The sequence below is a fragment of the Dreissena polymorpha genome, chromosome 15 (genome assembly GCF_020536995.1).
Source record: "Dreissena polymorpha isolate Duluth1 chromosome 15, UMN_Dpol_1.0, whole genome shotgun sequence".
In the NCBI taxonomy this organism is placed as follows: domain Eukaryota; kingdom Metazoa; phylum Mollusca; class Bivalvia; order Myida; family Dreissenidae; genus Dreissena; species Dreissena polymorpha.
The window spans coordinates 58,100,817-58,172,905 of NC_068369.1; the positions used below are offsets into that span (position 1 = coordinate 58,100,817).

General features: G+C 34.2%; 1 protein-coding gene across 2 annotated transcripts; it reads right to left on the reverse strand.

Annotated features, from left to right (window-relative positions):
• Positions 1-30,578: 30,578 nt before the first annotated feature.
• LOC127860278 (uncharacterized) lies at positions 30,579-38,714 on the reverse strand. Of its 2 annotated transcripts, none has more exons than XM_052398276.1 (4): positions 38,334-38,714; positions 33,612-34,007; positions 32,664-32,764; positions 30,579-31,028 (listed from the first exon to the last, which is right to left on the reverse strand). In XM_052398276.1, the coding sequence occupies exons 1-4, from the start codon at positions 38,650-38,652 to the stop codon at positions 30,675-30,677; spliced, it is 1,170 nt and encodes a 389-aa protein (XP_052254236.1). In that variant the 5' UTR covers positions 38,653-38,714; the 3' UTR covers positions 30,579-30,674. The 2 variants fall into 2 exon arrangements, with proteins under 2 accessions (XP_052254236.1, XP_052254235.1); XM_052398275.1 differs by having other exon boundaries at positions 32,649-32,764.
• Positions 38,715-72,089: the final 33,375 nt, after the last annotated feature.

Sequence of the window (72,089 nt, forward strand, 5' to 3'; positions counted from 1 at the left end):
ACGTCTAATTATTTGGACTAGGTTTTGCCGTACGATAACCCGTTCACATGGCTACAGTCATCACACAAGCATAAATCCACTTTATCCCCTTTTACTTCTCACCAACAATATAAAATGTTGTAAGTGACACGGGTTCTAAACGTTATTCTTCACAGTGGTCAAAATTTTCAACCGTTTCACATCGTATTTCCAGGAATCGTTTTTTTTCATAAATATCAACACTGCCATGCATTAGTTGACGTTTATCATTAACTCCAGTCACATTAATATGAACAATAATAACACTTTTTTTAATCGTTCTCTTTCAATATAGCAAATTGCTTTTTCTTTAAACGACCAATCTGGTACAATGTCGGCCATATTTGTTGTCTTTGTATTTAGCGGATCCTACATTTAGTATCCTACCGCAACCCAAATTCGACGACACCTAAATTCGACGATGTTCTATTTGTATTGATTAAATGGATAATTATTGTCTTGGAATCATTTCAAAGTAATACAGCCGAGTTTAAAATATTATTTTGTGCTATTAAACATTTCATTATTTCTTTCATTATTTGCTATATATTGCTTCATGTAACTGTTACATCGTCGAATTTGGGTCACACCGGGATATTTCTAGGATATTCGTAGTTTTCTGCACATTCCCGGATAACGTTCGGATTGACGGATATGTACGAAGGAAGGAGCACGAAGTTCATTAGAGATCTAATACCTTTAAAAATGCTATCAGAACAAATTCTTCTTACTGTCTCCGTAGACACTCGTTTATTTTCGGCCTAGACCGTCAAGTGAGGAACTTATTCTCGCATGAATATGCACACAATAATAAAAACTATTCCGTACCCAATGCTTAGGAATTTTACTTCAATAATATTTTTTACGCGTTTTATGACACTGTCATGTTATATAGTGATGTTCTGTATTCACAATGCGGGTTATTGAGAACTTCTTTGCAGGGACCTATTTGTTTGTATAGGTCCCTCTTCTTTGATAGCGCACGAATGACCGCCAAGTGGTAAATCGGACTTTTCCAAATTCATTCATTCGTGGTTGTTTTGGCAGCCAGCCAAGTCAGCTCATCTAAAAAAACCCGTGTTGAATTTTATGGCCTAGGGGCTTCGCCCCAGGCCAAAAATAATCTAAGCGACAAAATATAGGCGGTCGAGTGTTTGAATGCCATGTGTAAACTTTTTTATGTGGATTTTTTAAACGCCATATATCACATAGGTCATTGTTTTCTATTATTTTTTTTATTTTTTCGTTACATTTTTTATTTGTATCTGATCGACCGTCTAGTTTATCTAACTTATAGTTAATAACAGTGTTAAAATCCCCACCAAGGATTAGTGAATGATCATTATACTTATGTATATGTATATCCAAGGTGTTAAAAAAATCCGTACTATCCGTGTTTGGACCATAAATATTAAACATAACAAGTAGTTTCCCTTGTATTTCTATTTTCAATAATTGTAGCCTGCCTATTATAATTTCCTCATATTCTAAAATATTATATTTATAGTCTAATTTTTCTTGATAAAAATGCCAATGCCTAGAGAGTTAGAACTATTTCCGCTCAAGAAAAGGTCTCCTCCCCATTGATTACCCCAAGGTGTGTTATCTACATCTGCGTTACAGTGTAGTTCTTGAAGAAAGCATATTTTAAATTTGTTTTCCTTAAGCCATTGAAACATAATGGTACGTTTTGCTGATGATGCTAACCCTTTTGTGTTATAACTACATATTTCGACTGTCATTTAAAAAAAATGTATTCGTCGTTCTCATCTTTTCAACCGACACTGTGTTATAAGTATTTGTAACTCGACCCTTTAAATAAAAGTTTTGGTTACATCCCGAAAAGCAACAGGTACACATGATAAATAAGACTGTTTACAATAACAAAAAGGGAAGGGTTTTTCCAAAAAAAAAAAAATATACAAAAATTGTATAACAGACACATTCAATAAACATATGAACTAATACACTCGGACTAAACTAAATAAACTAATTAGAGCGAGTATGTGTGTGCGCGTGCGTGTGTGCGTGCGTGCGTGCGTGTGTGTACGTGTACGTGTGTGTGTGCGTGTGTATGCTTTTGTGTCTGTGTTCTTATGTGCAAGTGTGCTGAACTTAATATCTAAGAACAGTCCCGTTAATTTTTAGCCCCCTAGTGGAAGCTAGATTGCTTTAACGGTTACAGAAAAAGCATTATTTAACCTTGTGTATTTATTTAAAGCTGCCCCTGTTTGGTCTTCTAAAACACGAGAACACAAGTTTAGACAGCCATTATGGCAAGTTATAAGAAGATGTGTCTATGTATGCTACAAAACAGTTTTAGCGTGTATGCGTCTTGTGCGCGTGTGCGTGTGTGAGTGTGTGTGTTTGACTCCTCTTACATGATCTACATTTTACATTTAATTAAGTATTATCAATGTTACACAGTATACTTATCTCATCAGATTGTCGGAATCCAATTAATCATTTGCGATTTTATGTAATTAAGTAAAGGCATACACTTGAAAATATATAATGAAAATTGCATTCAAATGAAAAAAGAGTGAACAAAAAATAAAAATATATGTTATATGAAATATTAAAGAAAATTAAATATTACGGAATAAATAAATGGATATCATGATTTATGGATGTGATTTTATTTAGAAGAATATGTACAACACAACCATCACTTTACTACGCAGTGATATCCAATTTAGTTGCAATGATGAACAAGATCTCACGTAACTTTGTATGGACAAAAACCTTAATCGCTTTAAACCAATATGCATATTAACATGTAGACAAATAACATATTTCCGGAATAAGTGTCAGTTCAGCAACCGCATTTATTCAACTATTATCCAGGCAATGGCACTTTAGAATTTCTTTTTGGCTGATATACTGATAGGAATTTATACAATTAACATTATCTCAACATTATCGCAGTATTAAAACATTAAAACATTTCAGTGCCACATACAGGATGGACTGCCGCCTTTATAAATTTCCATGCACGCAAACGATTGATGCATTCTGAAAAGAACATTTTAACGGAACACATACCTTATGCGACTTGTCCCTGTTTAAACTTTATTGTTTTGTTTATTTGAAATTGGTATAGTTCGTGCACGCTTTTTGCGCGTTAAATGAGGTAGTAAATGCATAGTGTGTGTTAAAATATAATTTTTAATATCGTCACGTTGCGACAAGGGAGGTTACCTTTTTATTGGATTAGGCATGGATTGTTTCTCGTTTCTTGATTTTTAATATAATACTGCAATGCTATTATGATTTATTATGTTAGCGTTAGCAGCAGCCAATGGCTCTTCATATCTTTGATTGGCTACACAATTTCAGAAAATAGTTTAAAATTAAGCCGATTAATACTCTATCTTTTTAGGCAACTGTTTAGAAATAACAGTCAATAAAATTGGATATGTATGCCGATTCCGATTACAAGAGCTAATCGGATAATTAATTAATAATTTACAACTACCCTAATTCAATCACAGGTACTTTGTATAGGTATACAGACTTTCGGTTAGAATATCAAGAATAATTATGACTTGCGATTCTAAAAATTACAGCACTGTCATAAACAAGTGTCCTTCTTATGAAGATAAGCCGCATTTCAGGTTTGAACGTCTATGTATGTGTCATGCAAACGGATATAATGATGCACTTCACTTATAAATTAGCCCTAAGCAATTGATTTTTATGAAAACCAGATAAAGCGTATGGGAAGAAAACAGACTGTTGACGTTGCTACTTCTTTTTTGTCACAATATTATCGTTTGGTTATTTATATTCCAACTTTAAGTTGCGTTAGCGATAGTAATGGGCATGAAACATTCATAATCAGTGTCTCATAAAAACACTTGTTGAACATCCTTAATCGTGATCTATTTAAAGTATGTAAAGGAAAATGTACTGGTAAGATTCATAGTAATCTAAGTGTCGCACTTATCCTGACAATTAACTGGTATTTAAATGTTCTTCCTTGTCTACATATTCACATATACTTAAATTGTTAGACCAAATTGCTGGGGACTTCATATTACTGTTCTAAGAGCAATAAGTCTAAACTCTTACCTCGGAAGAAATCAAATGGAAAATGCTACAAATGACAATCCATAAAGATATCCATCATTGAAAGAGGATTGTATCACCGTCTATGTGACTGTAATGTTTAAAATATTTGGCCCTCTCCTACATTGGTAGCACATTTATATTTGGTCAACCAACAAGGTTGATATATCGTCCTTTACAGACCTTCTAGGATTATTATGATAATTAACATTTTAATTTGTTTTGGAATTGATCTTCAAATTTCATATGACAATAAAATAATAAAAGTTTATTGAAGAAAAATATAGGGTACCTGTCAAAGTAATATTATATTGATAATAACAAGTTCGACGCTATAAACATGATTTTTACTGTGGCTTTTTCATGTAAAAAGCTCAAATTTTGTATTAAAAAATAACATTTATACACATATTATATATTAACAGTAGATACTACTTATGCCCCAGGTTCGAATGATCGGGGGCATATTGTTTATGGCCTGTCTTACTGTTTGTCTGTCATTATGTCCCAAAACTTGTACCTTAACGTTTTGCGATAACTTTTGCAATATTGCAGATAGCAACTTGATATTTGGCATGCATGTGTATCTCATGGAGCTGTACATTTTGAGTGGTGAACGGTCAATGTCAATGTCATTCTTCAAGGTCAAAGGTAAAAAAAAACAAATCCAAGGGAAGTAATAAGCTGTAAAGGGAGATAATTATCTGTACCTGCCAAATTATAAAGAAGGGGGCATTGTGTTTCTGACAAACACATCTTGTTGTGTTGATTTGATAAACTTATTTTATTGAATCCTTGATTTTATAACATTTTCCTGGAATCACTTTGTTAAAAAAAATAATAAAAATAAATAATGCAAAGGTTTTATATTCAGTATTTTTGTATCAGTTTGATTAAAACTGTTGCCGTAATTTGAATTAAGTTTTACGAACATTTAAACCAGCATATAAACTTCAGCTTCATATTTGTGAATATGTTTTCGACAAAACCGTTATAATAATAATTTAGAGAGATAACACGTTTAAACATGTGTCGCGCGAAACTTAAAAATATTTGCTGCAACTTTAATAAAACTTATTTCCCAGAGTGCTAACTCTGGCTACTCCATATTTTGGTTATGGATTTTGTAAGTATTGAACTGGAAGTAACAGAAGAATTTGGGACATCCATGGACAAACGGCTAGTTTGCCATGCCTCATTCAACTAAAAGGTGAACGAAACCTGACACCGCGTCTACAAGTGCACAGACAAGTCAATTTTTAACTCGTAGTTTTTTGTATGTTTGTTTAGTTCAAATTCTCGCCATGTGTTTCGTCCATCAACAATATTTTAGTATTTACAAGACGGTCAGTAAACCAACTCGCAATTTTCATGAGTTAGCTTTTTAATATTACTAAGTGCACATTTCTATGACATTGCCCTATTTAAACCTTAATTAGCTATAATTGTTCGAAACCAAGACGGTATTCAAAACACGTATTCGTTGTATATTATTGATGGGCATTAAGCATGAGAGTGCTGCAATGCTAATATTCATAAATGATGTAAACCATTAGGTGGAAGTTATTTTTTATATTTTACAATATATAAATTAATATACAAAATGTCGATATTAAATCAGTAACATTCAGACATATTTAAAGCAATATTGTCAAAATTGTCACGAAAGTTTGCCAGTATGTGACGCTGCGATGTTCATTGTATGTCAAATGTTGGTATAAAATTAGTTATAATAACTTATCTTTCACAACGATTTGTTTAAACTTTAAGTAGTATATTTTCTATCAACATTCATGTTATTACATAAAGATGAAAACTGGAAACTTACTGACATCTCGTTAGAGTTTGTTCTAATAACTAAGAAAGTTGATTTAAAATGTGCACGCGTGTCGTTTATTACCGTCTCAGAATCATGTATTCCTTTATTTCCATTGGATCGTCTCACAATATCGGAAGGCGTTAACCATAATCGGATAGTTAACCCATGAGGTATTATTAGTAATCCGCGTAAAAGGGGCCCTTTCACGTTTTGGTAAATTGACAACGTTAACAAAATTTGTTTCAGATTCGCAATTTGTTTTTGTAGTTATGATATGTGTGAGGAAACAGTAATACTGAGCATTTACCATGCTCTAAAATAGCCATTATATGCATCTTTTTACGGTTTCAAAACTGAAAATTATAAAGCGTTGTAACGCGAAACGATTGAATAATTTGTTGTTGTCGTTATATTTTTTGAAACTACGAGAATTGCTCATATAAAATAAAAAAACTTCACATATTATGTGAGCACAGATAGCCGAGAGGTGTAAGCGTTAGACTTTTATTCCAGGGGTCAGTGGTTCTAGCCCAGTTGACGGTTACATTTTTTCTTTCTTTAATTTAATTCTTGTTTTTTTTTTAAAGAAGCTTTTTAGATCCAATGTTTACATTTATCAATATAAAGCATTGAATGACAAAATTCATTACATGCCAAAATCTGTGAAAAAGGCCCTTTTAAAATGGTATTGCGGAGAAAATTTGTTTTGACGTTCATGAGAAAACAAAACGTTTTTCAAGATAGTTTTTGTGTGGCTTTTTATAATAATGAAACAATAAAATCAGCAAAAAAGGAGTTTCTGCCCCTGTATCTTTGCCATGTCAATTAGATACAATATCACAGAATGCAGAAGTTAGTAACAGCTTAATATTGGCTGCATGTGTGCAAACCATTAAACATCAGTGAAGAGCTATTATCAAAACATAAGTATCATTTTTTGTGTTTGATTATGCCAATTAATTAGAGATAAGTGATAATAATATAGCTTAAGTGATACAGCTATTCTTATGTATAAAATATTATAAGAACGAACATACATTATATATAAAAGAATGAGAAAAAAAGTAAACGAGCCACAACTGCATACAACCACTCACTACATTCTACTGCGTATGGTTTAATAAAATTAAATAAGTATAACAAGAAACAACAGAAATTAAACAATATGAAAGAAGCATCAGCATTTATAGTAGCATCAACGTAAGCATGGCATAGCCTTCTGAACATTTGTTAGCCAAAAATAGAGCAGTACAAGCATTCGAAACACAACACATTGAAATATATATAATTTACAAACAATACAAACTAACAAAACAGTATATACACAAGTTGCAAATGTCAAACGATGTTCACTTTTCATAAAAATACACGGTGTTCAAACTTTTTGACAAGTACAAAATAATCCTTCAATATACTGCTTATGTTTAATGTTTCATTGCCAAAAAACCTAAACATTAGTTGTTCATACCGGTTTCTTGTATAGTATTGTAATCCCCAGCGGTATTTCGTCTTTGTAGGTCTTCGTACGTTTTATTAGTAACGTTAGTATCCATCCTACAGCTCCGTTTGAGGCATACTCCAAGTACAATGACAGTTATTATTGCAAAGCCAGAAATCAAAGCCAAGAGAATAATGATTGTCTTATTGCACATATCACGTCTTTTGGTGTCTGATTCAGTTGTTTCTGTCGTAATATTTCCCTCGTTAAAATAAGTGGTTGTCGTCTCCATGGAATAGTAATCAAAGTTTTGTTCAGTGTTGCACAAATAGCGTCGTTTTGCGGCGCAATCTTCCGGCTCCAGCCATAATTCTTTTCCAATTCGGGAAACAGCTAAACATGGGAATGCGGTACTTTGTGTTTGCTTAGAAACCGGCGCAAAGGTCCGGAACATACCAAGAGTGTAGGATATGTTTGAATCCATGAAGTTTTTTTGTATCTTCATACGGATATGGCAATAGCATTCCCCCATTGAATATACAGTTGTCTCTGTGTTTGACCCAGCTTAAATGTTCGTTAAACATACAAAAGGAATGCAATGGTCTGCTCTTCTTAGCGCAGGTAAGCGTCTGCTTATCATCAAAACTATTTATACAAAGTCCACGCATTTTACCTGAGCATTTATCGGTGCTATATGTTTTTGTCAAAACAATGTCCCTTCTTTCCAGTGTGCATTGAAATGTATCGTTTTGAAAATTATAATTGGGAAATTCTATGAGGTAAACATGAATACTATAGACATATTGCCTATCGCTACAGACGTCGTTATTGAACATGTTCTCGTGCAAACAATAGCATCTATTGTTATCTATACCCATATATTTAAAACCAGCACAGTAATTCCAGCATAAGAACAGATAATTGTGTTCTATGGAAGTGTATGGTACGTTTCTATTGAATGATTTCCGAAACGAGTGATATGATATAAAAGCACTGTAGTTTGCTCTGCCAGATACCCAGATGGATTCATCTTCATCTATAGACCAGTTCACGCGTGACGTCACGCGCACCTGCGTGTTTACATCCGGGCTATATTGGTAGTCAAAAGAAAGATACAATCAATGGGGAGAAATAGAGCGTGATCAGTTAAATTTAAACGATTATATTTAGATTTTATTTTTCAACATGGCAACAAATTTTTCTACGTTACTGAAACAAATAAGATTGAACTCAATGAATAAATAGATCAATTCCAAATAAAGAACATTTACAAATTAACCATAATGGTATTTGTCTGGGCAGGGACTTTTACCCTGGTCCGGGAAAACTAACATGTTGACACATTAAATAAACATTTAATTAAATTAAATGCAATAGTTTTCATTTGATTGTTTGTATCAATCTTAAAATCGTTTAAGCCTTTGTATTCCGGTGTTTAATTGCCCCTTTGTTCTGCCTAATCCGATTATCTCGTTTTGATCAGATATTGTCCAGACCTAACTAACAACATGGTGTCATAAATCATAAGTCACTAGGTGGCAGATGACAGTCTGGTCATTAAACGCAATTGATGATGCCACCATGTCTTCATTCTGGTAGTATTAAGTAACTAGGCATTTGGTTGAATAAATTTACCACCGACATACTTAACAGTTGCTTAAATTAGATATGTTACATAATTATTGTACAAATTTGAAGTCTATAGATAATCGGAAATTGAACACGGTAAAGATACAAGCCCGTTTTATTTATAAAAAAAATAAAGTAATAATGAATTATAAAATGTAAATAAAAAATATTTAACGTATTTAGCGGTCATCGGTCATCGGTCATCGGTCATCGGTTAATTATAAATACGTCATTCCGTATGAAGATGTTATGTTACGGCAATGCACGAAATACATCATAAAAACAAGAAATTACGTTTGACATCAATGGGGGTAAATAATAATGAAACAATGAGTATATATTATATTATATATGTATATATATTATGTTGTGTGTGTGTGTGTGTTTGTGCGTGTGTGTTAAATGTTAGATAGTTGTCACTCATACTCGATCACAAGTAACGAGTTTACAAAATACATGAATACACAGTTCAATTTACATCATGTGAGGTTGTGTTTTTCAGTTGAATGTTAATATTCCTCAAGTCATTCTCTGAACAACACCCATCCAAATTAAAATTACATGTAAATACCGTCATGAACTTCGCTTTTAATAGGGCTTTGTAGTACGTTTATTTTCAATGAAACACTGACACCTTCTAGCTATCACTAATTTTTTATTATTCTAGTTTACGCATGCAATTGATAATTATAATTTTATAATTAGATGTATCATTATTTTTATTGAAGCTTTTCTGCAAATAATTATACGGCTAATGCATAGAGCTCTTTGTTGCGTCGAATTTTCGTTGTTCAGTCTTCAGACAATCTCAATTACTTTTATGCTAATGACGCGTTCTTTTAAAATGCAAATAAATGTGTTAATGCATTCTTTTGGCACTAAACATGATATTTTTAAAATATTATTTAGGTGTTGTTTTTTAGTTTCTTTTCGATTTATTGACTAAACAAGTCTCGTTATCCATATGCTTTGCGTTAGCTGCAAGCAATGCTTTTGACTACCAGTGCATTGCGCATGCGCGAAAATCGGGAATCAAAACAATAACAATGAACTGGCCTATCTGCAAGCGATTTATAATTTGGTTCAGATAGTCCGGAACTGCTTTTTGTGGTTCACGTTGAGGATGACTGGTGCCAGGTGGCAGGTTAAAATGTTCAAATGATTCTAATCCACCATAAGCATTACATCTTTCTTCTGCTTCCGTTTGGTTAACGGTTTCATTCCACGCTTTGCTAGGGCTAATCTTATTTAATATGAACATCACTATTGCAAAACGAACGGAAATGCATACATTCATATTTTCAGCGACTAAGTATTTGATTATAAAAAAGAAATATTCTTTTTATTCCTGTTCGTATATGCATCAAAATCTTTTTTAACGTCAAACTCGAAAACTGTAATTATAATCTGCATATGCGCCAGTACTGTAGATTATGTAAACAAGCAACTTAATTAAATACATATGAACATGGAAGTTTTTTTAATCGTCCTTTAATGTAAGTCGGAAATGATTTAGTTCATTTAAGCCGTACGACATTGAAACTACACCCAATTTAATCATGTGTGTATTCGATGAGAAACAATTAATTGATTACTCGTTTTTCAATCCTGTTTCTTGCTTCCAAATCGTGCGTTTTACAATCGTTCAATTGGTTTATGTTTTGTATTACGTAACGTTGTTTGTATTTGCTGCCGCGGAAGATTGAGTTGTTGTTGTTGTTTTTTTTTTCATTTATTTTCATCACTAGTGACTTCCCGATTAGAAAAGTGTTATGGTAATTCCCAATAAAAATTTGTGACGTCGTCAGCGAAAATCAGTCTTGTGTACGCTGACGTTTATGTCGGGAAATCGCGAGATAAAAATCGTGTACGAAAATGCGCTGGATATTTCGTCTTTTTTATACAATTTCTCGGCTCATTATTTATGACATGCTTTGAAAATTTCCACAATATAGCATGAATATGTCTTTTAAACACTAGCACAATTGGTGGTTTGTAATCCGTTTATTTAATTCAAATTAGTCCCCTTGTTTTCGTTTGAGCAGTTCACAGGTAGCGCAACCTGTCTCGTAGTGTTCATTTTCAATGGCTATTAAACGCTGTAAATCAAAATGGCATCGTGTACTGTTGGATGCCTTCAATTGAAGAAGGTTCGAAAATGATATTTCCACATGCTTAAAATAGGTAAGTGAAATATATATGTGTATTTTGGCTTTGTGATTAATTTTCGCGACTCGCAAGTTTGACCCGGAAGTAAACTGTACGATAGCAACTGAATTGTTTACATGAAATGGTGATAGATTTTATTAATAATTAAAATTATGAAAAAGTGTTATGTAGATGAATAACCAATAATTTGATATTCTACAGGTTGGGCAGTTATTTTTCAAGACCCCGAGGAAGTGTGAGGTGTATGGAATCAGCTGTGAAGGATCTGGTATTTGAATTAATTTAATATCATTGCTATCCACTAACTGAATCAGTCTAAAGGTGTTTGAGGTTACAGTATACTTAAATACACATGTAACTGAATAAAAAAGGAAATTGTTCATGGAACACAAAAATTATTGATTGTTCATGTTTAACTAGTTACAAAACAGTGAAATTAATGTTGTGTTTGCCTTTAAACAAACACTTGATTGAAAATACAATTCATAGATATATAAATGGCGTGATTGTGTGCTCTGGTGATTATTAACATGTAGATCGGTTACCATAGCAACACAAATGGTACAATTTAAATGTCCATAATGCTGTTGTCAGTTTATTGCACTATAATTATGTATTTGACTAAAGGAAAGATTATTGTTTTAATAAAACAATGTGCTTGTTGTTTTGAATGTTTTCGTTGTTTTTTTGTATTAAATGATAACTTTTAGTGACGGTAAAATGTAGGGTTGGTCACTTTGGAAGGTCATAAAATTAGTTTTGAATGTGATAAATAAAAAATCTATATCATTTTTGTGAACTACAATGTTTAGAGAATCCAAAATTGCCAAAAAGTCAAAATGTGATTTTTTGAACACAAGACTGATTTTCCCAGCTTTGGTCACAAATAAAGAAGATCAATAAATTAACTTTATATCTTGAGGTTAATTTATATTTAAAAATGGGTGTTTTGTGATTAATTCTAGGCTATGCGTGAGGTATGCATGCGTGGCAACCAGTTTTAGCCCCAATTCTTTTAACATTTACTGTTCGAAGGCGGTTACCACCATTATTAATCATTTAGGGGTATTTGTGTCTGATGTATGGTTGGTAAATTTCCCCTGTTATTATGATTATTTCTAGGGTAAGTGTGAGGTTTGACATGCCTCATGACTGTTTAAACCCTAATGCTTAGCATTGACAGTCTCCAGGTGGTGACAACAGCTTTTATCATATTTTTATCTTTCATGCTATGTTGAAATGTTTGTCTCGTTATGTATAACTCATGTGCGAATAGCCTTAATTAAAATACAATTATTTCTAACTTGGTAATAATGTTTGGATTTTCAGTATTGTTTCATACTTTATTTTATAAAAAAAATCAATACGATTAATGAGTTTTTTTGTTGTGTGATTTACTCCGGACTAAGTGTACGCTTTGTCAAATAATTATTCCGGTTTAAACCTAATCTGCGTTGAATTTCTTTTGTTTATTGGTTAATTCGTCAAAGCTTTATATTGTCTAGTTTTGATTTAAAACACGTGTCATCACATTTGTATGGTGACATTAAACTTTCGTATAACTGCTATAAAATGTCCGCATAAAAGCGTTTGCATTAAAATCGTTTGATTATTATACTATAGCACATAACATAGGGTTGTAAACTGGTTAACCGTCTGTCTGATAGTGCGGCCTTACGAATTCTTTTCATAACCCACATAATATCAGAGGTATCAACATGAACCTTGATAGTGTGCACGCGGAAACTGTCGCACATTTAAGCAGCTTTATACCGAACAAAAACAAAATAAGCATTTTCCACTTCAGCCTTGTTTTATTTCTCAACATATAGTTCAATATAGTTCAATATCGCTTGTGAAGATATACATTACATGATTTACAATTAACATTTCATTAAGTATTATCAATGTTACACAGTATATTTTTCGCGTCAGATTGTCGGAAACCAATTCATCATTTGCAATTTTATGTAATTATGTAAAGACATACACTTAAAAATATGAAATGTAAATTGCAATCAAATGAGAACAGAGTGAACCAAAAATGAAATATATTTAGAATGAATTAATCAAGAAAATTTAATATTTAGGAATAAATAAATGGATATCATGATTTATGTATGTGATTTTATTTAGAAGAATATGTACAACACAACCATCACTTAACAACGCAGTGATATACAATTTAATTGCAATGATTAACAAGATCTCACGCGACTTTGTATGGACAAAAAACTAAACCTAAATCGCTTTAAACCAAGATCGATTTTAATATGTAGACAAATAACATATTCCCGGAATAAGTGTCAGTTCAGCAACCGCATTTATTCAACTATTACTCCGGCAATGGCACTTTTAAATTTCTTTTTGGCTGATATACTGGTAGGAATGTATACAATTCAAATTATCTTAACGTTATCGCAATATTAAAACATTTCAGTGCCACTTTCAGGATGGACTGCCGCCTTTATAAAATTCTCATGCACGTAAACGATTGATGAATTCTAGAAAGGACATTTTAACGGAACACAAACCTCGCGTGCGACTTTTCCCTGTTTAAACTCGATTGTTTCGTTTATTTGAAATCGTTATAGTTCGTGCACGCTTTTCACTTGTTAAATGAGGTAGTAAATGCATATTTGTGAGGTACGCTCAAATTAATTTAAATCGCTCCCAATACGGAAATTAATATACTCGTCGCAACGTAATTTAATATGTTTATGCTTAAAAGAGACCGTCAACCGCGATTGACGAAGAAAGAAAAATTCTTAAATACCGTAATGTTTTACAATTATTAGTTTATATTGATTAAAATATCACGACGGGTATATTATATTACTTGAAAAAAGTTGTTAAGTATTCATATTTCCAGTATATTCGGCAATACATTTTACTGGGTACAGGTACCAGGTAACAACCAGTTAACTATAAATAACGCAAGTAGATTGATCATTTCGTCACGTGGTAAACCCAGGAATGCAAATTGTGCATGCATAGTGAATTATATATATATTATATATATATATAATGATCAATCTACTTGCGTTATTTATAGTGTGTATATCGTTATGTCACCTTTTTTCGCGATGTGATTTCGATTTCACATCGCGAAATTGTATTACCGAATATACTAAAAATATGAACTTTTTCAAGTTATGTAATATACCAGTCGTGATATTTTAATCAATATAAACTAATAATTGTGAAAAATACGGTATTTTAGAACTTTTCTTTTTTTCGTCAATTGCGGTTGACAGTCCCTTTAAGATAAATATTTGAAAGCTATATATGTTTGATGATCGGTCGGACAGTGCCTCAATTTATATGAGCACCACACAACGCTGTATAAAGCCTTTCAAATATTGAGTAAATTTAATAAAAGTTATACTTGTAACGGCTAATCATATAATTAAATAAGTATGTTCTTATACAGGTAAAGTGAGTTATTGTCGTGTAATACTCGTGTTTAATACCGCATCCAGAAATGGGAGGAAAAAAGATGTATTCTTATGAAGTATGTTCGTTTCATATGTGTTACACAAGACGTCACCATTTCAATATAATTGATCTAAACATTAATTATATGCATCAATAATGTGGTAATTTAAACATGACATGATACAGAAACCCTATGCCCACTTCTCATGCTTACACAGTAAATCTAACAATGTTTTAAATATATACTGCTTCGACAAACATTAGTTATAGTAATAAAACGGAACGAGTAAATCAAAGGTAAAGCTATCGCATGACGGACGAAAGCTTTTCTCAAAGTAAAAGTGTGTTTTTATTCGTCCCCCAGTTGGCACCCAGTTTATCAGTCACAAACAAAAGACATCATTTTAATAAATCGGGTTAGACTTCAACGTCATATTGTAACTATATTGTAACATATTGTAACTATATTGTAACCATGCATAACAGCTCAAGACTGACCGAGCACTGTACTAGGGCAATCTCGTCTCAAGACTGACCGAACACTGTACTAGGGCAATCTCGTGTAATATGTTCCTACAGCTCAAGACTGACCGAACACTGTACTAGGGCAATCTCGTGTAATATGTTCCTTTCATGGCGGGCAAGTTTTCAGCTCAAGACTGACCGAACACTGTACTAGGGCAATCTCGTGTAATATGTTCCTTTCATGGCGGGCAAGTTTTCTACATTCACAGATTGAACATCTTCTTAAATCCTTCTTTTGAGTTTGGTTTGTTTATCAGGGTGCGCAGTAGTGAAAACTTAATTTCAGTACACTGCTCGCTTAATATAATAACAAATTTTTTTGAGCATCACGCTTCACCAATATTGTTTACAATACGTTTGTATAAACTATACGACTAAGGATCGTTGAGATCATGTTTTGAGAACGTTACAAGATACAAGATACAAGAAAATGTATTTAACGTCGGACATGATAAAGACAAGACATGGCAATACATAGTAATACAATGACGGATTTAAGATATAATATTATCAAAGTTAATACATATTAAATAGTTAATATGATGGGTTAAGATGACATATGATAAAATAAGGGGAAGTAACTAGTACTAAGTTAAAACATAAGATGTAAGAAGTATAATGTCCCTTGCATTAGAATGATGTTGCATGTATATTAAAAGAGTTGTAGTAAAATTACAGTGCATAAGTATGAAAAAATGAACAACTATGAACTATGAAGAACTATGAAGAACAAGCCTACTTGAAACGAAAAGGTAGGAATGTGTAGTAGACCATTCATGGCTCTAAGACCTACATATCATCAGTAGTGTTATGGTCCTGAACCCAGCTAGCTCTCCGGGTAGTGTAAGATAGTATCCCACTACCAGCAGAGAACCATACCTCCTCAGGGCGTCATACTTTTGTACCTCCTGCAGGTACTGCTAGGTTTGGGCCATAGCCTACAAGGATGCAAGTAGACGCAAACACATGGAAACATCATGCATACTGGTGTGGGGGGAACACTGGGTACTAATTACTATGTGGTATAAACTGAAGCAAAAAGCAAGCAAAATAATAATAATAAAGAAAAATTACATAGCAAATAAGGTATGAAGCCCAAACAAAAGCAAAGAAAAGTAAATAAATTATGACTAACACCGTCATATGTAGTATTTCCTAATTATGCGAAGAAACGTATGTTACAAAGTTACAAGATGACGATGAAGTCTTACCCTATTTTTCAATCATGTCTTTAGTTTGTGAATGATTAACTGGGTGCCGACTTGGTGAGAGAAAACGAGCGTTTACGTCATGTGTTCGCTTTACCTTTGATATACTCGTACCATTTATAACTATAACTGATTTTTTTCGAAGCAGTATATAATGAAAATAGTGTTAGATTTGACGTGTTTTGAAACTTATGTACCTTTTTAAATAGTGCGTATTTGATGTATATAGTCAGTGTTTAGTTCAATAATGTTGAAAGGGTGACGTATTGGATACCAAATATGAATCGATCAAAATTGATTCGAATACAACACTTTCCTCCGCATTACTGAATGCGGTGTTGAATGCGAGTAAAAGAGGAAATTAACGCACTCAAAATGTATAAGTACAGAAGTATTTAGTTATATGTCGAACTGATTCGCCTCGAATTTAATTAAATCTTAATTTATATTGATGTTTTGATGTTTTGTGTATTGTTTATATAAAATGAGACCTGACCGATCAACAAAAAGATATAGCTTGCCGATATTAACCTTACACTGATCTTAATGCATTAACATATTAAATTACGTTGCGACGAGTATATAAGTTTCCGTATCGGAAGCGATTTAAATCGATTGAAGCGTACATCACATAATATGGTAGCCTTACCTCCTTTAACTCGAGCAAAGCGTGCACGTTTGCGTGTCGGCTAAAGATAGGATTTGCTGCACCCAAGCGTTTACATAAAAAAGCGTGCACGAACTTCCGAGTTCAAATAAACGAAACAATCGAGCTAAACAGGGGAAAAGTCACACTTGCGGTAAGTGTTCCGTTAAAATGTCCTTCAGAATGCATCGAACGTTTGCGTGCATGATACTTTTCAAAGGCGGCAGTCCATCCTTTACGTTGCTCTTGAAATCGATTTGTTAATGTTGCGATAATGTTAGATAATGTTAATTGGTATTAAATTCCTATATCAGTCACAAAGAAATGTAAAGTGTCATTTCCGAAATAAGTGTCAGTGTAGCAACCGCATTTATTAATAAGGGGAATTTCATTTTCCTGAAGATGTTGTTTGTCGGCCCGTTAACAAAGATCCTTGTTTAAATAAATCTAGGTTTAGTTTTCGTCCATACACATTCATGTAAGATCTTGATTTTCCGATCAACATTTATGTTAAACTGTCGAGTATAGTTTTCGTTGTGTTCTTCATATTCTGCTAAATAAAAGCACATATATAACTCGTGATATCCATTGTTATATTGTTTCGTAATACTTAATTATAACTACTAGTTCAAACTATATATCGTTATGTATAGTTTTTGTTTCACTCTTTCCTAATTTGATTTTTTTGTCTATATTTTCAAGTGTATGTCTTTACTAAAGTACATAATATTGCAAATCATGAAATGTTTATGGCAATTTGTTCAAATAATTATACTGTGTCACTTTAATAATAGTTAATGTTATGCTTCATGTTAATCATGATATGTATGCTATTTTACAATGTGTATTGACCTGTGTAAATAGAAATAAAATCGAAGTTGAAATTGTTTATGTTGTTCTTGTTCGGTGTAATGATGCGTAAATGAGCGTTAGTTGCAGCGTGTACACTTAAGAATCCTACGAATGAACATGCATATACTGAAACCTTTGACCATGTATCTGTCCAGCATCGGATATTGTTTTCCAATTGTTTTCCGTTTTAAATTTAAAACATAAACATAATTTGTACTTGAAAAACTATAGGTTTTTAGTATGCAGCGTTTAATTTGATTGTAGATAAATCTTTAGATTTTATTTTAATAAGTAAGACGTTTTATGTAAGTCTAACTGTTATATAAAAATATCTATTAAAGAAAGTAACGTATATTTCACGTTCGTATATCAAAGAATTGAAAATATCACACATTGAATGTGGAATCATGCAATTAAGACATATATCAACCAATCAAAGTATAAACCAGTTCAGTTCTTAAACAAACAACTTTTTATTGAGCATGTATAATTTAATATTGACATATGTACTATATATACATTTTACCGAAGATCTGTGATATCAGTGCGAGACTATTTAAATATTTACGAGCAAAACTTGAACCAGACATTAACTTTTCGCTGTGTATCTTTTGAATCATATTAACCAAACACTTCAATCCATCTTGTCTAAATTACGCCTTTTAGATCTAATCTCCAATAGTTTGTATCGATATAAATGCAGGCTTGGGGCTGTATGCAGTATACAAACGCCATGAGAACGCTGCTTATATGAGAAACTTTTAATTTGTATGTGGACTATCATACTAAACCAAAAGTGTGTTTAAGTCGAAAGACATGTTATTAAAATGCAAAGTTATGTAATTACATATTACCAATAATTTGCAAATTATACTTCTCCATACTGTATCTCTTTACAGCATGTTTGATATTCGTTGCAAAAAACAACGTCTAAATGAGTCGAAACTGCATAACACGTAAAAACCTGAGAATTTATTGCAGAATAAAACCATTTTCGAAAATAAATCAACTAAATATGCAGCAATCATTTAAAACTTAATTATAAATTATTCTGACCTTATTTATTATTAACACTTCAATATTAAAACAAGTTTAATTGACCGAAGAAACGAGAATGCCATTTTTATTTTCATAAATAAAAGTTTACATTGCATTTGCGTATCAAATATTTGGATTGTGCACACGGGGTAACCTAAAATAATGATACGCACACTTTTAATCTATTAATTACTTTTGATCTATTTGAATAGTTATCTTAATAAATGATTAAACGACAACAAACATGTATCGCCGTTTAATGTGATAATTAAACACAGCGTATTTAAGAGGCATGACCTTGTACGATTTCAGATCTATCTCCCTCACTATCAGGAAGTGAACAAACAAACAAATACTTCAGAACTTGTTGAACTATGGTTTTGATTAGCGGTTTTCATCTGGAAGCCTAATTCATCGAACGTAATATTTATAAGGAATTTAATATAACATCTTTATTTAGCAAAAAGATAACACATAAAAGCAGTACACCCCCAATTACCCTCACCTGGAAAGGATTGGATATTTAATGAGGTCTCAAACCAATTGACTCCAGCAGATGATTCCAATTTTGGTAGTATTAACGTGGCTGTTGTCAAAATTAAACACGCAATATCTTAATCAGAAAAAGACAAGTGCATAAAATTTGAATTCGTTTCAAACGTGAGCGAGTGTTGCTAGCCAACACTTAAACATAAATATATATCATATCTAAGTAAAAGAAATGTACGTGTTAACCAAATTCCAATCAAAATATTTAAGCAATTATCAAGCGGAAACGTTTTGACGCCTTTACATAGTCCCTTAGCATGTTCACACGACTCGATTCAGATTAAATTTTTACACACGTATATGTTTCGTGAATAACGAAGAGACATTGCCCTTGGCGAGTCTGGCTCCAAATGTAATCTCAAGCTACATTTGTTTGTCAGCTTAAGATAGGATTTTCTGTACCCAATGTGAACATAAAATAATCTTATTGCAAAACGTACTATAAGGGGCATATTTCCGCAAAATTGACTGTCCGAATTTTGGGCCCAGGTCGGTAACCTGTCATAAAAGGTACAAAAATATGACATTACCGCCTACAGAATGGGTATTAACATTAATTTGGGATTAAGTATTCCTAGCATTCGTGCTATGGCAAGCAATAACCTGCTTAAGTTATTAAACAAAATCAATTTCTGCAGGATATTCAGTATTGTGTTATGGCTGTAGTCATATAACTTTCCCGTGAATCGCCGTATGCATGTTCCCCCCGAAATATTCGTTGGATAACGTATATTTTAAGCATGAAGATGAAGAATGAAAGTATGTGGCACGTTATAGACTACATCTATCTTAAGCAGTGGGTTTTGTTTATCTCTCACCAAAATCGTTACGAACAAAAATAAACAAGCATGCAACCACCCGTGCACACTTCATAAATAATATTTTGTTTTTATTTAACGCTCATATGGAAATGGCAAAACACCCCTACGGAACGGAAAACATACCCCCAAATATTCCATAGTTCATTTTATTAACATTGGCTTCCCTTTTTTACTGGCATCCGTGTACAATTTTCATTAATGGAACATAGCTGTGTAGGTTTTAAAAAATCTGCTTCATCTCACAAAATGCGCATTGATAGTGTCACCTAAAAAAGTCCATACCAAAGGGTCCATACCACCTGGATAGTAGTACGTGTCGCGCTTCGCGCTCTGTATGTGGTTCTTAACCATGTCTTGCAGGTTGCAATCCCGTCTGAAGGCTACTAATGGGGGCTCAGAGAACACGTCCTTCATTCTATCAGACGTGTGCAGCGTGTGTAGGTGTCTACGGATGATACGGCCGATGAATAAACGTTAATAAAAGGGCGCGTAAACAACGTTGACGCCGGAAATGCACGACGTCATTTCCGTTCATAATAAAACATCTGAAAATAAAAAAATGGCCGCTGATGAAGAGGTCGAAAGCTTCGACAAAAAATAAATACAGCGTTTTTGGTTTAATACAACAAGGCTAATAGAGACTTTGTTATATATATAGAGAGAGAGAGAGACTCTCTCTCTCTCTCTCTATATATATATATATATATAGCAATATATATATATATATATAATATATATATATATATATATATATATATATATATATATATATATATATATATATATATATATATAACAATACTACCCGCCTGGGAATCGAACACGACAACTCCCGATCGCTAGGCGGACACCTCATCCACTACACCACGGCGACTGTTGACAGTTTTAGACAAAAATGTTGACTATTCATTTAAATTTTCACCGGTTCGCATATTTGCCCAGTCCGTGTGATGTTTTATTTGTGCCCAGTCCCTGTGTTTAGCTATTAATTAAAAGAATTAACTTTGCATTTTTGGCAATAAATGTTGTAGTATATATAATAGGCACAAATGCAGTACTTATTTACACTAATTTACACAAAAAATCACCACTATGCAAGATATTCTTAAAACAAAAATATATACATTGATCCGTACAATAACTGCTCTTCCCATAAGCGAAAAAAATGCATTACATACTAGTCGCCGCTCTCCAGAGCGACGCCATTAATAATTTCCCTTAGTATAGCAGCATAACTTAAAAGAAAGGACATGCTTTCGGGATTAAAGATGGATTGCATCTGTAATAACTTTGTGTCCAATTTAAAATCATCATTTATTTCATTTTCAGTCATCTTTTGAATTGCGTATTTCAGAAAATGTTGTGTATATTGTAAATGTGTTTGCGTGCTAGATGTGTCATGTTCAAATGTATAGGCAAACATGTTCTTTGACGTCGTTACCGCGGTACAGCGTACGCGTGTCCCGTTATACGTATCCTCTGTAACGTTTACTGCAGCCCTGTTTTGAACACTACAGTATTCTGTTAGTGACGTTAAATCGTCGGGTCTAAATCCAATAGCATCCGCTGACCGATCTAATTGGGTGCGGTCATAAACGTTTTCTATGTTATTTGGACATTTAATATTTAATATTTAGGTCTGCATGTCAGCAATCGGTTAAGTTTTAATTGAATATTAGTAATAGATAAAGAAATGTGTACGTGTTGCATGCAAACTATAACCACGGAGGCATAATCATGCAAAAACGCTTGTAAAAGTGATGGGACTTGGTAAGTGACTGTTTACAATAATCCCGAACACATACTACGTTAAGTGTTAATTGATGGAGCAGTTGTGTGCAAAAAATAAAATGGTGCATACATTTGCTTAATTGCAGGTCCGAGTTAGTAGCCTTAATCCGTGCCATCACCTGATTATTCCGATGACATGTGCGGAGTTTCAATTAAATGTCTATGGTAATTTAAGCGATACATCAGTGCTGCATGCTTAAACGTTAATCTCAATTTCATTCTGCACTGAAACCTTAACCGAACTTGTCTACGTACTAAAGAGGGTAGAATCCTACTAAAAAGCTTTTCAAAGTTATAGGTACTTGTCAGGGAATGTTTATACAGATCTTGTAGATACATTTGTCAATTTTTATTTCATTATTAGTAGTGGAATAACCTCATTGGACGCGAGCACGTGAGGAATTATGTGACAGTTTTATGCCACCTTACAAATTTGATTAAACGTAGTTAAAACAAACCTACACAATATAGAGCTACGGTGAGCAAACCAATAAACTCATAAAGTAAAGCCTTAATGATGTGCAAAAGAATATAATATTGTCCAGCAAAGAAGAGCTTGACTTTCTTACATGTATACATTTTTCACTATATAACATACAGTACTGTGGCCATATTGTGCTGAACTCGTATTAGCGTAGGGGATTTGGTCGATGGCAAAGTAAAAATCGGGTAAAAGACAACGTTGAAAAAGCATTACTAGTATGTTTGGATAAACGAACAACATAAACCCTCTTTCAGATAAAAATTGAATCAAACACGTGAGTACGTAGTGCAGTATAACGTGGAACATATATGTCCTATGGACACATATCTAGTTAGTTATGGCTCATTGATATTAAATTGTCATGACACCTGGAACCGCAATTATCGGGTTCAAGCCACCATGATTAATCAATACGAGGTTATGATAAGCATGCTTTGTTGTCGGTTGCTCTTTCGTCTGCAAACGTTTAAAACATTTGAAATTAGCATATTCTTAACTTGTATTATTTCGAATCTGGTATGTTACTTCTTTATACAAATGAGGAGGATGTGTTCATTATCTTTTTCAATATACATTTATGTTATATATAAAAGAGCGACTGACATTGAACACACACAATTTGGTTATAAGTGCTTTGGTCAGGCAAATGATTGGACGTTTGTCATTCAAATATGCGCATATCACGGTAACTTCTAATAACATGTATCACTGTTATGTTTTCTCTATCACCGGGGCCTATAAAAACACATTAGGAAGACAGATCAGAGAGCCGTACGCTTGACATTTTTTAAACATGTATACCTGACTTTTATTGACTATCTTTGCACATGTCTCTTGGGTAAAATTTGTTCTGTATTAAAGGAAAACATCAACTTGGATGTAAACCAAGTATAGTTTACCGCCTTTTTGATAACATACTGCTTAGTAAGTACGCTTTGTTACGTCTGAAAGATTGCAGTGATTTAAAGAGTGCCACTCTTGTTTGTTCTATATTATAATCGAATCTTTTATTCGCTCATCAATTACTCAATTGTTTGAGTGGATGAACTTTACGGAGAATCGGTCCACCTAAACGTTGCTCTTGAAATAAGACGAGTATGCGATATAATTCAGATGCCTTACCAATGCATGCTATCAAATTAAATAAATATTTCAGTCAGGAAGATAAATAAAATGTCCATTTCCGAAATACGTGAAACTTTAAGCAACCACTTTAGGTCAGAAGAAAAAAAAGACATATATATATTACCGCCCACATAATTTTACATCAATTTCGAAGAGATTGAAAATTATGTTCTCGCCGTTGTAAGGTCGGTAATTTGTCAATTTTGAGACCTGTAATACCAGCTGTAATTGCAAAATAAACGTTTTATAAGGACGTCCGGTACAAAGATTAAACCTTTCTCTGCACGAAGTTCATGTTATTGTTTTGCATTTCTGTGAATATACACTTAAATATCATGCTCTCGCTAGGTTGATGCTGTGTAAGAAGGACTAGTAGTTGGAAAATGTATACATTCAATACAACTATGATTTGTTATTATACTTCTCAGTGTTGATATACTCGAGTCTTCTTGGTCGGTCGGGCCGTCAGTTGGTCCACATTTAATGTTTATATATTTTTTCTCAAACTGCTGAATTATTTCTCAAGCAAGCAGATAGAAAACTATAAATTATATCAGCACTAGGAAGTGTATATGTGCACAACATCTATTCCAATCCTAATCATCTTCGTATTCAACAATCATTTGCCTTAAACATACCCGACAGCGTGGTTCTTTGCCCTTAAATATATCGTTCAAAGTGGTACTTATCCTTGACAATAGATGACTAAGTTGTGGGGAAGTATAAGTCGCGTTCATCAAAAAATCAATAGTTTCATGGAATAATTTCAACAATGCGATTGCGAGTTTTGGCTTTTTGACAATATTGTATTCTAATTGCTTTTTGGAATTGAATAACAAGGTTGCGTTTTAATTTCAAATTAACTCACGATATTCGTGTAAATGCTTTTTTATAACGACCCTTGTTACAATATGGATGCACTTAATAAATAACGAAACTTTAAAGTGTATACGTAAATAATTATTAGCAAAAAAACATTGCATTTTGATGATGTAATACAAAATTTATTACAAACGTAAATAGAACACTCAGATAACCGTATTACGTGTTAAAATCAGTTGTTCCTTTTTAAAGTTAATGCGTCGTCGTAATTTTCGTCGTTTGATAGTATTTAAATAATCAAACGGATGTCAGTAACTCATACTTTTCCTGTGGTAGCTGGTTTACTTGTACTAAGTACACATACTTAGGCAACTGTCCTATTTAAACCAACCTTTATAAAGCGGGTATATACGATTTTGTCAAATATTTATGAATTTATATAAACTGTGTAAAAAACTTATTATATATATATTTCAATATAAATTAAAATAAAAAGTTAAGCAGAACATGTGTCGAAAAATGCGAAATAAGCCAGATATTTAATTCTGAAATTGAAAACGGCTGTACAGCCGAATTCGCCAGCATGTATACCATACATGTACGATGTGCATCTAAACTTAGTTTAACGGTTTATTTGAATTCCTGCAACGATATCTATTCATACGACACACGAACACTATCTCTGATCCTAATACAAAGACGAATGCTTCGGTTATTGTAGAAAAATGTGTACGTCACTATCGGCTCGGGGCGCTAATTTGTCTTTGCTGCATTTTATGAAATTCGGCTTTAATGTATAATTTTTCTTGCCTATTTTGTGTTATTGTAACATATTTTATCAATATATTACAATTTAACACATATAAAAAATCGTATATACCCGCTTTAAATATGCTTGTTCATACGAGGAAATTATTCAAAAGACTCATTCGTTATTTGAAGGGTGTAAAGCATGGTAGAGCTACAGTTATACTTTTTACGAATGAAGTTAACAGTTCGGTATACCATAATTTAACAGTATTAATTATTATAACATCTTTCTAGATAAAAACTAAAAACTGAATAATATCCCGTAAAACTTTGTTTTAAAAGTGAGAATAGTTCATTTACAATGATTGCCCGTTTACGCGTATGGTTTATTACCGCCCCGTAATCAATTTGTGTTAAAGCTTTACTTATATATTGACAACTATTAATACTAAAATACATGCATAAATTAAAGAATGAAACGAACAATAAAAGTAACATTAAACAATGACGCTACTGCGTAATACTACCTTCTTCACACTACGGGATCTTGTTAAAAAAAATAAGAATTAAAATAACAAGAAAGTATTTTCAACAACAAAAAATATGACAACAGCATCAGCATTTAAGTCAATATATAATTTCGCATTACACAGCTTTGTGAACATTTGTGTACAAGAATATGTGGATACAATCATAACAAAATATATTTTCATTCAATAAAGACAACGTTAAAATAAACAAAAAGTAAGCAATGTAACAAAAAAAGTTTATTTACATCAATAACATATATGAAACGATTTTCACTTTTTACAAAATATCGTTTTGGTCGTTTTGTTCATTAATATTGACAAGTACAAAATAGTCATGTAATGCTATGCATATATTTGATGATGGATTCACACCAGGAACGAAGCAAAACATTAGTTGTTAATACCGGTTTCCTGTACAGTACTGTAAAATCCAGAGGTATTTCTGCGTTGTAAATCTTCGTAAGTGACATTAGCAACGTTAGAACGCATCGATATATTTATCCTACAACTTCGTTTTAGACATGCTCCCAACACAATAACAGCAATCATCGCAAAGCCAGAGATAAAGGCCAAGATAAAAATTATTGTCAAGTAAAAGCTGTCGTTTGATGTGCTTTTAATTACATCTGATTTGTTGTTGTTGGAAATGTTTTCGTTGGCATTGCTTTCGTTGATTTTGTTTTTTGTATCGGTATTGTTGCACAAGTAACGTCTTTTCTCAAAGCAATTATCAGGTTCAAGCCACCACGATCCATCCACACGAGTTATCGATAAACATGATAAGTAATATGACTTTGCTTTGTTAGTAGCTGCCTTAAAAGTTCGAAATAGGCTTGTAAAACCATACATATCTTGCACATAGAAAAGTCTTCCATTGCTTCTCAAACATATGTTTCTGTGATCTACAAAATTTTTACTGATATTATACAAACACATCTTGTTGCTGATAGCATTTGCAGGGCAATTGAACGCGCCTTTGTCGTCAATTTGTCTGCATACTGCAGGATGATGAGCGGAACATTTATCGCTGAGGTCCAGATCCGGGCTGACTAAGGATATAAAACATTGGAATGGCGTTCTTTCAGCATCACTATGATAAAATGATTGATAGATATGTATGCCAGATTTAAATTGAATAATGTCAGTGCACGAGTCATTTGGCAAAAAATTAGTCTGGTTTAAACAGTAACAGTGACCTTCTTGTATGCCAAAGTATGAGTTAACATGTTTAATGGCACATTTCATGTTACACTCATGCAAGTCCGTATCGTTTATAGGTATCGTTCTGGTATTGCCATCTAGGGAGTTCACACAAAACTGCCAGCGGATAAACCGTCCGTACTCAGTGATACCCGATACCCATATCGATTCGCCTTCCTTTACATTGAGCTTATTTATCTGTCTTTTTAAATTAATTGGCACCTCATTTTCCGGTCATTGTCCGTGATATCTTGTACCAGGAGGCGGGTTGAAATGTTCAAAAGAGGCTAATCCACCTAATTCTGCACATCTTTCTTCCGCGGAAAACTTTGTCGCCGTATATGTCATCGTCGCGTTTAGTAATGTTGCACACGAGAGCAACAGGCCTCTTCCAACGAAATTAACGCGGACATTATTCATATTAACTTTTCTTAAAAAATCTACAAAGACAAAAGAGCTTATAATATAATTTTAAAAACATATCCTTTTCAATTTAATTGTATTTGTCAATTCACAACACTTGATATTTCTATCTATTTATCTCATGAATAAAGCTAATAACAATAAATTGTATGTGTTTATACCACGAATGTATTTAAATACAGCGTGCTAGACATCCACGACTTCGCTTACTTCTTACTTTTTATTTCCTTATAACTCTTGAGTAATAATGAGCGCCACTCGTATAAGGTGATGAAATTGAAGATAATGGGCTAGTATGAAACCGAGGTTCTGCTCGCATGACAATGGTTTGATGCGTATAGAGTTAATAGGTCTCATGCTTATTTTGGCAAGCGTTATCACTGTACATATTACACAAATTATGTTAAATAAAGCAATGTTTAAAGCAAACAAATATGCTATTTATCAACATAAATAATATAATGTTATGAAGTTATTTGCATTTTGATAGCGTATTTTACAGGAAAAAATTGCGCACATTTTGTGTCAACTAAAGTCAAACACTTCACGCCCCCTATAACGCTTCTTTGATTTACGTGTTGCCATTTGTTTCCAATAGCAATGTCATTATATATCACAATAATACAATCTAAGCATGTACTTAACCAACAGTTATGGTTCGTTGTATTGTTGAAAAATATCAATTGACGCATTTTTAACTTAAATCATTCAGGTAAACACTTCGCTTTAAATGGAAACGTATTTAGGACTGCCACAATATGACTTCCCAAGGAAGGATATGCCAAATAATGCATGAACTAGCGTACTAAAAAGGTTGCCAGTATGATAGTGGAAGAAAATGACTGATACATTATATATACTTTTAACAAGCAAATTCGTTGAATTGATATCCCCCGCCCATATGCTTCTTGACACAAAAGGGTTATATTTGACACTGAAAAAAGAATTTTTTCAAGATACAAATGGCCATAACTCTGTAATTAACAGATGGTGTACAATTTCATTTGGCGTGCATCATCCTCTTATCCATATATATACTCATACCAAGTTTCAATGAAATTCCCAAAGCACTTCCAAGATATGGCTCCGGACACAAAAGTGCCTATAGTAAAAAGCATTTTTTCAAGATACAAAGGGCCATAACTCTGTTTTTAACAGATGGTATACAATGCCATTTGGCGTGCATCATCCTCATATGCATATATATACTCATACGAAGTTTCAATGAAATCCGCCAAAGCACTTCCAAGATATGGCTCCGGACACAAAAGTGCTTATAGTAAAAAGCATTTTTTCAAGTTACAAAGGGCCATATCTCTGTTTTTAACAGATGGTGTACAATGCCATTTGGCGTGCATCATCCTCTTATGCATATATATACTCATACCAAGTTTCAATGAAATACGCCAAAGCACTTCCAAGATATGGCTCCGGACACAAAAGTGCCTATAATAAAAAGCATTTTTTCAAATACAAAGGTCCATAACTCTGTTTTTAACAGATGGTGTACAATGCCATTTGGCGTGCATCATCCTCTTATGCATATATATACTCATACGAAGTTTCAATGAAATCCGCCAAAGCACTTCCAAGATATGGCTCCGGACACAAAAGTGCCGGACGGACGGACGGACAACGCCAAAACAATATCCCTCCGCCTCTGGCGGGGGATAATAATACGACTATACTCAAATTGAATGTTAATGTTCTTCAATTGTCTTACACAAAACATATTTTCGCATTATATTGGTCATATTGTTTATACAAGTCTTTTTTAAATATATATTGAGGTGTGCTTTTACTGATGCATGCAAGTTATTTAAAGTGCTTATGAAGCGATCTGTGACTATTAACAGGTGTTCCGTTACAATCATGCGTGATTTTGCATTGTTGACCACAGCATTTTCTCGTTTTTCGTTTTACAAGGATCACACGATTCAAGATGACGATATTACTTTTATCGCAAACTCGCATCTTTCATCGTTTACTCGCACTTTCGCATAGTAATCTCTCAACATCGCGTTGTGATTTCGTACCGGCGAACTTTGAATAACAAGGGAGAGAACGCGAAAGCACGACGCTGAGGAACGCGATTACGAGTAGGAATTAAAAGTGCTCGCGTGCCGTATTAATTCTGGACCCGGAAATTAAATCACTGTCTGAATAAGTATGCATCACAATGTCACGACATTAACAATAAGTGTATGTTTGTTGTTGTCCATAAATATTGATAAAATAAATGTTTTGGTGATCCATTTCTTAAGATAAAATTACGACAGTGTCGTAAGACTGCCTGCTTAATTTATACTTTTTAAATAATGATTATACGTATGGCTTGAACACTAACCAATAAAATAATATTGACCCTATTAAGCAGACGAGTCCAATATTTAATGTACATAAGCACGGCGAGGTTAGAATAAGAATGTACTTAAACCAATTTTCTTTCGTTGAGATAGCATTTGTAACAAACAAATATATATTTGCTATAAATACAATTTACCAAATTTACTCATATGCATATGCAACCGAAAGACAAGATTATGAAGTTGATATGGCGATCTCGCGTTCTCGATCTATGCCAACTCGAGTTTAAGAAACCAAGACGCTAGATCGCGGTATTGATATCGTGATCCGTATATGTGTTTCGCTCTCTCGCATTGTTTTTTTAATATCACATCGTGGTTTAACTACATCGTTATATCGTGCTTCCACATCATTTTTTCACGTTCTCGCTCTCCTTTGTAATTATCTTGTCATTCTTTTCGAAATCAATATGCGAGTTTGCGATATTATGATACGATGGTGCGATAATATAAAGCGATATTGCGTGATTTCTATGCAAGGTTGCGAGAGTACGATGTGATATCGCAATATCAATATGCTGATTTCGCATCGTGTTTTCGAATTGTCAAGACGATATGTGAATATTTAAGGGTGAGTGAGGGAAATCACGTTGCGTCGAAACCAAATTTCGATGCGAGATCGCAATGTATATATATATATATATATATATATATATATATATATATATATATATATATATATATATATATATATATATATATATATATATATATATATATATATATATATATATATATATAAAGTCCAGTATACTATTTCACAATAACGTCATTATCTGTGTAAAACTGAAAGTCAAATTTCTGTTTGAAAATACATTCCAATTAATATTTCTTGCAATAAGAAATTCAATAACCACAACAACTACCACAAGTATACGTGTATAACAAATCGATACAAATCATACAATTGGCGGTAATAAGGTTATTCATAAGACTCAGAATCACTCTGTTCCCATTATAACTCACGTCAGAAACGGCACAACAAACAGCGGCTTGTTGGTCTTCGGGTTTGCGTTGAACACGTGCATTTCTTTACGGTAAAGGTCAAAGACGGCCGTTGCTAGAGTGGCGCTTCTCATCTGTGTGGGTTCACGGTAGATTGGATGTTCCGGATGTGACGTATCGCCTAAGATATCACATATTCCCGCCATATCCGTGGGCGGCACCAGTGATTGCGCGACTCGTGCGCGGTCAATTGAGTGCGGGTAATTCTGTTCTTTAACCCCCTGAGTGTACTTGTAGTGGTTTGCGTGCACGTAGTGCGGACTTCCGGCTGGCTGCATCGGTAACGCGGACAGCAAAACCGACGACCCGTCCTGTTGTAATTAGTTTAAACATATCTTTTATCTTTTGGCAAACACGTCAATTATGCACTGGATAAGTTTTAAAGCGTTGTACAATAAGTGTATTGCTAACCTAGTGTGTATATCTCGCTGATAAATAGTAAAGCAAGCGTGGCGACGTGATAGTGCGCCTGCATTTTAATTTAACCATCACGCTTATGTTGTGAACTAACAATAAATAATTCGATCAACGCTATTCATACAGTTTACAACTTTAATCTGAGTATATAATTTACAGCCTATACTTAAGCTTCACAACGAGCGGGGGAGTGAAGGCAAGGATACTTACAACTGAACAATACGAAGGAATAATACAGTGCAAACTCCAAGGTCGGGTCGATTGATTTAGTAAATGATCTACCGAAAATTATTTGCTAGCATATCTAAATATGGTAGACGTCACATTTTTGATTAAATATGAAGGGCTAATGAATAATCAGCTATAGCATTAAAGGGGCCTTTTCACAGATTTTGGCATGTTTTGAAGTTTGTCATTAAATGCTTTATATTGATAAATGTAAACATTAAATTTTAAAAGCTCCAGTAAAAAATCAAAAATAAAATTGAAAAAAAGGGAAAAAAAGTAGCCCGCAGCAGGGCTCGAACCAGTGACCCCTGGAATCCTGAAGTAAAAAACGCATTAGCAAACTGAGCTATTCTGCCAAGCATACATAAGATGGGTATTTTATACGTTATATAAGCAATCTTCGTAGTTTCATAAATTTAAACGACATCAACAGAACTCTCCAAATTATCAATCGTTTAGCGTTGCAACGCTTTATAATTTTTAGGTTTTTAAATCGTCAAAAGATGCATATAATGGCTATCTTAGACCATGACAAATGTTCAGTAATACTGTCTCTTCACAAATATCATAACTTAACCGAAAATTTGCGAATCTGAAACAAAAATTTTCAATTTTGTCAATTTACCAAACCGTGAAGATCCCTTTAATAAATCTTGGAGTTCATATTTACACAGAGTCAACATGCAATATAAACTGGGAATGATGCGATATACATTTACTTGTGCCATGTCTATATGCCACTGATGTATGGTTAGACACCAGTACCCAGTATTGAAGCAAAACCGAAAAGTTACTTCATACACAAGAGTTCCGCGGTCGGAGACATATGCCCCCGACCCTCAATCAGGGCTTTAAACTAGTGACACCAATTTCAATATTGGTCATCTACTGTCAACGGCCAATGCACACGTGAAGTATTAAGACAAGCAGTCAATTCGTTGACAAGCAATCGTTCAATTCGTTGATAAGTATTGATCAGAAATGATTTTCACACTTATTGTTACACTGACCTTGACCTTTGAACTAGAAACCCCAATTTCAAAAGGGGTCATCTACTGTCCAAGGCCAATGCAAATGTGAAGTATCAAGCAAATCGGTCAATTTGTTGACAAGCAATCGGTCGATTCATTGACAAGTTATAAACGATTTTCACGCTTATTTCGACATTGACCTAGTTACCCCAATTTCACTAAGGGTGACAGTCTTTCTTTATGTTTAGAATTATTTATAAAAACAATTACGGTCCCAGATCTGATCTTCCGTCCAACATGACGTTATTATGTTACCTTGTCCGTATACACCTCTAGCGACCACATGTCGTCGGTGTGGATACTGGCGATGTTGACGTTGATACCATAGCAACAACCCACTGGCTCGTTCTTCATCACCGCAACACACTCATCTATTACAAGCAAATTTTTTAAAATTAATATCCCACCTACATAAATTTTGTTCATTGATGGGCGCAGAACTAGTTATATGGGTTATTGTTTTCATATATTGCAATTATTCTCATTCATATGTCTACACCAATCATGTTTCATGCTGATATCTTGTTCAGTATCTGAAATATAACCATGAAAAGTTACAACATACAAAAACAACAAACAGCATTATTGTTTAAGAAAGTGAAGGTTATGGTTCTTGTGCATGGCACTTCTCATCTATACACCCATGAAGTTGTATGCTGAAATCTTATATAGTGACTTAGATATAGCCCTGAATAGTTTGTATCAGACGAAGGGATAGACTGACGGGCGGAAGAATAATTCCAAAACTATATCCGTCTGCCTATGGTCGGGGGAAAAACGCCATGATTACTTACACGTATAGAATACATAAACTAATCAGAACCCACTTTTCTCATCCTATCATTCCAAACTTGAAAGAGCGTTTGTAGCATACGATGCGATCCTAGAATTGCCTCAACACATCAAGACACAGTCCGAGCATATAGAAACTCTAACTCAATGATTTTGCTGCATTAGACCAACGTTAACAACTTTACGAATGATTTAAGAATGATTTTTGACGAAAACAGGAAAGAAAACGAAAAATAAAAGATTTTGATTCTTATTTTTGCTCTTAGTCTATACATGTGTATTTTCGATACATTGGTAATTTGGTAGATAATAAAGATGTGGTAACAAACTCTATACAATAACAGTAAATACGTCGGCTATCACCGGATTCTCTTAATTGTTCAACGTAAGACCGTTGACTAACGTAAACGTTCTAAAAACACTCACCTATGGTCTCGCACGCGAGAAGTGCGCGTAGAAGCACCTCGACTGGAACTGCCCCCGTGTTTGTCTGTACCGGGAGCTGGCTGTTAATTGTGATGACGAAATGTTTATTCATGGCGAAATTGAAACCGGGAAGATCGCCGGGCGTGACGTACGAGATGAATCGCTCGTTCCGCTGAAAGATGGTACGTTGTATTTCAGTAAGTGACGTCATGACGTCATCAACTTTCTTAGTTGACTCATCGAACTCCTGAGCGATTTCGTTTTTGTTTATGGTGACGTCGACGACAAAACATTTGCCGGCGTATTCTTTTATCCAGTCTTCGTTGTGTGCAATCATTCGACACTCGGGCGTATTCACCTGGACGTCCGTGCAGCGTTGCCCGGTGTCCGAAGCACCTACAAAAGAAAACTTACCAGGTTCAAAGGTATAGCTTGTTCCACCTTGCTTATTGTCTAAGGTTGCTTGATCGACGATTCTATGTAAATCTATGCATTTTTTCAACCATCTGCAATAATTTACAGCTCGATTTTTATGACGATAAGTAGCTTCTGCGTTGTCAATTTAATGTCACCAGCATGCAGAATGGGTTTAATGCTATATTCGACCAGCTAACTCCAGATCAGCATGCGAATTCGCAGAGACTGTTTTAAAGCTACGCTTGGTCCATATTGCATAAAACCTATTTTCGCATGATGTGGATTATGTGTAGGTTTTTTGTAATGGATCTTAAAACTGGTTTAACCTGGTATGTTTTCATTCTCATAGCCAATAATAGGGAACCAATAAATAACGTTTTACTTACAAAATAATATGCACACAAAGCATAGATACTACATGTAATATAACAAATGGCACTTACGTGACATTATCTTGGCTTATGAAAACATAAGATAGCTTTAGGTAGCTTAAGAGTAAATGATGGTAAAATAATTAAATGTCTATTGTGTGCATATTTTAAAAGGTGTCATTACTACGTTTAGATTCAAGACCTCATAGAAAATGGTTGTTTGCAATGTGACATTTGTGTCCTTCTACAAAGTAGATTGTGACTGCAGATTTTAATCATCATTAATGATTAATCCCTAAAAATCAGTAAGGCTCCTTTACGGGATACTATAAAAGAATGAAATCATTATTCTTTCTTCATGGGACACACCTTAAAAAGGAAACCAATACAACATGAATGCCTTCTTAATGGGATACAGCAAACTACAAGAGGAGATATCAAAATATGTCCTAATGAAACACTCTATGCATTTACGTTAAATAAAACCATTTAAATAAAACCATTTAAACTATCACATAATAGTTTATTTTAATTATTTCTGTGAGTGTTAACAGGGAAAAATGGGCGTGGGTCCCTTTAAAATTGTTGGCAGTTGGCCTTTTGTTTATTTAGTTTTTCTGCTAGTATTCATTTAACAGTATCAAAAGATATGACATCCTAATTATTAACGGTTAAACATCAGATACCATATTAAATTTAGATAATTCAGAATTGATGACACATTAGAGTCACAGTAAAGGATTATGATAAACTGTGCAAGGTGCAAGGTTAGCTCACTTGGTAGTGCACTCTGACTTGTCTTCGTAAAAAGTTGTCATGAGTTATTTCCCCCTGCTTGAATCACAATTTTCAGTATTTGATAAAAAAGGAATCCAAACAAGGGGACAATTGTACTAACAGTTCCTCATCGAAGCTGCCCAGGATCAGTTTATTGTGTTATACACTGTTTCTTGTGATACAAACACAAGAATGAATTTAACTTTGCAGTGCAGAATGCCATTTTACCAAAATAAAGAGGGATTAAAGGATCAATGCCATGCTTTTTTTAACCCTTAAAAACCTTTATTTATCTCAATCAATGCATAGTAAAACTTTTTTGCACCTCACTTTGATTCAATGGCGGTGTTATTAGCGAGAAAGAATATAGCCAAGTCGCCCAATTTCACACATTCCATTTGCCATTCTCGTATCTGATACCACATTTTGCCTGCCATACTTAACTTGAGATATATCTGCTGATTACAGATACGACCCATTTTACCACCCGAATAACAATAACCAACATTACACCATCTGTACCTAATAATATACAGTGCTGGCAAATTCTGTCAATTTGTGATCTTCCTTAGCTGGATATTTGCAAAAGTTAAGTAAATAAGAAAGCAACCATTTTCTTTGTGGCCAAATATTTTTGACACTTCCAATATTGTTGGTGACCAAGACAATAACTTGAGTTGTGCTTTTTATAGCTGTTCACATATTGGTTCTTACTAATAAGCTAAAAATTCAAATAACATTGTTTTTCTGCTATCAAACCATTGATGCATACTATTACATGCTTAATAAAAATAGTGGCATTTTGAAAAATCTGTTCCTGTAATTGTCAATAAGGCATACAAATAATTTTTTTCGTGTTACTGGTAATACTTACACATGAACAATATTGTTTCGCAATTTCCAAAAAAAAGCACTTTAAGTATGATATCACTCAGGTAAGTCAAAGACCTATAAGTCTTTGGGTAAGTGTGTGTTGAAGTTTTGTCAGGATGCTCTATGCACACAAAGGCAACCTTAATGCAACATGCAAACCTTATTGCAACACATGCTTGAAAAAAAACTTAACAAAAATACCGGTAAAAAAAACATGATATGGATTGTTAAAGTTGAAGTTAAGTGTCAAATATTCATACTTAAATGCGTAAAATCAATGACAAATTTCCATGCTATGCGCGTTGGTTCAAGTTTACATATTCACCAAAACAGGTGGCGAAATATCTGAGCGGATCATGGAAATTTCCAATCATAAAATCCTCCTTTTTTTGTAGCAAAATATTTGTTCCACATGTTCAATCTCACTATATTTTTATCTATAAAGTAGCATTCTTCCTTATAATCAAGACAGTTCACCTTTAATGATATGCTGTGTAAGTGGCTCTGTAAGCTCATTGGAGTACTTGCTTGTGTAAGTTGCGGGTTCAAGTCTTGCACTGTCTGCACACATTTTAACTATCTAGTTGCAATAATTCAACTCTAAGCTTTATAGCCCAATGGGCTGATTATAGTTGCAATGCGCTCTCTCTTGTCCATGGATGCAAATTGTTATCAACAATGCAAGGGTTAAGGAACACTGAAACTGCAAGAACTTATTAAAGTTTACCTATCTAAACCACAAACTCATCCAAATGGTACCTTTTAAGCAAGAAATAATTGATTTTATTGACTTTGGTTTTGTTTTGTACGCTGTATCCGCCCAGCGATTTTCCTTGTCCAATTGGGAAAAGTACCCGTATCGGTCCAATTGGGAAAAATTGAAGCGTGAAAACCTCAAAATTGGGAAAAATCGAGTCGTGAAATCCTTAAATTGGGAAAATCGCGTCGTGAAGTTTGGGTCTTATTGAATACATCATACAGTTCATACTTAATTGAACATACCCATTAAAATAATCATTTGCAGGCATGCCTTAATGACCATTAAGTAATAAAGTTGATATAAATAACAAAATATTATAAAGAACACACACAATCAATTACAAGTTGTTTTAATCTCTTGTAAAGCAATGTCTCTGTCTTTCATTTTTCTGAAAATTTCAACAATCTTTGATGTTTGATCATCTATCAGTTGCTGGCATCCCTCTCTGCACAGCATCATTAGTGCTGTCAATGTGTCGTGTGATAGACAGTTCCGATTGTTTGTGCAAAGATTGTTCATTAGACTGAACACCCTTTCCACAGAGGCAAAGTTACAAACCGACGTAAAACAGTAGGCTTGCTGCCTGACAAAAGAACCGGAAACAGTAACGACTCTATTGATTGCACGCGCTGAATAATAAAACCCAAAATTAATGGAGCGCGTGGTTACACACAACTATACAATTTTCTTTGTTCCCTCGCAGAAAGTTGGGATTTGTAACGAAAGTTTCGGTCGTTTTGAGAAAAAATTCGGACGCCTATTGGGATTTTTTCAGATGCCGATTGGGAATTTGGGAATTTTCGCTCGTTTGGGAAAGTACCGTTTACCGGTACTTTATAAAGAAGGAGGAAAATCGCTGCCGCCATATTGGAAAATTGACCCAATATTGGTTAGGTCGCATTTCAACAATATTTTGCACGTCGGCTTATGTGCTCCAGCCTATAAAGTAGATAACAATGTGGTATTCGATACAGAATACACTGTTTCAAATTTAAACATTAACATATCAGCGAGAAAAGTGTGTTGAAACATCGTCATGTTTTTATAGGGTGCATGCAAAGGATCACATCTGTAGGTTGCCATTCAGGTAAATTTAACATGTTTACGAAGTTTATTCATTATTTTCCACAATTTGTCTCGGACAACGTCTGTTTAGTGAAGCGCACGGATTCACTGCACTGAACTGCACCCATGTTTACGCAGGGGTGCATATGGACTCCCAGAGCCACCATAGCAAAAATTATCAAAGGCTCTGGGAGTCCGTTTTTATGGACTATTTAACTATCCAGCTAAATAAGCCATTACAGAAAATAGTAACAAATGGTGATCAAAGGGACTGCAAAATCAGAAGCAGTCAAAGTTCCCTTGCATTTGAATACAATTATTTGGAATACCATGAAATTTAAACTGTTTGTATACAAACAATGCTTTAACTTATATTATACGCATGGTACGTGTTGTTAAACTAACATTTTGATATATGTTAATCAATGGAAATCAATTCCACATAAATCTTCAACACACCTTGAGCTGAAAAGGTTTGAGGTCTGTAGACAAGCCATATTTCTGACGAAATCGAATGCAACAAGAAATTCTCTAATGGTAAACCGCTTCCTTCCGAATAACCACGAATTTCTTGCATGATGCCCGGATAACATTTTTCGGATGCCGACACACATCTATCTACAAACGTTTTCCCTTCCGCCGTTTCGTAGAACGATTTCAGAACCTTGAATGGCGCTGTCTGAAATGTGTTCTCATAAGAGCTCTTGAAGTGTTTCCCAATTTGATAACCTGCAGCAAAATGACTCGCCGCGTTAACAGTAAATCTCCCTATCGACATTTTTTCACTTTGTTTACTTTTTCATGATCGCTGCTTCCCGCGTTCGCAGTGTATTACGTTATAAACTGGAACCATTAAATGTTTTTAAGGTCACAACATACCAATTCCTTTCACCGTGTAATATAATATTAAGCTATTTGACACTAAAACATAAGTCGCTTATGTCGGAAAGTATTACCACACTAGGCTGCCACCATTTCATTTAAAACATTCTATAGCACGTTAATTTTATAAATTAGTTTGCTGTTTTTTTTTGTTTCCTTTTTCAAGTGTGTGACATATGCCCGGGACATATGTTTTTTTTTAAATCCGACTAGATTTCGAACGTGTTCATCTTGCGATACTGAGTGCAAATGACTGTAGTGCTCAACAATTCTACATGTTACTAAACAACAGTGATGTTTTAAGTGGTAGTCTATCCGTAAAAATATTAACTTACAAGATAAATTAGACATTTGGCAATTCAAATATAACACATGGTCAATACAATACTCAACCTTATCTCGTCCAATTGTGCACTGGTCTAATGTTAACACTGTATTCTGTATTAATATAGTAACGTTATGTTTCATATGAAAATTTAACAAAAGTAAAGACATATGCGTAAAATAGCTATTGAGAGTATGGTAAATATCTGATTTGTATTACTGTAGCTAGGATGGGCACCTTAATAGTTTTCTTTCCATACGTGTATATAGCCTCACTCAAATCGCCAAACATTCCGAAACACGATCAGCCATCTACAAGTCGTTGACGGGTTGAGTTTTTTTAAATCAAAATGCAAAGGCAACGCATTTAATTAACACCCTAGAACGAACACCAGTTTAACGATGAATTGCATAATATAAAGATTAGCTTAAACATCGGCAGACACTGAAACCGTAATACGATCTCCATCTACCACATGACTTATATGCTGCGTTTACATACGCAAAATTCAGGAAATCAATAATTTAGTCAGTCATTTAATACGTTCCACGTTAATTCTGAGGGAAGCATATTCACAGATGTCCTGTCTCAGGCAAAACTCTCTGAAAGTGGTGTTGAGCACAGAATTTCTAATCGCTGCGGCAGCTGCTGGGTCCTTCTTCTTTCGATCGTTCAATCTCGTGTTTCTGGAGTTTGTCGGAAAGGGGATTGAAGAATAAGTACTCAACCCATGTACACTGAATTTGCCCAGTCTGGATAAAACTTATCATACATTGCTGTCGGCTTGTCTAAAACATATACACTGTAAAAGAAACACATTTAGTGTCTTTATGATAACACATATTTTACGCTTTTTACTAGCACTGTATAATGTATTTAGCTTAAATTAAACCCATTTATGCCTATCGTCTAGAAAAAAGGCCTTGGCAAACAGCGTAGACCCAGATGAGACGCCGCATGATGCGGCATCTCATCAGGGTCTGCGCTGTTTGCTCAAATAAATTTCTGTAAGAAATATTCTATATATAGAAATAAATATACTTGACATCCCTAATTTTGGAAATAAAATTGATCCAATGTAGAAGGATGGGAGAGTTCACTAGGCATAAATGTGTTAAGGAAATGTAAGAATAACAAAAACGTGTTGCAGATTGTGACATGTGTTTTTACTACTTTAAACTATCTTTGTCTAAACCATACTCCGGTTACGTGTAAACTTATAACCAACAGGCTGGGTTTCTCTTTGGAAACTTACCCCTTGTTAAAAAATTGCCGCTTATATATTAAATAATAGTAACACTTCTACAAGTGTGGTAGGTTTAGAATACTTGGACACTGGCAGATTCCTCTATCCACCCAAATACTCTCTTAAAATCAAATAATCAATGATGCGATATAATTCAGATGCCAAACCGATATACATGTGTGTCATAAAATCATACAAATACTTTAATCAGGAAGAAAATTAAATTGCCCTTTTCCGGTTTCCTTCATACTGGCAGTAACTACATCCTGGCAGACGAATAACATTTCTTATCACTTACGATACTATTTACATTTCTATTTACATGTATATAGGTCCAAAGACAATATAATGTTTAATGTCCCTATACAGACGCTTTACAAAACAAGACACATTTGACCAGCGGAGTTGATATAGGTCCATTTTTTAAAGAACTAAATATGATATTATGATGGCGATTACAACTCGAACATAAAGTAATTTCATACTGATTCGCATTCAGTTAAGGTTTTCCTTTTCCTCTTGCAAAGCTGCATTTAAATGTCGCGGGTTGGATTTCAAAATCTCATTTCAGGTTGATGAAGAGGTAGTGAAAGTTGTTGACGCGATGAATAAATCACTGATATCGTTTGACACAAGGCATGAATTTTTAGATATGTATTGATTTCCTGAACAGTTCAAATTTAATCACACGATTGAAAGTATAAATATACTATTTTAAAACAGAAATAATCTGAAAACATACGTTTTTAATAAAAATGAGTGATATGCAATGTAAATGCATATTCGTTTCTTGTAATGTAGTAAGATATTTTATAAGATGAAAACACCATGCTTTGCAATTTAATTTTGTTTTTCCCTCGATACCAAACATAGATGCGTTGCGCGACCTTGAATCCCGTACTATTTTTTTCCTCGCCTACTTGCAACTTTAATGTATAAAGAAGTAAACAAGGAAGTGAACATTAAATGTATATTTTAACCAATGAGAAACTGTTTTCAACGTGGCTACACTCGTTTTGAAAATCGTGATTAATCACCATTTTAAAATCACAGAACTCAAAAAATACATAATAAATGTGTTGAAAGAAGATGACTTTTCTAAATATGTTGATACAACCTTGCGGTCATATAAATGACATGCTTAACGTTCATATATATAACTAATCCATTAAATACATGATAAGTGAACCTTCAGCTACACCAGATGGAAAGAAACCTAAGTACACTATGCGTCCTTTATTTGTTGAAAGAAACCAATTCTTAACATTAAGGCACAACACATGTACGCACAAGAGACACCCGTACACTTCAAACACAAAATTTGAATTAAACAAAAGGAACTGCTCCGAATCGTTATGCAAAAGTTTAGCGGAAAAACCGGTTTAAATGACTTCCAAACTCTACATTTGGCTCAGACTTATTCACAAACATTTAAGAGTAAATAAAAATATCATCGTAGCATTCTGATTTAAATTTGAAAAAAAATAGTGAAAAGATTGTTTTTTCAATTGAATAAACATTACACATCTTAATGGGTGGTTTCAAACTAGAGCACTAGAAATGTAACTTTCTACAGCACGTTGAAGCTAAACCCAATCGAATAGCAAATACATATCTTATTTGATATACCAATTGCTTATCATTTATTGAATTTAACATTCAGAACTTCGTCGTGCAATTCAAGAAAAGCCCCAATAAGGTTGTAAAAAGCAAAATTAAATCACTGTAAGTAGTGTTTTTCTAGCTGCCTATGATTACAACCTTTTTGCATTTGCATTAACGCTTATATGCTGTATGAAGGGCAAATGATCTGCCCACGTTAGCTACTGTTTTATGTCCAGATGAGACAAATAAGAAAGCAGGTATAGCTGCACTAACTGGTTTTTATTCACTGGTTAGAAAACGGCATCATATTTGTGTTCGGGTCTTGAAGATAATTTCTTGCATTCGTCAGTAGTTAAATATTGTTACTGTTAGACCGTTTAATGATGTGGACAATATGCCTTTGACACAGAAACTATATTCCTATACAATCAGCAAATAGCAGACCTAAGAATGTCGAACTGTTTATATAAATATTATATATTGTTGTGTTTTTTTTCCACGAATGGAAAGGAGAGTCAACATTAAAAAAACACTGACACTATCGTTGTTTTTATTTAAAGACTATAATAATGAAATCACCATACTCAGTGGCGTTTCAAACGGGGCTGTTATTTAATTACCGACAAAGACACAACTGCATAGTACACCTGCATAGTACATATGTATAAACAATACATGGCAGTGACTAAATAAATGCTGTTTCACATAACCTAAACTTCTATCAGCTAAAGAACAAATTGTGACAACAGCATGTTATGTAACAGGAAAAACACAGCTTACTTAACAAATGTTTAAATACACTGTGTGGAAATAAAACTGCGTTTTTCGTCAATGACGGTGTGCATACATGTATGTTACAACAAATTAATTAAACTTTTCGGTATCGTCGGCCATATACTTTTGTAGTAATAGTTTATTTTTATTCATATTTGCAAGTTCACCATGTTGTACAATTTGGCAAATTCCTGCTTTATTCTAATATATTAGCTCTGTTTATAAGCTTATATTTGAAAAAACGCACAGGTTTGACATACCCATTAATTATGTATTGATCCAATCATACGCGCGAAAAAAAAGTCAGTTAGGATCTAGAGTGATTATAAATTTCTGCAATGCAAACAAATCCATATAAAATAACAATAAACAATACATCGCATCAAATTGCATGAGTTGCCATTGTATGAACATACTTTAAGAGGGTGACGGGTGCATAAAGATTTGCCTTTGTCCGATCTTCCGCTCGTCTTTTTTTTGTGATACGCGTAACTCAAAAAGGAAGTGTGCAGAAGTTATAGGAATTAAAAAATATCCAGTAAATGATTTCGCGGAATCTTCCTTTTGTTAATCGGAACTTTCCGACACATACGAAGTAAAAATGGAATGATACCGAAATCGCTTTTTGACATATTCCATACTAGTATTCTAGTACACTGATTACGAATTGTTTCGCTGAATTTATTATAAATGTGTGTTCATTATAAGTTGTATTTAATTGTATTAACTAAATCATATGCGTGTATTTAGTTCAATCGCTAGTGTATCTTTGTTTTACAGATACCGAGCCCGTACTACTCACTCCATTGTTAGACTAAATAATATAGAATAGTCTATGACTCAATAATGATACCTCAGAGTTTGGATATATGAAGGCTATATGTTCTGCTTATATCCTTAACATATTGTTCGTAAATAAGAATTATATAAATGTAGGTGTTAATTTCCATGATTTACTAAACCTTCAACTAGTTTAAGTACATAACAGTTTTTAAAGTATTCTTTATTTTAAGACTTAATTGTAAGAATCGGTTGCTGAATACGGGTCCTGATTACAGACGCCAATGTAATTAAAAAAAAAAGTATCACGCTAGATAAATTAGTATTTAATGTTTTGCATGGTTGGTTTAAAGCAGGTATATACGATTTTGTCAAATATTTATGAATTTATATAAACTGTGTAAAAAACTTATTATATATATATTTCAATATAAATTAAAATAAAAGTTAAGAAGAACATGTGTCGAAAAATGCGAAATAAGCCAGATATTTAATTCTGAAATTGAAAACGGCTGTACAGCCGAATTCGCCAGCATGTATACCATACATGTACGATGTGCATCTAAACTTACGAGGGGTGTTGAAGTTCGTGGATTTTCGCTATAACTTTTATTTGGTAACATAAATGGACAATCAAATAGCATGTTAAGAATTTTTCGTCCTTTCCAAATATACTCTCCAAATATCATGGAAATACATAAAACAATAAATATATATCAGAGATTTAAACATGTGTACAATGCGCACACCGACGCACTTGTAACGTTTCTGTTCAACGTCAATGACGTTATGAAGTTAACAACTGTCAAATCTTTTCCACATAATCACCTCCAACGCGAATGCACTTTATGTGTCAGGAAATCCACTTGTCAAAAGTGTATCTATACCAGTCAGCGTCAAAAGACGACACGATTCGCTTTGCTGCAACTGTAAGTTCCTGTTTACTTGCAAAGCGAATACCGCGCAACTGTGATTTAACTTCCGGGAAGACGCGGAAGTCCATAGGGTTCAAATCCGGGCTGTAAGGAGGACTTAGGCGCTGTAACGTGAAATTTGCCGTTAATTCTGTTTATTAACGACATTTAAACCAAATTTAAATTTGCGTAACGCTCATACTTATAATAAAATACACGCGTGCGCCGCATGTCGTTACTGAGGTCTCTATGGCAACGCGTTTCAAACGCGCTTTATGGAATTCATGCATTTTTAGCTTATATATAAAGTCCGTGATAATTGGTTTGTATAATATGTAAATTTCATTGACTTTTACCAGCAAACTAATAAGTTATAGCGAAAATCCACGAACTTCTGGAACACCCCTCGTAGTTTAACGGTTTATAATACAAAGACGAATGCTTCGGATATTGTAGGAAAATATGTACGTCACTATCGGCTCGGAGCGCTAATTTGTCTTTGCTGCATTTTATGAAATTCGGCTTGAATGTATAATTTTTCTTGCCTATTTTGTGTTATTTTGTGTGCAGAAGTTATTAACATATTTTATCAATATATTACAATCAAACACATATAAAAAATCGTATATACCCGCTTTAAAAATTCTGTGATTTTAAGTGAAGCAAAGCTACCGCAGCAAAAAAACGCTACAAACTTCACTTTCGTCGCGTGTAAAATAGGTCTTATCACGTTTACATGCTATTTATTTGGTGTAATATTACGTGTCCACGGTGCATTTCAAGGCTTTTTGGGAATGTATTCAGTATCCATTTGTTTTTCATTTTGACTCTCCTATTATCTCAAAATTAGCATTTTAAATTAATTAACATATGCATATGTTATCAATCACTTGAAAGTAAGCTTTTAAAGACAAAACATCATCACCTGTAACTTTGTCCTTGAATGTTCTCACAAACGAACAAGAAACACAAAATACGATAAAAAGCGGAAATATCGATTTGTGTGCATCGGTCTGTATTAAATTCCAGTCTTAAATTATTTAATTTATGAATTTCATTATTATTTATTTATTTAGAAAACGAAAGCAAAATGAGCACGATGCATATCTGGATTAGATAAAAGTGTTATTGAATTATAAACTCATATTGGATACATTTTTCAGATTTATTGTAGTTTTGATAACGTGTTCAATTGGGTTATTAATCCAGTCAGATGCATGATACAGGCAAATATAATAAAATACCTTGTAAAGTGTATTTGATGATCGTCGTTCATGTCAATAATTTTCAAATAAACAAAATAAAGTGACGATACATCTTGAAGCAGGAAACATGAGCATTATAGATTACATGAAAGACGGAAAAAATAAAATATGCTACAATTAGATAAATAATTATTGCTTTATAATTTGACATATTTATGATATTGAGTCAAAGTATACAATGTACGTGTCTCGCTGTACAGTTGATATTCAGTTACGAATAAAAACTTAAAGAGAGTTCCAAAAATTAGGGTGTTCCTATCAATATGGATAGTGTGTTTAAATACATAGAAACATGTGCATTTGGAAAATGTAATACAGACAATAGATATACAATAAACATAACATTTACATGTACTTTACAGCAAATATTATGAAAAAAATATATTATATTTGATCATTATTGTATCACTATACAACAGCATAATAATTGTTGAGTTATTTACTAATTTCAATGCTTAACACGATGTTCCTGAACTAAATTGTATATTTACAAAACACATCCTAGTGCGTTTATCAAGCAAAATAGCTAGCAACATAGCAAATTTGCATATAGTTCACGGGAAGTTCGACTTGAAAAATCGAATGATTTATATTTTAATTTATATATTAGCTACTAATAAATAACATCCAATATAAAGTGTTTTGCACAATAGTATAGTCACTCTTACAATGCCGTGTGTTTGGGCGGATCGAGAGTGAATAATATGATATTATAATTATTACTTAAAAGGGACCTTTTTACAGATTTTGGCATGTACTGAAGTTTTTTCATTAAATGCTTTGTATTGATAAATGTAAACATTGGATATGAAAAGCTCCAGTAAAAAAAAACTACGATTAAAGAAATGAAAAAGTAACCCTCTACTGGGCTCCTAAAACTAATCCCTGGAGTAAAAATCTTACGCTTAGATTACTCGGCCATCCGTGCGTATAGAATGTGTGATGTATTTTATACTTTATATAAGCAATCTTCGTAGTTTCACAAATTATAACGACAATAACAGAACTCTTCAAATTATTAAATCGTTCCGCGTTGCAACGCTTAATAATTTTCAGGTTTTTAAATCGTCAAAAGATTCATATATTGGATATTTTAGAGCATGGTAAATGTTCGGTATTACTGTTCCCTCACAAATATCATGACTAAAACGAAAATTTGCGAAACTAAAACAATTTTTTTTAATTTTTGTCAATTTATCAAAACGCGAAAAGCTCCGTTTAAACTGTGTCTATTCTTTAATGTAAAAACGATTGTCATAAGTTTGGATGACCAGTATGTATCCAGCCTTCTTTGTTAATGTGGATCACTTGAGAAATCTCTTGAGAAAACATCGTGTGTTAGTTCTAAACGGTTATATCATTGTTATCATTTGAGAAGATCGCATTGTGTCCGATCTTTATTGTAAAGCTTATCGTAATCACTAGAGAATACCATTGTTTGTCTGGTCTTTATTACACATAGGAATACCATTTGTCAGGCAAGTCTGTACTGTTAAAATGCTCGTAATCACTTAAGAAGACAATTGTGCGTTCAGTCTTTACTATTAATATGGTTGTAGTCACTTGATACATCACCGTTTGCCCGATCCTTAGGGTGAATATGATCGTAATCGCTTGAGAAGACTATTGTTTGTCCAGTGTTGACGATGGAATTGTAGGTATCCTCTGTTACTCCCACTGATGTTAAGTCATAAATATGACATAGGGTGTTTACCATGCTTGTTTCGCCTGGTCTAACACGGCAAGATTCTGGTGGCAAAACACTATTTGTGTGGTCATAAACATTTTCAGTAGGACTTTGACAATTTTTGTTCAGCATAATTGAGCTATACTCGTCGCTTGCGGGAGTGATTTCAGTTTCAGGAGATTCAATATTATTATCATTTATGAGACATGTGTTGTGTATAATGTTACTATCGACCACTTCAGAATATTCATAATTTTGCAAGACAATGCTTTTGTTTTCATTACAGTTATTAGGACAATCATCTGCATTTGGGTTGTTTCGTGCGCCTAGTTCTTGGCTTGTAATACAACAATCTTTCGCATTTCCAAAAGTAGCACTTGTTGTACCTTTAGTTCTCGTCCGAGACTTTTGTACAAAGTAATAGCGTAGCAGAGCTCCGATAATAAGACCAGCAATTGATACAGTAACTACGACAATAATTATGGTCGTTCTGTATTCGCTGCTTTTGGTGCCAGATTCTGTTGTTACTGTAGTAGTACTTTCCTCATTAAAATCAGCTGTCACCCTTTCCTTGGGATAATAATCAACGTATTGCAAATTGTTGCACAAATATCGTCTTTTTGCGGCGCAATCTTCCGGCTCAAGCCATACTTCATTTCCGACTCGGGTTACAGCTAAACATGGGAATGCAGCGCTGAGTGTTTGCTTATTGACCGGCGTGAAAGTCCGGAACATGCCAATGGTATAGGGTATATTTGCTGCCATGTAGTATATCGTATTATAGTACGGATATGGAAAAAGCATTCCTCCAGCAAAAACACATTTGTCTCTGTGTTTGACCCAGCTTAAAGATTCGTTAATTATACAAAAGGAATGTGATGTTGAACTCACCGTATGGCAGTTCAGCGTCTGTGTATCATGAAATCTATTTCTACAAAGTCCACGCATTTTCCCCGAGCACTTATCGGTGCTATATGTTTTTATTTGAATGTTCTTACTTTCCAGTGTGCATTGAAATGTGTTGTTTTGAAAATAATAAGCGGGAATGTCTATGAGGTAAACATGAGTACCCTTAGTAGATTGGCTATCGCTACAGAAGTCATTATTTAACATATCCTCATGCAAACAATAGCATCTATTGTCATCTATACCCAAGTATGTAAAATCAGCACAGTTATTCCAGCATAAGAACAAATCATTATGTTCTATGGAAGTGTATTGTACGTCTCTATTGAAAGATTTCCGACACGAGTGATATGATATAAAAACACTGTAGTTTGCTCTGCCAGATACCCAGACGGATTCGCCTTCTTTTATCTGCACATGATTTATAATTTGGTTCAGATAGCCTGGCACTGTTTTATTTGGTTCACGTTGAGGATGACTGGTGCCGGGTGAAGGGTTGAAATGTTCAAATGTTGCTAATCCACCAGACACCTTACATCTTTCGTCTGCTTCCGTTTGGTTAACGGTTTCATTCCACGCTATGCTTGGAATAATCACATTGAATACATACAACACTATAGTGAAACGAAAGGGAAGACGTACATTCATATTTTAGCGAGTAAGTAGTCAATTATAAAAAATAATTTTTCTTCTTATTCCTTTTCGCATATGTATCCATATATATATACACTTTAAATGTAGCTTATGCGCCAGTTCAGTAGAAAATGTATACAAGCAACATTGTAATTCTTCGAACAAGGAAATTTTAGAAAAGTTCTTTGAATTGCAATCGGAAATGCATCAGTGCTGTTCAGCATTTTTCTATTAACATACTTGAAGAGCGTCTATGCATGTATATAGAAAACAATACAATAATGTCGCATGATAGAAGTAAATAAGTAATCATTACAGTTAGGAAACGTATTGATTATGACTGTGTAACACTCATTAACAAGAATGCATTTATATTTTTAATTACAACAACATCTGCATGCGACAATGACACTTAACTCACGTAATTTAGGTTTGCAATACGCTATCATTTAAATCATGACTGTATGCGATGAGAAGCACTTGATAACTCGTTGTTCACTCATTTTTAGTGTTTCTATATCGTGCGTTTTACAACCATTTAATTGGTCTACATATTGCCTATATGAAGATGATTCACCTGTTAGAATGCATATAACTTTGTGAAGAAGCGGTCCATCCTAGAACTTCACTTTAAATAAAATTGATGATGCGATATAATGCACATGCGTAACCGTAACATACATTCATGTTTTACTTAAAACACAAAATTGCATTAAGTTAGATCAGTCAACGAAATTAACAAGTCAGTTCTTTCCTTTGGTTTCAATATGTGTCTTCGTTGAGACTTTTATATGAACACGTATTAAATAAACGTGTATGAAGATATTCCATTACTGACCATAGGGGTTTATTGACATCAATGACATAATGAAACAAAATATAAAATGTCTTTAAAAGACATCAAAATCTGCTTTATCGGAAATTCAAGATAATCATACTATTCACGTAGCTTTACATAAGTGTGGTCTTCCGATGTATTTCAGTATGCGAATTTTATCTCGTTTGTTTTATTAACAACCCAAAGGACAACAAGTATATATTCCCTATATTATTTAGTTTTTAGTGAAAACGAAATCCTGTTTAAGTTTAGCTTGAACAACGTCATGGACGCGATCAATATACATGTCGGCAAGCTCCAATAGAAGATCGCCTGACTACGTTATTCGTGGTGAGATTCTTGATCCGTCCACATAACTGTACATTTTATCGGTATTCGTCTTGAAACTATTTTTAAGGCCATGTTGTCCCTTACCTCTAAGTCAAGAATGGTAATTGTCTGTTTCTGACAGCATCAGCACTTAAAACTGGTTTACAATCTGAACATGGAAAAATGTGAGTAGATTAAATGACCACCGTAACATGAATGAAATACTTTTGACAACAGCGAAAAACAACAGGAAACATAACAAACTGCCTGAAATATCCCCACACATAGTGATTTAACGTAACTCATATATTTACCAGCATGTGAACGATGGCGATTATTTTATTCTGATCTGTTTGACATGACCGGATTAATAACGCTTTTGTAACAAAAAAGGTGTTGTTTGTACTTTTATCTTGCGTTACTAAGAACTATTGCTATAAGAGGAATGTAATGTTACGAATACATAACCTTTATGTGCACTTACAGAGCACGATATTTCAATGCAATGTTGCAAAACCGGAATTATGACACTCTTTGAGCCACATGATACATGATTCAACATATTTGTTATACAACAAAAAACATATAGCTGCCACTGTCATGAAGTTATTAACCATCATATAACCTATGGCTTCTTCATATTTTTGTTTGTAGTTTAGCCAGTAGTGGACAAGAAACATTAATGGTATGTCGGACGCCTGTATCCTACGGACAAGTGTATATTTATGTATGCCAAATTCAGATAAACATTTGATAGAACCTGTGAAATCCTGTTGAAATACACAAGCCAGTTACATGTTTTTCGTTAAACCTCGGATTATTAAATAGACATTTAATTTCTGATTGAGCATACTGACTTTGTTTGCTTTGCTGTAAAGCTCGACTATTAAGAGGTGTACTTCACTTTATGCTATGCCATATTGTCATTGTGTTATTTGTCTGAGATTAGAAATGCACTATAATCCGCATGATCTTGCAATTACAAATTTATTACAGTTAGAATACTTTTACTAGTTTTCTGATGCACACAAACACACACATATTTAATAGTTTAGAATGCAATTAAAGCACGTTTGTATGATACTAACTAATAAAATTAGATAAACGCTTTCTTGTTTTTACAATATCGGTGGTATGATTGTTTAACAATGTTGACCATTACACACACAAGATTAATTTAAAGCATGTATGTGATTTGTGAATTATTGTTAAAAACAAGGCTAAAACATCGATCGCTGATTCAGGTTTCGTGCACAGACCTGTACTCTCAGACATTATTTTGGCGTTTATTAGCAACGTTAGAATGCATCAATGTATTTAACCTGCAGCTCCATTTAATACATACTGCCAGCTAAATTGCAATAATAATCTCAAATCCAATATACTAATAATTGTTAGGTTTGTGTTATGTTTTAATTTTGATTAAATTTCAATACGTATTTGTTTTATTTTGCTGGCATTGTTTCGTTTGTTTTAAGTCGCAATTAACGACTCGTTAAGAGCCATTGTATGGTTTAAGACATGTTTGGCTTAAATAACGTCTTAGCTATATGAAATTATCAAGATCAAGCCACCACGATCCAACAACACGCGTAATCGTTAAACAGGTTTTGCAATCGGTTTTGTTTGCAATTTCCATATAAGTGCGAAGTATGTCGATTGTTTAACGTATGTTATTTTGAAGAAAGGGCTGCTCACCGACGTAGGAAAGTCAGTAAATATTCCAAAACTTCCGAAGCACGATATAATGTGTCCCATAGACATGCATAACTGACTGTTTTTATGCATTGACCATTTTTTATATATACACGACTTTACATAACAAAACGCAAACAAAAGAAATAATTATTTAATATATTACTTCAAAACTTTTAGCTGTCATGACAAAGTCCATTGCTTACACTTACGATCACAATGATTGGTTTGAATATGGTGTGAAGGTATGGAAAGGAATGATACCAATGCGCCGTTCACGCGACAATATTTCAATGCGTATTGCCAAATACATACTTTAACAATGTGTTGTAATCCATGCATATCAATATTTAGATTTGCATTATTAAATTATATTTAATTTATGTTTTCTCTACTACTATTATTGCTCATTACATTAAATATTTATTTCTAGATGCGTTCAATTCAATTGTTATTTCTTATTGTTCACTTCTTGTCGAGTCATTGGATAACAAGGTCACACGTTATACCAGTTAATACTTTTTCATAAATGGCTGTGACTTGTTAAAAACGCTCATATCTTTTTCCAAAGGAATTGTTCATGTCAAGATTTTTTGAGCGGAAAGTAAACTTAAGCAGATGCCTGAATGATTGGGTGCACATTAATCTTTACTGTTTCCAACATCATATTCATTCGAAGACGTCATAAGAGTGCATTGAAATAGAGCCATCTTGATTAATACGCTATAATTTATCATTTACCAGCTTAATATTAATAATGTTTTCCAAACGTACCGCCTAGTTAAATTGCAGGATTCATTGACGTCTGACACGAAACCCAATAATTAAAATCTTTAAACACCGGTCTTCGAAAAACAAATACCGAATCACCGTCTCTTGTTTTAAGTTACATTAAAACAGTCCGCAGATGCGTTGGCACATCTTTTTTTTTGGTTCCAGTTTATGATGTCCGAAAGAAGGGGTGGGGGCAGTTTATTCAAACGATTATAATCTACTCTTGTTCGTTTATTTGACACAAATGAATTATTTGAGTCGTGAAATATCGAAAGTACGTTGTGTAGACACAAATGATTGACTACAATCTTGTTAAACTATCAAAGTTTGTTCATTTTGTATTAGTATCGTGACATCCATATTTATAAAAACAACATCGAGTTATAATACATTGAATTCATCATCTAATGATAATCGGTTTATCTTAATATTTGCTTTAGATTCGTTACATAGGTAAATTATTCAATTATTTAAGTACCGGTTTTTAACAAGCAGAACTTCCGATTTCACGTCAGGATAAAATTCATAAATTTAAGATTGATACACATTTTATTACAAAGGCTTGAAATACATGTTAACGGTGATTATTTTAAATCATCAATATTTGGAAGGTATACATAATTATAGATTACACTTCAACATAATACTTCAGACGAAAGTATGTGATAAAGCAGTACAATTAAACAAGATATAAAGCACAATCTTTCAATATATTTTAGCAAAAGTAATCTTGACTTTGACCCAACTGGCCCCAAGTATCATGTTGGGTCTTCATGTCAGACCTAGGTGTTACGCAAAATCTAACAATAATTTCCTATGTACAAAACAGGAATGAATATGCTACATTACATGTCAGAGTTATGTGCCCTGGTCGGTGACATGGCATGATAATCTTGAAGAAATATGTTAAGTTTCATTTTAATATTAGTAGTAGGTACAGAGATTGTACTTGATGCATGCAAACTTTAACCATAATTTTCAGTTGCAGGTAAACAAAGTGGCATACTATTGCAAAACGCTGGTGAAAGTAATAGGTCATCGTAAGTGACCGTTTATAATGACCCTGAACACATAAAATTGAAGTTTTATACAACGGAGACAAAAATACTAAAAATGAAAAAAAAACTTGCTAAAGCGCAGGTCAGAGTTATGATCCTTGACCATTGATCTTACCTAATTATTCCGAAGACCTGTACGAAGTCTTAATTAAATGTTATGATAGTTTAAGAGATACATAATTATCATTGTTGCACGCACATCTTAACCTGAATTTCATCCCGCTGGGACACCTTACCCGGACTTTTATAAGAACTAAAGAGGTAACAATACTGCTTAAAAGCTTTTCATAGGCATCGGTCATTGTCAGGGAATGTACATAAAGATCATAAACATATTTGTACAATTTTATTTCAATAGTTGTAGTAGAGTGAGTTCTTACAATGGCCGCGAACACATGAACATTATGTTGAGGATCAATCCCTGTTAGCAGGGATATTTATAACCGTGTTAATTTTTTCAGAATGGTAGATAATAATTTAGGGGATCTTAATCAGAATTTTGTCTTGGGCAGACTATCGTCTTTAATCTAATCTGGGGAGACAGCATGCGTACATATTTATTTAATTTCTACGTTTGCATCTTTAATTATGTTCATAATGCCGTATTCACATACACATACTATTAAATGATTAATTAAAACTTAACAGATTAGATGACTATAGTAAATATAAATGTATTGAAATACATGTAAATAAATCACGTATCCAGTACAGAGTATTAAATAGGCATTATTCCTTCTTTTATATATTGCCAAAATATATGAACGTGCTCAGTAGAGGTTTGTATGATATTTTATTTACGAGCAACGTCTGAAAGTTTGTGATAATCGTTACTGTCAATGTTTATCTCAAGAAACGTGGTTTGTCCCAGAGTGTTACAAAGTCCAGATGTGTTTGCGAGTCTTGTATTGGCATCAATTGTGTGACTATACATATTTTCCTCAGTGTTTCTGGAATTAGTTTTTGCATCACCCAACGTATCGTAGTCATCGTCAGTGACTCTCAAAACAGACCTATCATAAATATTATATTGCCCTCCGTGGGATTTTGCGTTCTTTGAAACAGTGGTGGATGTTTCATGCTGAACATGGTCATATTCGTTTTCATTTTTGTCATTCGTTTCACTACTTGTGCTAGTATTATGAATGTCTATTTCGGCGTAGTGCTCTTGATGTGGAGAATCCGGGCTATGATTTTCAATCGACAATACAGAGGTTTTTCTTCCCAGTTTAATGACTACTTGAGTGTTTGATGTATTTTTCCTGTTTATGTAACACTTTTGTATCTCGCGTCGCTTTACATATGCTATTATGATAACTACTGCAATGATAGCAACTACGAGACAGATACGAACTGACAGAATAGTTATATATCCATTCTTATTGTTTTCACTTTTGTTGTTGATATCATCCAAATCATTTGTCGGGTGCATAGTTGAGATTTTTCGTTCGTACGATATTTTCGTTTCGGTCGAAATTGGGATTTCCGAAGTATACGCTGGGGAACTCGACTTTTTGCCCCGACCCTTATCACCATCTCCGCCATTACTACTACCGCTACCATCATCATCTTGCTCCTCCTCATCATTTGTCGGGTGTGTAGTTGTGATCTTTCGTTCGTACGATATTTTCGTTTCGGTCGAAATTGGGATTTCCGAAGTATACGCTGGGGAACTCGACTTTTTCACCCCAACTTCATCACCATCTCCGCCATTACTACTACTGCTACAACCATCATCTTGCTCCTCCTCATCTGTACTTTTATCATTTTTGCACAAATATCTTCGTTTCTCCAAACAGTTGTCTGGTTCGAGCCATAATGTACCGTCGACGCGAGTTATGGACAAACACGGTACAGTTGGAAATAGAGCATTGTTTGCAAAAGCCTCAAAACTACGAAACGCACCCAGTGAATACCTTTTGCTGTTTTCAATGTATGGTTCAATTTTTTGGAAGAAGTATGGCAATAGCTTTCCTGAATTTTTTTCACATTGTTCTCTGTTGTCAATCCAGGTTTTTGAGTCGTTGAATATGCATAATTTCTCATCTCTTTTCGTGTCTGTGCATGTCAGATTGGGCTTGTCATCAATCATTTTGGTACAAAGTCCAGGGTACCGTCCAGAACATTTATCATACGTGTATATACCTTGCTTATTTACTTGTACACATTGAAAAGGCTCACTGACATTATATGTACCATTGAAAACTTTATAAATATGTATTCCATAACTAGTATCATTATTGCTGCAAAAATTACTGTTCAAATCAGATTCCCACAAACAGTAGCATCCGTCCGTTTCTAAGCCAATACAATCAGATGGTTTCGTGCTACATTCCTTCCAGCAATTATAAATATTATTTTTTGATAGACGGATTTTGTGTCTATTGGCTATTGTATTTAAACAAGTGTGCCATGCAACATAACCACTGTAATTAGCTCTGCCCGACACCCACACCGATTCGCCTTCGTTTATATTCAATAAATGTTCAGTAATGTTCAGATCCTCTAACCTTTTCTTTGGCGGTTCACGTCCATGATGACTAGTTCCGGGCGGAGGATTGAAATGTTTAAAGGAGACCAGGCCGCCACGCGCTTTGCATCTTTCCTCCGCTTCGGCTTGTGTTCCTTTGTCTGTAAAAACAGCTGCGCTCAAATTAACGACTAATACAAGTACTACTATGCCTCGCAGCAAACATGCTGAAAGTGCGAATCGTCTGTCAGCCATTATATTTCCATTAGCGCTTGAAATGTGTTATCGCACTAGTGTTTTATTCATTTAATGTATGTCCAGTCGCAACTTTAACGAATGAATACGACTGCGCAAACTGTTTTTAACCAATTGTAACATTAAGGCGTTATGATTCTGGGAACCTGCTATAATTTGAATTTACTGCGTGTACATACTTGCAGATAAACTTCCTCCATTATACAAATGTGTAGATAGTAATATAATAATTAAAATATTGCCTTATTTGGCGAAGAATGTTTGCAAAGTGATAGATGTAATAAGAATTACATAACCAAAGTTAATATAATCGGAAATCATTGTTTGTAATAAGTTCCTATTACATTAATCAGTATTCCGCAACCTCGCACCCGAAAGCCATTTTGTTTATTGGCGATTAAGTTATTATTTGAAAATCCGTTCGTGTTGGGCAAATCTTTTCTCAGCACAAAATCAGACATAAATTTCTAACGTTTACGTGTGTCATCGCGATGTGATCTCGACATTGATTTTTTTTGCAAATGAAATAACATCTCACAATGCATTTAAAGGTCGGATGCTCCGAAGACCCGGTATTCCGAATGTTTAAACAGCTATTTTTATCTTGATAGTTAACCAAAAACTAACGTTTTACGGGTGTCCATTAATGCACGCTTGACTTACTTACTTAATGTTCGGTTTTAATACAACTTTCGCATATGATCATCTGGTGAAGACGACGTTCCAAGAGAAATGGATGTACCTAGATAAACGTAAATTGTCACATTAATATGTCAAAGCCAAAGCACGGGTATAATAAAGCTTCTTTTGCCAAAGATGACGCTTTTTATATTAAAGTTTGCCGAACACTTATTATTCTTCAGGCGCCTGAAAATAAAAAAATGTTAATGATTGCCATTTTCAAAACATCGATGCCTCTGAATAAAGGGTCATTATTTTATCATTTGATTAACGCGATTTCAATAATCAATCTGCGTTGATTAAAAAGATATCCATTCTTTCCAGTTCAACGTAAGATTATGACAATAAAATCGCTTTACCGTCTCACTGTGAAACCGTGTTGCCTCATAACTTCCAGTCATCATAAAGCTTATGAAAGCAGATACATGAGTATTCTGTCTATTATCTCTCTGAACGATAACTAGGTTATATAATTGTCTGTGTGAGTGTGAGTATATGGTTTAATTGTGTTTAAAACGTGTTTGTATTCGAGCTATGAAACATAATAACTGTTTATTTTACGCATGCATTTCATGCTTATCCTAATGATATACAACAAGCCATCAAATATACCTACACTCACTCATAAGCCATTCACATTGTATCAACCGATGAATAAACATGCCGAAAAAAACTCGAAATATTATTATTGTCAAAAGGGTCAACGTCGCTTGTGTTGCAACATAAAAGGAATGTTTTATCACGATACTTACTAAACGTTCAATTCATGCACACACATTTTTATGTTAAACATTTTTAAGAGTGCACCGAGACCGATATAAACTTTGAAATAACGGAAATAATACACTTTATTTGAAACAAAGAAGAGTCACGACATTAATATTGTAAATAAGACACGCGGCCTTTCAGTGTTTAATCGGTGAAATGCAGTGCGTGTTAAGTGCTTTAGCTTCGAAAGATACTATCTAGTCTCGCCGACATGTGCATGATATTAATCAAAATGTTAACTATCTTTGCAACAAGCTCTTGATTTGAGTTTTAAACTAGTTGGCTTTGCGAAGCTAAACGGGAAACGTTTTCACTTTTCGGATCACATACATTTTAATTTAAACCGCCAGCGCTAAATAAAAAAAACACTATCAACATTTGAATTAGCAAGAGAATGCAAACATGTTTTCGGTGTCTTTTAAGTGTGGCCCTGATCTCCAGTTACGGATAAACCTTTTTCACGAGACACACCGTCTCGGCATCTGTTAGTTATTTTCAGTATTGAATGATGTTTGTATTAGTAAAGGTCAAAATATGACGAGTCGTAGTGTGACATCTGTGACCGACCGGTAAGATTTAAGTAAGCTCCATACTTCACTTTAGTTTTAAGATGTACAATAATTTATAGTATGGTCTTTAATATAGTCTAAGATTAAAACTTCGCATAGGATTCGGTCGCAGCCCATATTTAAAATGAAAAGGTGTACAATATCGCAAATGATAATAACATTATATACATACTACTACATAGAATGTATTTTTTTTCCAAAACTGACATTTTTTACATTTGCATACTAGCATACTGATTATGAATTGTTGTACCTAATCAATGATAGTTGTAATCATTGTTCATTGAATTAACTGATGCATATTAGTGCATTTAGTGTTATTGCTTTTGTTCAATTGTATTTTTATTCTGATTTCTAACAGAAATGCACGTTATGTGAAATATTGTGCTATATATATTGGTATATAAGTTCAGCTTGTTTGCAAGGAATGATTCGGTGTGTTCGTTTAAACAATCTGCATCCCGACATTCTTCCCTTTTACAAATGGTCATGTCATTTTTAAAACTGAAAATAAACGTTTAATATATGCATTTCAAAATAATTCATCGTATTTATGTAGCACCTCAATGCCCCTCAAAGGCTATCATGAAATTTCGGATTGCTTTCACCAACTAATGTTTTGACTCTTGAATCTCAAACTGTCTAAAACATGCATTTTAGAGTACATTTATTTATAACTTTCAGGTGAAGCTCTTTTATTAACTTAACATCGTCAAATATATATTTATTGTAAACATGTTTCAGCAAATAACGAACTGCAGAAATTTGCAGGAAATCGATTTAGTAAATTGAATCGAATGTTTTATGCATGGTCTTCAAACAATTTCTTAAACAGTGACCAATACTGGCGTTGTTGCTAGTTAAAAACATCGTCGTCAATCCTCACTTACACAGTCGTGCGTATCAGCGGATCGACCAATACTAGTATGATGGTGAAATCACTTGAGAAGACCATTGTTAATTCAGTCCTTACTGTTAATATTATCGTACAACAGCGCGGTTAAAATACTATTCCATTTTCTAAACGTTTTAAACGCTAGCATTTTGTAAGTAATGTCTATTTGGTGCATATTCAAGATGGTTATTTGCACTCCTAGAAAACTTGATTACATTGAGTATCGTATTAACAGTATGATTAGCAATGGTCACATAACCCGATCAATTACTTGAAGAGGTTGGAACACCATCTCGTGTTCGTCGAATTATATTGTTCATTCGAGCTAGCGCTATAATTTCCTGAGTGCTCGTCCGTTTCGACTCCAGGCATTAGCGGGCATAGCTGTTTAACGTAACTTTTGACCTTAGATGACCTTCATCATGATAGATCTGAAATGAATAAACCCGAATTGTTCATTGGCTAATAATACAAAAATCACCGTAAACATTGGTAGTCTAGTTCCCAGACTAAAACATTGGATGCATATCATTTGAACTGAAAATGAAATATGAGTATATTGTAAATTACATGTAAATTACAATAAATTAAAAACTGTCATGATACAAAACATTCTCTAAACATTACATCGAAACGTTTCTCCTTAGTTTACGAAGCAGTATAGCATTAATCACATGTCTGTACAATTAAAAGAATTGTTTACATGCCGTAGCGGCCACACTAAACACTACAAAAACAGGCTAGATTGCACTTTACCGGTACGCAGTTGTTTACCACTATCGACAAAGCAGGGGTTTGGGGCGGTAGCCCGCGATACTACAATATATAGATAAATATATAGGTGTTGGAAATATATCTGTTTTGATTTATTATAATCCATATTTGCGTTTATTAGTGTAAATATGTTTCTTTGTACTTTGTTTCGTTCATTTTTTATATAAAGTTCTGTTTTTCTGCAAAAAATTCATATGATATGAGTTCTGTCTTGTATTCCTGATTATAATAATTTGAATACATATGTTTGTATCCCTCAGATATAACCTTGCTTAAGCAATCAATTTGTTGTTTATCAAATTAATAATAATATACATATAATATGCAAGGAGGTAATGATAAACATTTCACATATCGCAATGTAATAAGACGGATAAATATTCATTCAAATGCCTTTCGACAACAACCGTACACTTTTAAAAATAAAATGCGAACCTCGTGTTAATAAGTATATTGATAGGTGAACTTTGAGTATACTTGATGTCCGTCGTCCACAGATCCGTGCCTGCGTAGATAGGTTAACGTTGTTTTTATGCCCCCGGATCGAATGATTGGGGGGATAATGTTTTGTATTGTTCTGTCTGTCTGTCTGTCTGTCCGTCCGTCCGTCCGTCCGTCCGAACGCCCGCCCGCCCGTCCGTCCGTCCGTCCGTCCGACCGCCCGCCCGACCGCCCGCACGCCCGCCCGCCCGCCCGCCCGCCGGCCCGCCCCGCCCGCCCGCCCGCCCGCCCGCCCGCCCGCCCGCCCCGCCCGCCCGCCCGCCCCGCCCGCCCGCCCGCCCGCCCACCCGCCCCCCGCCCGCCCGCCCGCCTCCGCCCGCCCTCCCGCCCGCCCGCCCGCCCGCCCGCCCGCCCGCCCGCCCGCCCCGCCCGCCCGCCCGCCCGCCCCCCGCCCGCCCCGCCCGCCCGCCCGCCCGCCCGCCCGCCCGCCCGCCCGCCCGCCCGCCCGCCCGCCCGCCCTCCCGCCCGCCCCGCCCGCCCGCCCGCCGCCCGCCCGCCCGCCCGCCCGCCCGCCCGCCCGCCCGCCCGCCCGCCCGCCCGCCCGCCCGCCCGTCCGTCCGTCCGTCCGTCCGTCCGTCCGTCCGTCCGTCTGTCTGTCTGTCTGTCTGTCTGTCTGTCTGTCTGTCTGTCTGTCTGTCTGTCTGTCTGTCTGTCTGTCTGTCTGTCTGTCTGTCTGTCTGTCTGTCTGTCTGTCTGTCTGTCTGTCTGTCTGTCTGTCTGTCATCAAAACTTTAACCTAAAACTTTAACCTTGGTTTTGCAATTTGCAATATTAAAGATAGCAACTTCATACTTGGCATGCATGTGTATCTCATAAAGCTGCACATTTTGAGTGGTGAAAGGTCAAGGTCAAGGTCATCCTTCAAGGTCAAAGGTTAAATATATGGCTTCAAAGCGGCGCAATAGGGGGCATTGTGTTTCTGACAAACACATCTCTTGTTTATTATGTTTTTGCCCTGTCTGATTGTTGGTTTGTTGGTTTGTTTGCATCAAACTTTAACATTGGCTGTAACTTTTGCAATATTAAAGATAGCGACTTGATATTTGGCATGCATGTGTATCTCATGGAGCTGCACATTTTGAGTGGTGAAAGGTCAAGGTCATCCTTTAAGGTCAATGTCAAATATATGGAGGGCATAGTGGTTCACAGTCACATTTTGTGTTGAAATACTTCTACTGCTGACTCGCTTGACAAAATGTGATGAAACTTTTCAGGGCTATTCCTTGTTAAACCAAAGTTGTTCAAATTATTATACTTAATGTCTATTTGCATACAGAACACGATCTCAAAATATCCTAATTTGATAATTAGTTGTTACAAATGTTCCTTCGTTGATCATCACTTTATCAACCAATTTTATTTAAATTATTAAAATCTATCTATTAACATGGCTGTCAAAGGGTAGGAATGTAACTTAATTTAAAGACATGAATACCCGTAATATCCAGAAGTTTGATATTTGGTATATAATTGATAAAAGTGTCCTGTACCAAGTTTGTTAAAGCCATGCTTGCAGGCTCAATATTTGCCCGTGTTATTTGTTTGCCGCATACGTATACAATAAAACTGTGCTGTGAATTTTCAATCATTAGACGTTTGCTATTTGTTTTGTTTTATTATGCAATGGCCGTTTTCCATGTTTGTTCGAATTATGTTCCTGGTGTCAAAATTTACTCAGAAAAGGACCACGACCTGCAGCAACATGTTTTAATTGTATTGACACTTTCAAGTACTTATTTGCTTTCCAAACAGATTCAATTGAATTCCATTATGTTTAATTTATTTGAGGTAAATATTTTATATGTACAGTAATCCCCCATTAGTGTCAGGCCAAAACATTAAACCTGTCGTTTAAATGTATCTAATCATATTTTCCGTGATGTGAAAAAGGAAGTTAAACTGCTGAGAGTAGATTACATTGGTTGCAGCATAGATTTAACACGTATTCAGAATCCAAAAAAAAATAATTAAAACTTTTATATAAAGTGCAATGTACATTTAATATTGCCTAATATCAGTATTTTTACATTTACACTGACTAGACACGCGGATGTTTTGAAATTGTTTTATTAAGCAAATTGAAAACAATAATCATTCAGTCAACGTCTCTTAGAATTACACAATTATGTTCGTTTTACTCGGTAGAAAGGCACAGCAAAACCGTGCAGACATTTAGGAGAACATGTTTGTAAAAACTGAAATTGTTTATCACTTTATTTAGATTTATTTAACATAACAACATAACATTCAAATCCCGCCCCGATCACTGGAATTTCCTTGAGCAAGAAATTTATCCCACATCTGCTCCTGTCCACCCAGGTGTATAAATGGGTACCTGTGAGGGAAAAAAGCCAATGTGCCGTGGCTGCATACTGCGTCAAGATGTTAACGGACGACTTATGACCCAGTGATAAGGGAAAAACTGTAAAGCGCCTTTGAACGCACCTCTCAAGTATAAAAAGGGCGCTATATAAATGTGGTATAAAAATATATCTCAACATTCTAATACATTATTAATTGAACGCATGTTAGAACAAATCAAAAGATAATCAGATCATTATATAAGAAGAAACCCGAATCATAACTACTTAAGACAGAATTTTAACTATTAAAGACAAGATAAATACTTGTGTTATTATTTTACTGAAAATACAATAAACACATATAGAACTGTACAGTAGTGTTATAATTCGTTTCATTACAAAAAATTTAAAGAGGTAAATCGTGATGCTATGGCTTTAAAGGGGCCTTTTCACATATTTTGGCATATTTTGAAGTTTGTCATTAAATGCTTTATATTGATAAATGTAAACATTGGATCTTAAAAGCTCCAGTAAAGAATCAAGAATAAAATAAAAAAAAAATATAAAAAAAAGTCGGGCTCGAACCAGAGACCCCCGGAAACCTGGAGTTAGTCTGAAGTAAAAATGCATTAGCCCTCTCGGCTATGCTGTCGGGTATACACGTTGTAAGTATTTTATACCTTATATAAGCAATCTTCGTAGTTTCGTAAATTTAAACGACAACAGAACTCTCCAAATTATTCAATCGTTTCGCGTTGCAACGCTTTATAATTTTTAGGTTTTCAAATCGTCAAAAGATACATATAATGGCTATATTGGACTATGGTAAATGTTCAGTAATACTGTTTCCTCACGAATATCATAACTTAAACGAAAATTTGCGAAAATGAAACAACTTTTTTCAATTTTGTCAATTTACCAAACCGTGAAAAGATCCCTTTAATGAAATACATAAGAACTACTTACGTTATGGGTATAAAATTACACATACTACATGTGTTAGCTAACGTCCAAAACAAATGACATAAAGTTAATTATACTTGCTTGTGAATCATTTCTAAAACTCAAAAGTAATTTCAAATACAAACATGTAACTGTATTCATATCCTTATTCATAACCGTTCTAAGGTTAATATATAAAATGGAGACTCTAATTAAGTAAGTTCGTTTGTAACAAAATTAAAATGCAGGATAATTTGCAGTTTGTCTTTCCGTCAAAAACATCTGTTAATCGCTTTGCTGTCACACCCTGTCAGCACGTTTATGGTGAAACGTATCAACCTAATCGTTAACTCTGTCTTTTTCCGTTTGAGGATTTGTCGTTTTGTATATATTATATGACTAGCTATTGCCAGAACTAGCGTAAGTCTTAAACGGAGCATCCTTGTTCTCTACCAAATTCAAAATCGCTTTGCCTTTTTTTTAATTAAGAAAATGGTGTCGAATGCACTTCCATTTCGTTCTATCGCTTTTCCGTTTACGGATCTGCAAATATGTTCAAATGCGGTATAGTCGTTTACTTGCTGTAATTGTTTCGATTTGCCATTAGTGAACAAGACGTACTACGATTTGCATGCTGGATATACTTTGTAAAGTACTCCATTTCTTTGACATTTGCTTTTTAAATCTGTTTGCATCATCAATGCGATGATACTTGCTTGCTTCGAGATTTGAACATTTTAGTCTCTGTACTTCTTGTATACACGTATGGTTGATACTCGATCACATGACCATTTGGCTTTTTGACATTCACGAATACACAAATACATAGCACAATTTCAAATACTTTCAATTTAACGTTATATACATGATCGATTGTACATGTATGTATATGCCTGTTTTAACATTTATGTCACGGTATATTGTTGCATTTCTGATATTCTTTCTGGTATACTTGCTTTTTATGCTTAGATAAAAACCTTGGTTTAAACATATTTATTCAAGAATGTGTTTTACAACATAATTAAGTTACATGCATCTGAAGTTTATAGGATTGGAACGTTAGCTAGGCTAGTAGGGTTCCTAAATGTTTTAGATGTCCACGTTATTATTTTCTCTGTCATATGGTCATAAAGTTGTTTCTCGGCGAGTTGAAATGCACTACTAGCCGCGTTTATCATGCTTTATCAAGTTGAGTGTAGTTTTAGTAGGTCACTGTTAATTATGCAATAAAAGGCATCTCAGCTGGAATGTTTGAACAGTCTCGTATGGTGGAAACTAATAAAAACAATATAATTACATGTATTTCATATACTAAACACTTTTTATACAACATCCAAGGTAAAGTTGTTCAACAGTGCTGACGAGTACAAAACACATGCAACACAAAGCATATATGTGACCTGAATGATTATTTAAACCAGGTTTAAAACCTCTGTTGCATATTCAGGTTTCATGCACTACACTGTATAATCCAACAGTATTTCGGCGTTGTAAATTATCGCAAGTTTTAAAAGCAACGTTAGAATAAAAAATGCATTCGTCCTGCACCTCCGTTGTAATCAAGATCCTAGCAAAGTTGAAGTTACAATTGCAAAGCCAGAAATCAAAGCAACATGTTTATTATACTTCAAGTTGCAGTATTTTTTTAATGTGTATTCTTTTTTCATCACGTATTTCTTTTCCTTTTTTCATGAATCTTTTCAATTGTATTGCTGCGAAAATAACGAATAGTCTCGGAGCTATGTTAAATGAGTAAGTTTTCGAGAAGTTACCAAGACCGGTTAATTTTATCTACCCTATTCTTACTGAAGTTAAAAACAAATGTATTTGTTAATGGTGCCTTGATAATGCAGTTATATAAAAGGCTGATTTTTAAAGGTATATATATATATATTTATATATATACATATTTGCTTTACAGGATGTTCGGCAGAATAGTTACTCTTAATAAAGCGTTTTCCATATAATCGCATAGACCTTTGATTGCATCGAAGAAGTCAAGAAGTAAATTTAAAATCATTTACTTAGTTAATTAGCAAATTTTGTTCTGCACTCGAACAAATCCGTATAATTCGAATCTGACTTTTACGCTGCTCAAAAGATTCACTTTAGTCATTCATTGGAAATTTTCAGGACCCGGCCCCTTAAGCCATGTATTTTCAACGGGTTGGAACTCCCAATTTTCCATTATAGCCGATGCTCTGATAAAGATTCTTGGCAAAGTATATTACTTTTAAAGGGAATAACCGGGTTTTACTATTGCTGTATAAGACAAAACCTTTCCCTCCAAAATGCGGCTGTCGTTTTTTTTAATGGAGCGATGTTTAAACTCAGCCTAGACACTCTTCAAAGGTTCTGAGAAATGGAAATATTTATAAGTCAATAATATCATTTCTTTATTGTTTACATGTGTTCACAATGTAAATAATGACGACGCACGACCCGCGATGAACAACGTACAAAAGCCAACCTCAAAAGCTTTTCGTTTGCGCGCTGTGAAATTATCTATCACGAAATGAAACAGATATTAAAAATTTACGATATATATCTTATATACAATTATTAGTTTGGCATAAGTTTATAGTGTTGTTTGCAGAGCACTCTCGGTGTTTAGTAGATGTTTCCGACACAAAGATGTCCAATGTTTTCTTCACCGACGGGTCATTATTGTAATTAATTTATTTAGTTGTCAAGTTGTGTCACTTGTACAGACATATATTTCTGGGCTGGATTTTTGTGTTTCAATCCTTCATACACGTTAACGTCCCTGTCACATGGTTTGTCAAGAGTCCTCTTCATTCATCTATGCTTCAAACACAAACATGCTGTAAGGACGATGTTAACGACAGATATACAACACAGCAACGCCAGAACAACAATAATATTAATGTTAACGTTATGATGTTTTTTGCTCATGTCTTGGTTTGGTGAAAACGGCGATAGAACAGATGCATAAGCTGTTGATAATTCAAACACAGAATCTGCGGTGTTATCATCGTTGCACAAATATTGCAATTTCCTAGTGCAGTTTTTGGCCCGAGCCAAAACTCTCCATTAACGCGAGTAAGAGACATACACATTGTGTTCTTTGTTTGAGTCTCGCCTAAAACTGCCTTAAAACTTTGGAACATTCCTAGGGAGTAAGATGTATTGAGCTGAACGAACGTCATGGTTGTTTCATTAAAGTACGGCATCAACTTTCTCGAGAAAGTGTTGCATCTTTAAAAGTTTTCCGCCCATGTACGTGACTCGTTGAACACGCACATGTCATCTTTGTCTGTAACATTAGCGCATGTCAGAGTTTGTTTATCGGTGAGCCTAATAACGCAGATTCCTGGGTTAGTCACTGAACATTTATTGGTGCTGTGTTTAATACTATTTCCGTTCGTATACGTCATTAGAACACATTGAAATGGAGCCATCCGGTTGAAGACACTATAATTTATAATGCTATATAATTGTATACCGGTTTTATCTTGATCGTTTTTAAAAAATGCACTTTCCAAAACGTTTATGCAATAACAGTCAGTAAGATTTAACCTAAAAGTTTCGGACATATGTTTGCATTTATCCCAAGACGTGTATAAGTTGTTTTCAGGGAGTGTAAACTTCTTGTAGAATGCAGGATTCAGTGAAGTTTGACACGAAATCTGATCAATAAAGTCACTAAACACAGGTCTTCCTGATACCCATATCGATTCACCGTCTCGTATGTTAAGTTCCGTCAGTAATCTCTGTAGACGCGCTGGCACATATTTCTTTGGTTCCGGTTCAAGATGTTCGGTACCAGGAGGAGGGTTTAAATATTCAAACGATGCTACTCCACCGTGTTCAGAACATTTTCGTACGGCTTCCGATTGCGTTACCAATTGTGATTGATAGGCTCCCAAATACAATACACTTGAATGGAAAATATGAAGTTGTATCGACAAACTTGACGCCGCTGACATTTTTAATAACACTGGAATACATTAACATAGTGTAAACGTCGGAGGTCTGATTTTTTCTGCAGCTTAGTAGATATATTTAATTTCCACAAGCACTGGAACACAGTGCAAACAGACTAAATATTGTTATATTGCATGTACTTAAATCGCACGTATGGAAAAATGTTATAAAGGAAATTATATAGTCAAGTGGTATTGAAATGATGCTAAAGACATCCTGATTGATGCCAATCGTGTTCTTTAAAACATTCAATTTGTTGTAGTGATTCGCTGTTGTCAACGATAAGTGCTGTAAATATTGAATGCAAAAAGCCGCTATGCCATACTTCTTGCCGAATAAGCAATTAATTACCTTCGCTATTTTCCAATGGTTCGTACTTGTCGAACGCCTTCTGTAGTTTAAGAATGTGTCGACAGTAAAAGCAAACACTGTTTGCGATTTTATTGCATCGACCGATAAAACATTACATATAATCTGTATAAGAAGCAGGGGGTGTTAAGCGGCAGCTCATTTTCTTTCTTTTATTTACTGTTGCATTTGTTATTTTTGCAAACGTTTTAACGGGAAGATATTTCGATTGATCATATTGAGATTAAGTCAATTGTTAGCAATCATCCTGCCTTATAAGAGTGCTCGACTGGGCGGCTTAATTCTGAAGCCGTTAAAAAAGAAGCGATATTTCCTGTTTGAAATAAGTGTGCGTGACCATGACAATATTAAGTATTTAATGTGATTAACGCTTTTTAATGATTTTCGTAAACTGGTTTGATAAAACAAAACTAAGAATTTATACTTCAATCTACCAGAAAGTGTTCAGACTAAGATTTATGTAATTAAGTAACAATGTTACTATGATTATATGTTGAAACCGCAAAGTTACGTAACTTAAGTACAGCTCGCCAAAATTTATCTAAGCTTTGAAAACTCAGTTACGATGAATGTATTACGTTTCGCTCTGGAGTGATTTAAATCGATTGAATCGTACTTCTCAAAATGTACTTTTGTTAATGATTATGTTTGTAATTAAACTCGTGCGAAACACGCACAAACAAACCCGAAGGCAAATGAAGGATACAATCCATGAATACAAATAATGCTGATGCAGAATTTGTGTCACGTAAATGTTGTCGAGCTCTAACAGGTTTCACTAACAGCCCAACATTGTGTGATCGGTTCCTCGTATACGTCCTTGAGAATGCGTCAACCGCTCGATAGTTTAGAAAGGCGTAATTCCAGGCTTTAAGTTTTACTTCAAATCCAAGCGATGTTCCGATAATGTTAAGATGTGTCACCGATACTTGGTATAACAAACCTATTAATAAGTCGGGCAGGAAGAATAATAAAAGTACCACTTCCGAACTTAGTGCTAGAGTAGCAATTTTATGTAGTACAATACAAATTGCATCAAGAAGAACATATGAATAGTAAGTCAGTTTACCACGATTTAATTGTGTTTTAAATATTTATATTGCGTCAATACAAAAACATGTAATATCCAAGTTTAATCGTTATCAAATGTAGAAATAAAACACACCAGAAACATTTTCAGGAAAATATTTTTTTGTCTTCATCCGCAAGTTTTTCAATGAATCATGAAATGATTAAAGTTAAAACAGTCAATTCAAAGCCACACATAATCAATTTATGTACTTACTATCAAACAATGGTGATATTGTATTGCTGATGAAGAACACTCTCGAATTAATTGGAATAAAGTGTACTTATTGTTCGTAGATTTGCTTACATTGTTTAATGTCAACTGCTTGTGCATGATTCATCATTATTATACTTTATATGTAAATTGTTCATATTTAATGCATTAAACATTTATGGATACTTTATTGTACAAACATTCCACTCATATGAACAATACATTACTCACAACAAGTAAATTCATGTTATTTAACTTGAACCATTAGTCATGTATGTTCTGAATGACTGAATTTGATAGCATACTTATATATCCACGTATCTGTAACTTATCAATTGAGATACAAATCTGAAAAAGGCACTTAATAATTAAGTTATCGTCCATGATAAATAGTAATCTGTAATACGAGCATTTAATTCCTTCACTTCATAACTTCGTTTTTGACAAGCTCGACTAGCTTAGCGAATTCGCATTCCAGCTCAAAATAACTAGTATTTGGATGGGGCATGAGAAGATTATATTCCTTAACACTGGAACTACCTTTTTAAGGAACTTATCGTCATTTAAGATTAAACTTGAAATCATTGATATACGTTTAGTTTTCATAATCAGTTGTGTTTTTTTTTACAATTTGGCCGACTTTTGTCAAATAATGAACGGCTGTATCAGTCAAGAGTACGTAACGCTGAAAACTTATTGCAGTATATAAGTGTATAAGAATTTAAAAAACAAGTAAATTATAGCCACATTTATCAATTGAATAATCGAAATGTTGTTTAATAATCTATTTTGACAGTTAGATACATGAAAATCCTTAAAACCGTATAAAATGTGGATTCTTCTTCAAGAAGTTCTACCTACTATTATACATAAACATAAACACTCTTACTTGACAGGAAAGTATGAGGTCATAAATTATAAGTACTGTGAGACTTAATAAACCTTCGCTTATACATTTGTAAACAGAAATGTCAATATTCAACTATTCAAGCGTACGTATTTGTGTTGCAATTTGATGTGTTTGTCTTAATAAATTATAAAGCCAACACAAACATTTACAGGCATCTATTGTTGTATTGTTCAAACAACAGCTTACTCGCGTGTTTAAGACATGACATCGTACCATATATAACTGTCTTTACTTCACAACAAGGAAGTAAATAATCGAATACTTTAAAACTTGCGAAACGTTGTTTTCGATTTGTGTTTTCAACTGGCAATCAAAGTCCCTGGTTGTCATATTTCTAAGTATGTTCTTCAAATATCTTAATGTAAAAAATATCTGCAGTACTCAATTATCCATCGTCAGTGGGAAGTGACAAGTCTCTAGAGATCTATTATCAAGATAATTGCAGTAAGTTTCATTTTCCGGTAATATTTATGTTGAACTACCCAAATTCAAAGTTCAAACCGTCAAACAGAAAAATTCACACATTCTGAATAAGTATCTCACGTGAGTGTTAACACGTACAATTTAGCCAAATATTTATAAAATGAGGTAAAGCAAACGAATTCATTAACGAAATCCATTCAAACAATTAACTAGTTGACTAATTTGAGCATATTCGAACGACTTGATAACAGCATAAACACAAACTTTGAAATTGTTAAGGACAGATGATTGTGACGTGTTAGTATTGACCTACTGAACAATATGAGTTAAAGCCATGGTTATTTGTCAAACGAGAACCGCAAAAAATAATTAGTTTCCTTAAATTACTTCGGTATTACTGTGTTTATGAGATTGTTTATTGTACACTCAAATCCACGTTTAGCGAAACTTTTTAAAATTCCAATTTCTGCAGACGGCCAATGATCATCTTGAAATGACATATGATTTTGAGATCGTTTAAAAAATATGATTTGCCTTTTCTGAAATACATACTGGTATGGTTTGCTCGTACTGCACGTGCAAACATAAGTTTGGAAATAGTTTTGATTTTCTTTCGTTTATTTTTTTTAAGGAATGCTGATCGAAAAAAAACACATTGAATAGCCGGATTTTTTTTACAAATTCAATCGGCTTATAGATAAGCGAGGCCGGGCGGACGAGCGTTACGCCGTCGTTCACAATTTTATTAAAGTTGTATACACATGTATTCCCGTAATATTTTGTAAATCTATTGGCAATGCTCATTGTACCATTGCTTTTTAAAGGGTCGTCTACTAAGTCCGACATAGCTAAAAATATGAATATGCCCAAATACCATTTTCATAACCCTATGGTTCGATTTGTAAATAATTTCATACAACATTGAGTGTCCATTAGGGAGTCTTCTGTCAAAGTTATTCAAAATGATCCGCTTCATCGAATAAAATGGCCGTTTAAGTTAGACACTGAATTTGCGCTAAAGTTGTTTATAGTTTACCTATGTGTTTAAGTTCTTTTTCAATCTTCATAAAAAGTGTACACAGATGCCCCTTTAAGGGTCGTTTACCAAACATGTACATATGGTTCTGCTTCACTTCGCAATATGACCGTCATGGTTAAGTGAAAATCAGAAATATGCCTTAAAGCCATTTCGTACAAATCAATTCACACAAATGTTCGTTAGATGATCCTTTTCCAAAACTATGCAAAAATGTTCCGCTATACTGGCCACAATTCAAGATTGAAATAATCAATAGCCGTATGTCAAACACACAATATAACACAATAATTTCTTTATATCCGATGTCAAAATGTTTATTTAAAAAAAAACACATGGGTTCATCAGGTGGTCCCATTCCAAACGATTGGCTATACAGAACAAGATAGTCGCATAAG

What these genes read in the sequence shown, in the direction of transcription:
- LOC127860278 (XM_052398275.1), bottom strand. Translation starts at nt 38,652, where the DNA reads ATGTCGATAGGGAGATTTACTGTTAACGCGGCGAGTCATTTTGCTGCA. An exon ending in TCTCGCGTGCGAGACCATAG is followed by an intron (nt 32,765 to 33,611) that starts GTGAGTGTTTTT and finishes TGCTTGTAATAG; the next exon opens with ATGAGTGTGTTGCGGTGATG. An exon ending in TAGAGGTGTATACGGACAAG is followed by an intron (nt 31,029 to 32,648) that starts GTAACATAATAA and finishes TAATTACAACAG; the next exon opens with GACGGGTCGTCGGTTTTGCT.